Source organism: Adiantum capillus-veneris, chromosome 13, assembly GCF_014529385.1.
Source record: "Adiantum capillus-veneris isolate H3 chromosome 13, ASM1452938v2, whole genome shotgun sequence".
Classification (NCBI taxonomy): domain Eukaryota; kingdom Viridiplantae; phylum Streptophyta; class Polypodiopsida; order Polypodiales; family Pteridaceae; genus Adiantum; species Adiantum capillus-veneris.
In genome coordinates, this window is record NC_140943.1 from 51,224,298 (window position 1) to 51,296,386 (window position 72,089).

At 39.8% G+C, this 72,089-nt stretch overlaps 4 protein-coding genes across 4 annotated transcripts; all 4 read right to left on the reverse strand.

Annotated features, from left to right (window-relative positions):
- Positions 1 to 18,489: 18,489 nt before the first annotated feature.
- On the reverse strand, positions 18,490 to 19,642 carry LOC147443982 (uncharacterized). The gene has a single exon (XM_086527760.1). It carries the CDS (start codon positions 19,384 to 19,386, stop codon positions 18,667 to 18,669), a length of 720 nt encoding a protein of 239 aa, XP_086383886.1. The 5' UTR covers positions 19,387 to 19,642; the 3' UTR covers positions 18,490 to 18,666.
- Positions 19,643 to 32,360: 12,718 nt separating this feature from the next.
- On the reverse strand, positions 32,361 to 33,516 carry LOC147443983 (uncharacterized). The gene has a single exon (XM_086527761.1). It carries the CDS (start codon positions 33,255 to 33,257, stop codon positions 32,538 to 32,540), a length of 720 nt encoding a protein of 239 aa, XP_086383887.1. The 5' UTR covers positions 33,258 to 33,516; the 3' UTR covers positions 32,361 to 32,537.
- Positions 33,517 to 54,449: 20,933 nt separating this feature from the next.
- Positions 54,450 to 55,576, reverse strand: LOC147443984 (uncharacterized). The gene has a single exon (XM_086527762.1). It carries the CDS (start codon positions 55,315 to 55,317, stop codon positions 54,598 to 54,600), a length of 720 nt encoding a protein of 239 aa, XP_086383888.1. The 5' UTR covers positions 55,318 to 55,576; the 3' UTR covers positions 54,450 to 54,597.
- A 10,950-nt stretch (positions 55,577 to 66,526) lies between these two features.
- Positions 66,527 to 67,723, reverse strand: LOC147443985 (uncharacterized). The gene has a single exon (XM_086527763.1). The coding sequence runs from the start codon at positions 67,462 to 67,464 to the stop codon at positions 66,745 to 66,747; it is 720 nt and encodes a 239-aa protein (XP_086383889.1). The 5' UTR covers positions 67,465 to 67,723; the 3' UTR covers positions 66,527 to 66,744.
- Between the last annotated feature and the right edge of the window lie 4,366 nt (positions 67,724 to 72,089).

Below are 72,089 nucleotides of genomic sequence, written 5' to 3' on the forward strand. Positions count from 1 at the left end.
ATTACCCAATTTTCATAGCCAGGTGGTTACGTGGGGCCCACGTGTGTACAGGTAGGACAGGGTGTACATAGTGCAGCGATTTTCACTATTATCAGTACTAGTGTGTTTTTCCTACAATAAGGAGGAGTTGGTAGCGCGTAAAAATTCTCAAGGAAGCTATCCGCGGGCCGACGACATGAGGTAAGCAGGTGCGTCAGATGGCATCGAGTGGCGTCAGGAGGCCGAACGGGGTCAATATTTGCACGTGGATGAATACGGACACAAAGTGGTGTTTTCTTGTGAGAGTTATGCAGAAAGGTCATCATTAGGACCACTTTTTGGGGCCACCTCACGTGTTTTCGAGACACATTATTGAAAAGAAATGAGTGTCAGGTGTGCGCATGGATGTAGCAGGGTGACAACTATGCACTGCGAGGTCAGTTTTTGGCCTGTTCGGGGTCCGTTTGAGGTCATCTAAAAGGCCAAGGGTGCCCAACTAAAAAAGATAAGTGTGGGAACTGAAAAAACAGAGAGAAGACCAGAAAAAACGTGGAGACGAGAGGAGGAATAGCCGCAGGTGTGTTTTTGCTCATTTTGGAGCTTATTTTGGCCGTAAACTGCTCATCCGAGGTCGGATTTGAGCACTTTGACATTGTAGACTAGGGTTTTGGGCCGTTCCGGACGCGATGGTGCTGTCCATTTTTCCAAATTCATCACTCTTTTCTTGATTTTTTTTTGTGTAAGTTTCTCCTATGAGCGAAGTTTCTGCTCTAGTTTGTGATTGTATCTGGCTTATTTTACCCATATTGTGTGAGCTATTTGCCCCATTGGTGTTGGCCAAAGCTCAATTGTATCTAAACATCAGAAATTATCCTCTTTTGAGCTGAGTTTTTTGGGTGTGTGTGTGTGTGTCTGTGTGGAGTGGGCAAGTGGATAGTCTCTCTCCTCTCACTCCAGAGGTGTGTTCCCTGTCTCGGCCAGGTGTGTTGTCTACGCCGAGTGGTGCCCCATAGTGTGTGTGTGTATCTTCCCAAGAGTGTGTGTCGGGTCGTTATAGAGGCACTGTGTGTGTTTTCATCCCGCTCACAACGTATGCTCTTAGCATATCCTCTAGCACCTGGTTAACCCGTTCCGTTTCACCATCCATTTCTGGATGATCAGATATATTGAGGTTTAATTGTGTACCATATCGTTTAAATACAGCTCTCCAGAAGTGGTTGTTAAACTTGGGATCATGGTCACTAACAATGCTACTTGGCAATCCATACAATTTGTAGAGATTGTCCACAATAACTTGGCTGGTTCCGGTGTCTTAATCGTTGATTTGGTCGGAATAAACTTGCATAGTTTAGGCAACCTGTCTATGACCACCCATACTGAGTCATGACCTTGTATAGTGGTTGGTAAACCTACAATGAAATCCATAGAGATACTTTCCCATTTTCCATTGGGAATTTCCAGAGGATGTAAGAGTCCTCCTGCTTTCAGGCGCTTTGCCTTGTTCACTTGACATTTTTGGCAATGCAAGACATAAGCTTGAACAAAACCATGTAAACCTGGCCAGTAAAACTATCGTCGTACGAGAGAATAAGTTTTTCTAATTCCCATGTGCCTTGCACTTGGACTATCATGACATTCATAAAGAATTTGGCGCTGGATGTCTGTGTCCCCTCGGTACACCAACTCTCCCCTTGTGGAGCAGGTACCCATTGTCGATGGTAAAATGCTTCCATCGTTGTAGTTCATCACTTGATAAAGGAGAACTAGGTGTGGAGGTTATCTGTACACTACCTGCATTAGAGTGAGAAGGATCCCTCTTTTGAACATGGCTCCACACTTTGGAATATGTTTCATCTTGCTCATATTTGCCCTTGAGAGAATCTAAAAATTCACTATGAAGTTTCGTGAACAAGAGCAAATTGATTGTGGCATTCGACTTAAAGCGTCTGCCACTACATTGTGTATCGGCCTTTGCGATACCTTAATTTGGCGTCATATTCCTGAAGGATTCGGGCCACCTGGCTTTTCGACCCTTTAAATCTATTTGTTGTCTATGTTTCTAAGCAATGTTTGTTTAGTGCTTAGTTCACAAGTTTAGGCATTGGTTCAGGTAACACCCTTTACTTCTATGGCATATTTCGTCAAGGTAAGTATGAGGTACTTTTCCTCTTCATGGTAAGCGTTTCTTTTACGCTATGCTTTATATGTGAACTATATGTTAGTTTTTGATTTTCTGATGCACATGACACGGTCATGTTTTTTGGTCAGGATTAGAGGTTTGTGTACGTAGTACCTACCTTTCCTTTCCACATATCAGCTTTTCATACGATGGACAAGAAGTTGCGCCACAGACATTACCTGTCTTTTGGGTCAACATGTTTAAGACAAACACAGGACTACAACGGTAGAGATCGTTCTTTTGGCACATGTTTTACGTTACGTGGACGTTCAACATGGTCTAGGAACTCACGGAGTTCAGTTTAGTCATGGTGTGGAGTAGGTTTAATGAGGGTCCCTCTCACTCATGTCGCTGAGTGTTTTACGTTTCCTCCACACACAAGTACATTTCGTACTTGACGGATGTTACATTTCTAACATCCCTATGTGAGACATATTCCACATGAGGAGAATATGAGTTCTCAAGGACTGACACTGGCGCCATTCCTTAATTATGTGTCGCAACAAAAACCCAAGGTGCTGGTCAATTCCATTCCCCAAGACCATTTTAGCACAAGTACTGGGAACAGTTTCAGTGGCCAGAAATTGTTGGTACTAGGTAGGGCTTGCTTACAGTAGCAAGTTATGACTACAAGATGGTAGGGCTTGTTTACGGTAGCAAGTTATGACTACCAGATGCAACTTTAATGGATAGTTGCTTAACAACAAGTTTCTATGGATGCACAAGCGCATTTTAGTTACACACTTTAGACCCGGAACATGTGTTTTCTGTTATGATCTAATGTGTTATCTTAGTAAATGAATGCTATCAATCTATGTTGATTCATGCATTCTTGTATTCTACAGGCTAGAATAAAAGTTTGTTATTGCATGCACACTAGGGGCTATGGGACCTAGTGTTTAACACTCTTTTGTTTGAGGCGGCATGAGACTACATCTCTAGTTGTTTTAAGGATGAAACCTCTCTTTCGAATGGAGGGAGTAAATTATCAATCATTCCTGTAACTTAAGTTTTGAGCATGTTATAAACAAAGGTTTATATTCTGCTACTTAAGAAAGGACAATAGACATGCTAAGAGCATAAACTTGCTACGAGCATAGAAATACCAGGAGCATAGACATGCTACAAGGCATAGCCAATGAATGGATCAGCTAAAGAGTGTTAATGCGATAAGCTAGAAGCAATCCATAAAGTATATGAGTAGTGCCATGTAAAGAACCTAAGTGTTGTGCTACGAGCATAAACTATAGGTGGTTACACCATTCAGAGGTGCTAAGAGCACACTTAGGATATGCTAAATAGCATATGCACACTATTGCTTTACGACTTTTGTGAAAACTTATCCTTTTCACTCTAGTTTTCGAGGACGAAAACTCTTCCTTAAGGGGGGGGTAATGTCAGGACAAGGGTCCGACGGGGAAAAGCCCAACCTAGGGGGTTAGGGACCTAGGCCAAGGGCCTGGACTGGACCAGTGTGGACTGGGGATCCGCTTAGGGCAAGAGCTAGGAGCTAGGCCTATATATAGGGCGGTAGGGAGGAGGATCCGACATCTCAGTCTCCTAGGTCTTACATTGGTACCCGACCCTTGGCCGTAGTCCATGACCATCCTAGTTCTTAGGTTACAGGACCCTCGTTCTGACATTACTCCCCCCTTAAGAAGAGTTTTCGTCCTCGAAAACAAAAGTGGGAAACTTCTTCTTAAGAACACTAATGTTTTCCGAAGTGGCACCTTCTTCAGGTCGGTCTTTCCACTTGATTAAGGCTTGTTGTCGTACGTGATGTCGTGTACGCAACTCATGATAAACCATAACACGTTCAGGTTCATGCGGTAAGGTAGGAGGCTCAATGTAATCAACCAAAACCTGTTGGTCAATGACGTTGTCGTCTCCATGTAACCGCTTTTGTAGACGGCTTACATGAAACACCAGATGAATGCGAGAATGTGACGGTAGTAATAGTTTGTAGGCACGATCATCGACTCGCTTGAGTATTTTGAAAGGCCCACAATATCGGGGAGATGATTTAGGTGTCGGTCCAGTTTTCAGACTTTTTGAATGTTCCGGCACACGTAAAAATACTTCCTCCCCTTCTTCGAAGGTAACTTGCCGACGTTTCTCATCAGTATATTTCTTATACCGATCCTGTGCTTGACGGACATTCTTACGAGCAAGTTTCAGCATGTCCATGTGGTCTTGGAGAAAATCCTTAACCTGTTGGAGTTTTTTGGTTGCCAACCCCACCGTAATTGGTGACCTAGGTTGAAACCCGTACATGAGCATGAAAGGAATAAAACCTGTTGTGACATGCTTAGAACTGTTGTAGGCAAACTCGAGGATAGGTAAGTATTCTTCCTAGTCTGACTGTTTTTTGCTGACGTATGCTCTTAGCATATCCTCTAGTATCTGGTTAACCCGTTCCTTTTGACCATCCGTTTTTGGATGATCAGATGTACTAAGGTTTAATTGTATACCCAATCCTTTAAATACAGCTCTCCAAAAGTGGTTGTTAAACTTGGGATCACGGTCACTAACAATGTTACTTGGCAACCCATACAATTTGTATAGATTGTCCACAAATAACTTGGCTAGTTCCGGTGTCTTAACCGTTGATTTGGTTGGAATAGTTAGGACATTAGTGTAAGAACTAGGGGATGAAGATCCTCCTCCCAACCTCCCATTATATAGGCGGGCTCCTAGCCCCTTGCCCTAGACGGATCCCCTATCCACATTGTCTAGCCCGACCCTTGGCCGTAGTCCATGACCATCCTAGTTCTTAGGTTACAGTACCCTTGTCCTGACATTGCATTGGATGCAGTCCCGCAAGTTGCAAGTCACCGTATGCGGACTTGATGAAGGATCTTGCAAATGTTGGTTGCCAAATTTTGGTCCAGAATTTTTGGTCTTCAGGACCCGTGGAGTGTCGAAAAATAACAGAAGAACAAGCGTCCAAATGCACTGTAGATGATTGTAAATTCTGCAATTTCAGAAACTCTGCCAAAAATAAAGGCCTTGCCGACAAAATTTTTGGACCCATGTCGGTATGCCGAGCCTTGCCCGAGCTTCACAAGAGGGGGGGCGTACCCGCTGTGGGTACCATCCATTGGTTGGTGAAAAGCTTTTGGCCTCTAACCCCAAATGGGTTGGGCGCCCATGGGGTGTGCAAAAACAACTCAACACAGGCGATGGCGGCCCGTAGACAGCGCGAGAAGCAAGCAAAGGTGAGGGGGAGCGATGCGAGGCGAATTGGGCACCGCCCTTGTGTCGAACCTTGCTCAGAATCCCGGGGCGCTCGTGTTGAGCCGGCCCGCGATTGATACGCAGCACCTTCACTCGGCAGCTCTCCTTGCCAAGGGCGATTGCCCATGCAGTCACGCCTTCGTCGTTCGCTTCACAGGAGATGAGCCGGCCCGCGATTGATACGCAGCACCTTCACTCAGCAGCTCTCCTTGCCAAGGGCGATTGCCCACGCAGTCACGCCTTCGTCGTCCGCTTCACAGGAGATGAGATGACCCCGACATGCAAAAAGCATGCAAGAAGTTGTGTGGCTCTCCAACACCACGGCTGTGCCTTCCCAAAATTAGAAACCTTGCTCTGATACCAGTGTAAGAACTAGGGGAAACTAGACTCAAGATCCTCATCCCAACCTCCCTTTATATAGGCGGGCTCCTAGCCCCTTTCCCTAGACGGATCCCCTGTCCACACTGTCTAGCCCGACCCTTGGTCGTAGTCCATGACCATTCTAGTTCTTAGGTTACAGGACCCTTGTCCTGACACTATTATGCTATCCTAAGCAGTAAGAGTGATGATAAGTGAGGAACTATTTCTATCTTGCAGTAATGCTTCTTCTTCCTCTTCCCTATCCTCATTCCCTGCTAGCTCTCTCCACCTTCGAAGGTGTTTGAGGTCTTGGGATTGAGGCCGAGGACAAGTTAGTGCTTTCATTTAGCTAAGTTACGGGCATAATTGTGGTGCATGAAGCTCTCTATCTTCATTACACCATCAAGGTTTCAAAGAACACAAAGGTTGTATTGTACCAAGTCTCTATTTATGGGAGAAACTATAATACAAAAGCCTTTTGGGGGTGTGTGTGTGTGTGTGTGTGCGCGCGCGCACGTTTTCTTTTCAAAAAATGGAAAAAAAGAGAGAGGGAGTGGTAGAATGTTGTGTGTGTGTGTGTGTTTGTGTGGGCGTTTTCTTTAATATAAAAGTTTTAAAAAAATTCCCGAGTTTGTAAAAATACGCTAAAAATGTTTAAAAAATAGCCAAAAATTAAAAAAAGGTCATAGAGTCACAAAACATGTTCTAGATTGGCATTTCACATCAGGTTTTTCTATTTTCACATTTTTTTACTAAGGAATGAGAAATTTAAGAAATAAATTTCCCAAAAAAAGTTAAACATTTACAAAAAATAGCCAAAATAGTACCACTTTTTTTTTGAAAATTATGCATCCAATTCAACTCAACTTGCAACACTGTGAAATGTAATTATATCATCCAATCAATCAATTATCAATATGCCACTCAAATTTGAACCGTTTTGGATCGTTTTTTACTGTTTTGACTCAAATTTGACCTGAAAGTTCGTCTAATTAGTGGTCTAATTAAACTTTTTGCCACTTTGATCTAGCAATCGTACTCAAACCATAATTTTCACCATCTCATTTGCACATCTATTCAATCATTCAAAGCAATTTGACAGTGTATAAACATGCACAATTAACACACTTACAAGCTTACACACACATATATTTATCGCAATTTTGACAGCATAATGATGCAATTTGCAAACTTAAAACCATTCACCATAATCAATTTGATGACCATAAACCTCTGATAACTTCAAATCAATCAATTGGCATCAACATTGTCACATAATTGCACTCAAATTTGTGCACTTTGCCTACACATAGACGCATACCCAATACACACAAAATTGAACCAATTTTGTTGTGTCTAATTTCAATTCAAAGTTGCACCTAAATAAAAAGTTGAATGGGTTAGTACACTCACATTTACGTCAAGAATTGCATCAGATTATCACTCCAAGTGACGACTCCACCAGTGTGTGTGTGTGTGTGTGTGTGTGTGTGTGTGTGTGTGTGTGTACTTCTAAAACCGCTTTGACCATGACCACAGACACCAACACAAAATCTTATGTGTAGCTTCCATTTCAACAAAATAAAATGCATAAGAATAATGAGTGCACATCGAATTAAAGATTTATCAATGTGTAGCATTAAACACACATGGCTTAAGTGATACAATTAGTGAGTAATATAGAGAATAATTAGTAAAAAATCCCTTAATTACACACTAAAAATCACTCAAATCTACATGAAATTTTGCAATTTTTTTTTTCAATAGAGCGATTTCCAAGCCTCTAATTAAGTAAACACACATGTTTAGCATAAAAATTGTTAGTAAATTAGTCACAAATTAGTGTCAAAACTAATGAAAAAGAGGGGAAAACATGAAAAATACATACAATTTCTTAGCCAAAATCTCCTCACAAATCAGCCATTCACCATCACCAATACCTAATTGAAAACCTAAACTACTTTGATTGATGGTTAATGAGAGTTCTACACACTAATGACTCCGCTAGCTTAAGCAACCGATCCCTGACAACGGCGCCAATGTTGGCGGGTTGTAGCATAGCTCAATCCACCGATATTATGTCAATCTGGAGGACCAAAGCCCGACTAGTGCATGGAAGCATGGAGTCAAAAGAAATTCAAGAAGCGGATCCAAATTGTGAGAGAGAAGAAGAAGGAAATGCAATGCAAATAGTGTGCTACTTAATGCCTACTCTCTAATCTCACAAATCAAGAGGACAATGGTGCACACACTCATTAATCACTCACACATAGATCAAAAGCTCAAAGAGCTCACCAATCAATCAAAGGAGAAGAGAAATGAGAGTGGGAAGAAATAATTAGAGACTAATTAACACTTAACCACACACCATTAAGGCAAATCACACCGTCCCCGCGAGCTAGAAGCAGAAGAGTACTCAACTTTCAATTTCAGCCATCGAAAGAGTGGAAGCACAAGAGGAAGCTCCACTACATGAATCACCATCTCCACCTTCCTCACAAGATTCCATGAAAGCTTAATTACTCGCAAAAGAATAAGTGAAAAATGACCCTGACTTTCACTTTTATACCAAGGGCATAAACAAAATGTTCGGCCACCCATAAGATTCATAAAATTGTGTGCATCTGTAGAGCTCTTAGGAATCATGATAGAGTCAAACATACAATTTGAAACTCATGTAGAGCCTATAAATACATCAAAAGTGCATATACAAATGATATGTGTATCAAAAAAATGAAGCATTGTATGCTAAAAATAGCATCACTGAAGGTCGTTCACTGCCCGTTGCTAAATTCCATCACATGGAGTAGCAAGGTGCAACGCATAATTGCGATATTGAATAAATACTAGGATGCATAAAAGGGTGTTGTATTGGCATCACATGATGTGGTTTGGTTACATATGCTACCTCAAGATTTGGGTATGTAGGTCGAGAGACTAGCTATCATTTAACTCGAGTCCAATCTTACTAGCACAAGGAAATGATGCCTATAACGGGAGTAATAGTGTCATAAAGCAAGCTAAAAATAAAGTCAAAGGTACACAAAAAATTGAAATTGCACACATAATGTGATAATGTAATCTTAAAAAGTAAGGAAAGATACACAAGAATCCCGATGCACAAAAGCCATGTCTTTGCATCTTTGATTTATTATTATAAAATGCAAAGTTCTCTCCTTCACACAACAACTAACTCTAATTTCCAATTCTGTTGCATCGTCATCGGGGTTCATAGAAAGGTTCCAGATCTCCATATGCTCTAGTGGTATTTGTGGAATCAAGACAATTATGTTAAATACATGTTGATAGGGATTAGGGTGGATAATAAATGACATTCATGAGTAATACATGCAACTATAGATCTTAACTAGAAGCACAAAGTAAATCAAAAGAATTGTTGCAAAAGGGGTAGCATATTATTGCATTATAGTTTGTGTGCAAAGCATGCTCTTTTGTAGAGATAGAGAAAGTACAATAGTTGGCACACATGCACAACACACAAAAATGGCACATTCTTACCACTCCAACTCTTAGGGTTGACTTACATTTTCACATAACATTCCACATGCCACATATCAAGTAAGTTATACATAATTAGCTAACACATAAGCACATGACATGGCGAGGGACTTCATACAAAATGCAACCAAGCCCACATCCATGATCCCAACAATTCCCTCTTTTGGGTGTTATTTCACACAATCCTCTCCAAACACATAGAGGGTGAGGCAAACACAAGTATCCCCTATTACAAAGGGTGTAAACACACAATCACAAGCCTCTCCTCAAACATAAGCAAGAGGAGGGACTCACAATCTCCCCTATACGTAAAAAGGGTGGTCACAAATTAAGTGTTTTATACAAAAATGTACAATACTAATTTTCTTGTTGAATTGGAGGAATCTTGTAAAAACACACATCTACAACTTGTTGTTGTTGTGTATTTCCATGTTGTTATTGTGATCCATTGTTAGTTCATGGTTGTTCTTCATTGTTCACTTCATGTTGTTCATTTTATTGTTTTGTTGTTGATATTTGTCATTTCCTTATCACAAGTGATCGATGTTTTGATCTTCCTCACCAAAGTACCATGAAAGTTAAATTAAAAGTGCACTACTAAATCAGTAAGGGAAGGACTTATCACTTGGCATGTCCAATGACCATGTCCACTGGCTGTTTCAAATCTCATTAAAAGTGCATAATGCCAAGATATATCCATAGTGATTGGCTAGGCTTGAGAAATCCAATGAGCTACAAGAATGAGCTAAAAGAGGGGGTCGATCCAAGCAACTAGGGGATTTCTTGCAAGATATACACCCTTACTCTCTCTCTCTCTCTCTCTCTCTCTCTCTCTCTCTCATTGTGTGAAGTGCTAAGTACAAGAACTTCATCTCCTTCTCCAAGCCTGTTGAGAAATTGCGAGCCTACACCAACACTCTTGGCTATGGAATGAAAATCCAACCAAGAGCCATTCTTCAATGCTTAATCTTGTCATCTTCTTCATCATCATTATTATGCTATTATGCTATCCTAAGGAGTAAGAGTGATGATAAGTGAGGAACTATTCCTGTCTTGTAAGAATGATTCTTCTTCCTCTTCCCTATCCTCATTCCCTGCTAGCTCTCTCCACCTTCGAAGGTGTTTGAGGTCTTGGGATTAAGGCCGGGGACAAGTTAGTGCTTTCATTTAGCTAAGTTACGAGCATAATTGTGGTGCATGAAGATCTCTATCTTCATTGCACCATCAAGGTTTCAAAGAACACAAAGCTTGTATTGTACCAAGTCTCTATTTATGGGAGAAACTATAATACAAAAGCCTTTTGGAGGTGTGTGTGTGTGTGTGTGTGTGCGTGCGCGCATTTTTTTTCAAAAAATAGAGGGAGTGGTAGAATGTTATGTGTGTGTGTGTGTGTGTGTTTGTGTGGGCGTTTTCTTTAATAAAAAGGTTTAAGAAAAAATCCCGAGTTTGTAAAAATACGCTAAAAATGTTTAAAAAATATTTAAAAATTTAGAAAAAGGTCATAGAGTCACAAAACATGTTCTAGATTGGCATTTCACATCAGGTTTTTCTATTTTCACATTTTTTTGGTAAGAAAAGAGAAATTTAAGAAATAAATTTCCCAAAAAAAGTTAAAAATTTACAAAAAATAGCGAAAATAGTACCGCTTTTCTTTTGAAAATTATGCATCCAATTCAACTCAACTTGCAACATTTTGAAATGTAATTACATCATCCAATCAATGAATTATCAATACGCCACTCAAATTTGAACCGTTTTGGATCGTTTTTTATTGTTTTGACTCAAATTTGACCCGAAAGTTCGTCTAATTAGTGGTCTAATTAAACTTTTTTCCACTTTGGTCTAGCAATCATAATCAATCCAGCATTTTCACCATCTCATTTTCACATCTATTCAATCATTCAAAGCAATTTGACAGTGTATAAACATGCACAATTAACACACTTACAAAGTTTACACACACATACATTTACCGCAATTTTGACAGCATAATGACGCAATTTGCAAACTTAAAACCATTCACCATAATCAATTTGATGACCATAAACCTCCGATAACTTCAAATCAATCAATTGGCATCAACATTGTCACACAATTGCACTCAATTTTGTGCACTTTGCCTACACATAGACGCATACTCAATACACACAAAATTGAACCAATTTTGTTGTGTCTAATTTTCAATTGAAAGCTGCACCTACATAAAAAATTGAATGGGTTAGTACACTCACATTTACGTCAAAAATTTCATCAAATTCTCACTCCAAGTGACGACTTGACCAGAGTGTGTGTGTGTGTGAGTACTTCTAAAACCGCTTTGACCATGACCATAGACACCAACACAAAATCTTATGTGTAGCTTCCATTTCAACAAAATTAAATGCATAAGAATAATGAGTGCACATCGAATTAAAGATTTATCAATGTGTAGCATTAAACACACATGCCATAAGTGATACAATTAGTGAGTAATATAGAGGGAATAATTAGTAAAAAATCCCTTAATTACACACTAAAAATCATTCAAATCTACATGAAATTTTGCAATTTTGTTTTCAATAGAGCGATTACCAAGCCTCTAATTAAGTATACACACATGTTTAGCACAAAAATTGTTAGTAAATAAGTCACAAATTAGTGTCAAAACTAGTGAAAAAGAGGGGAAAACATGAAAAATACATACAATTTCTTAGCCGATTTCTTAGCCAAAATCTCCTCACAAATCAGCCATTCACCATCACCAATACCTAATTGAAAACCTAAACTACTTTGATTGATGGTTAAGGAGACTTCTACACACTAATGACTCCGCTAGCTTAAGCAACCGATCCCTGACAACGGCGCCAATGTTGGCGGGTTGTAGCATAGCTCAATCCACCGATATTATGTCAATCTGGAGGACCAAAGCCCGACTAGTGCATGGAAGCATGGAGTCAAAAGAAATTCAAGAAGCGGATCCAAATTGTGAGAGAGAAGAAGAAGGAAATGCAATGCAAATAGTGTGCTACTTAATGCCTACTCTCTAATCTCACAAATCAAGAGGACAATGGTGCACACACTCATTAATCACTCACACATAGATCAAAAGCTCAAAGAGCTCACCAATCAATCAAAGGAGAAGAGAAATGAGAGTGGGAAGAAATAATTAGAGACTAATTAACACTTAACCACACACCATTAAGGCAAATCACACCGTCCCCGCGAGCTAGAAGCAGAAGAGTACTCAACTTTCAATTTCAGCCATCGAAAGAGTGGAAGCACAAGAGGAAGCTCCACTACATGAATCACCATCTCCACCTTCCTCACAAGATTCCATGAAAGCTTAATTACTCGCAAAAGAATAAGTGAAAAATGACCCTGACTTTCACTTTTATACCAAGGGCATAAACAAAATGTTCGGCCACCCATAAGATTCATAAAATTGTGTGCATCTGTAGAGCTCTTAGGAATCATGATAGAGTCAAACATACAATTTGAAACTCATGTAGAGCCTATAAATACATCAAAAGTGCATATACAAATGATATGTGTATCAAAAAAATGAAGCATTGTATGCTAAAAATAGCATCACTGAAGGTCGTTCACTGCCCGTTGCTAAATTCCATCACATGGAGTAGCAAGGTGCAACGCATAATTGCGATATTGAATAAATACTAGGATGCATAAAAGGGTGTTGTATTGGCATCACATGATGTGGTTTGGTTACATATGCTACCTCAAGATTTGGGTATGTAGGTCGAGAGACTAGCTATCATTTAACTCGAGTCCAATCTTACTAGCACAAGGAAATGATGCCTATAACGGGAGTAATAGTGTCATAAAGCAAGCTAAAAATAAAGTCAAAGGTACACAAAAAATTGAAATTGCACACATAATGTGATAATGTAATCTTAAAAAGTAAGGAAAGATACACAAGAATCCCGATGCACAAAAGCCATGTCTTTGCATCTTTGATTTATTATTATAAAATGAAAAGTTCTCTCCTTCACACAACAACTAACTCCAATTTCCAATTCTATTGCATCGTCATTGGGGTTCATAGAAAGGTTTTAGGGAGAGATTTTATGAAGCCTTGAGGAAATTCTATGACATGAGGTAAGATGTACACCACTACTTTGTTTTTTGAATAGACACCATATGCACAGTACTAAAACATTCAAGACAAAGTAGTTTTATATAACAGAGAATTGTGAGGGGCAAAAGCTAGAAGGACGTGCAGTATAGACCTAGAGGAAAGGTAAAAGATATTGATTGTAACAATCAAACAATCAAGTGTCTTTTGATTCACACCAACTTTCAAGGAGAAATGGGCATTTATATTACACAATTCTTAGTTCTTTGTGTGTGTGTGCGCGTGTGTGCACGTGCGCGCGCACCCACACCTGTACATGTGCATGCACACATGCAAGTCCTAGGCTTAGTCTTGCGACATGTCCTTGTTTCTCTCAAGCAATCGCTATATTGCTACCTGGAAAATTGTATAGGATGAGACAACTAGAGATAAAGAGAAAACAAAAAAGGACCCTATTATCTTTCCTCCTCGTATTGGTTTCTATGTATATGTGTTTACTTTTTTTATGAATTCCTTTGGTGCTTTGATGCTAACGCATTCAAGTGCTAGATTATCATTGGTTCCAGATCTCCATATGCTCTAGTGGTATTTGTGGAATCAAGACAATTATGTTAAATACATGTTGATAGGGATTAGGGTGGATAATAAATGACATTCATGAGTAATACATGCAGCTATAGATCTTAACTAAAAGCACAAAGTAAATCAAAAGAATTGTTGCAAAAGAGGTAGCATATTATTGCATTATAGTTTGTGTGCAAAGCATGCTCTTTTGTAGAGATAGAGAAAGTACAATAGTTGGCACACATGCACAACACACAAAAATGGCACATTCTTACCACTCCAACTCTTAGGGTTGACTTACATTTTCACATAACATTCCACATGCCACATATCAAATAAGTTATACATAGTTAGCTTACACATAAGCACATGACATGGCGAGGGACTTCATACAAAATGCAACCAAGCCCACATCCATGATCCCAACAATTCCCCCTTTTGGGTGTTGTTTCACACAATCCTCTCCAAACACATAGAGGGTGAGGCAAATACAAGTATCGCCTATTACAAAGTGTGTAAACACACAATCACAAGACTCTCCTCAAACATAAGCAAGAGGAGGGACTCACAATCTCCCCTATACGTAAAAAGGGTGGTCACAAATTAAGTGTTTTATACAAAAATGTACAATACTAATTTTCTTGTTGAATTGGAGGAATCTTGTAAAAACACACATCTACAACTTGTTGTTGTTGTGTATTTCCATGTTGTTATTGTGATCCATTGTTAGTTCATGGTTGTTCTTCATTGTTCACTTCATGTTGTTCATTTTATTGTTTTGTTGTTGATATTTGTCATTTCCTTATCACAAGTGATCGATGTTTTGATCTTCCTCACCAAAGTACCATGAAAGTTAAATTAAAAGTGCACTACTAAATCAGTAAGGGAAGGACTTATCACTTGGCATGTCCAATGACCATGTCCACTGGCTGTGTCAAATCTCATTAAAAGTGCATAATGCCAAGATATATCCATAGTGACCAAAGTAAAACCAAATTTGTCATATAAATCAACATAGTTTGCATACATTGATACAAGCAAAAATATTATCTTGGACACTAAGATTGTATACCTTTCATACAAATCAATTATCTTGGACCTACAATAACCAAATTACAAAGCATTATTGTTTGACATAGATTCCCCATCATAATTGACGTAGCCAAATGATGGTCCTCCCCTTTAATTTCTATTGCCTTAGCTAATTTTTAATAATCCCACTCCCTAATCACCACTTGCGCATGAGCATGCTCCACTACCCTTTGGTAATTGGGTGAGGAGACACTCACATTTTGCTTGTTTTTCGACTTACATTAGCTCAATAATTGAGCAATATAGTCAAAACATGATTGACCAGTTGTACATATGGCATAGAGTGGGCATCATAGGGAATATGTGCTTCCCTCATAATTTTTATCTCCATCAATTGGTTGCATGCTTCTCCTCTAGTTTTGGAGGCAGTCTCATGCTTCTCTTCAGGTGCTGCAGGATCTTTTTATTTTAACACTAGGTTGGTAACCTAATAGGACATAAAAGTTTCCTTTCATGGTTTTGAAAAAACTTCCAATCTCATAATAGAACAAATATTTTTGGAAAATCCTTTCTTGAGCTTACATTTTAAAGACCTCTATTTATGGGAAAAATGATTATCTTTGAAAATGTTTCACCCTTTGGTCATGGTAAGCCTCCAAAGTTGATGTAGTACTGCATTTCACTTAGAACAACATTTTTTTCGCTTAAATTTTTGTTCACTCCATAATTGTTGTTGAAGATCTCAACAACCTTCAGTACGACTGTTCCCCCTTGCCCATGTTGAAGTTTGTACCTTGCCACAATGGTGATGTTGGTGTCAACCATGTAGGTCATGAGTAAGAACCTATCTAAACTGATCCCATCAATAAAATAAGTTTTCTTATTGATTAATTCTTCAAACTATGTTACTTACAGTCATCCACTAGAGAGACATCTTTGAATCATTAGAGGCAATGCACAAATTATAGGCTCTTATCCATTTTTATGATATTTTCCGTTTTGTGGGTACATTACAATGTTGTGATAGTCTTAGTTGTGGATTATAGCTTATTTGGTGAAGTTGCTAAAGTCAGGCTACAAACCAACATAGACGTTGTAGGTCGAAGTTATAGAATGTGGGAGTCTATTGAAAAATATGTGTTGTAGACCGTGCTGGATGAGTTGCTTGACAAGATGACAAAACAAGTAACAATGACTGCAAGGGGGTTGGGAGCCACTACCAACATTGGAGCACTGGCATGTAGGTTGCAAAGGGTGTGCATTCTTTTTAAGATAACCTTTAGGTAGTTATGGGAAAGAGAAGAGCTATGCCCAACATGGATCTTGATTTTAAGAATAGTTTGTGAGGAATGAGATCGCATCCACAACAAATCCTACATCGAGTCTGTTTGATCTCTCTCTCTCTCTCTCTCTCTCTAGCTTCTGCCCTCTCTGTGCCTTAAATTTGATTCCCTTAAATTTTAGATTAGTGGTGCACATCACTTTTTGTATATGTGCTAAAAAATGAGATAGATGTTGTGATTGTTTTCATCTCTGTGGATGGTTCGGTTCTTTGGCGTAGTGAGTTTGAAGTGGATCCTATTAAAAAAAGTAGTAATTGGTCATGGAAGGTTTGGGTGTGTGTGTGTATCTATATATATATATATATGGTGTTTTTATGCATTAATCATATGCATGGACGTAGGGGGCATAAGGCTATTAGAAAGGTGGTATACACCAATACCGTCAAATATGTTGTTAATTGATTGTAGGCCTATCTCTATTCCCTTATATCAAAATTTGAAGATAAGAGATCGCGTCGATGAAGTGATTGAGAGTGCTCGCAAGTAGAGGAAGATTTTGGGAGCTTCATCTCTCCCTCATTACTTGATATTGTCACGGCAAGACTTATATTGATTGGAGAGTGAGTCTAGCATTGAGTTGCAACTTAGGCCCTCTAGGAATGAGGACTCAAATGGTAGTGTATGTGGTTAATGCTACCACAATATGGTAACAAATTGTGTCACACAAAGTACATTGAGATATTACTGTGTAGGTTTAGCCTTGTGAAGATTGCAAAGCTATTAATTGATATGCCTTTGGAGACAGGTATGAACCTTAGTCTTCATGATGTCGAAGACTACACTAATATCATTCTCAGCTATTAATAGGCTATTGGTTGACTCATTTTTGTATGCATTATGAGGCAATATATATTTGTTCACAATGTAGTATTATAGGTGAGTAGATTTATGCATAGCCTAGGGTCTATGCTTTAATTGAAAGGACAATAGATTTTCGAGTTCACTTTGGAGTAATAATTATTCCATCACATGGAGCAGCAAGGTGGAACGCATGATTCCTTTATTGAATACATAGTAGGCTGAGTACAAGGGTGTTGTATTGGCATCACGTGATGTAGCATGGTTACATATGCTATTTCAAGAGTACAAGGGTGTTGTATTGGCGTAAAATGATGCAGCTTGGTTACATATGCTACTTCAAGAGTACAAGGATGTTGTATTGGCGTAATATGATGCAGCTTGGTTACATATGCTACATCAAGAGTTGGGTATGTAGGTTGGGAGACAAGCTGTCATCTAACTTGAGTCCAATCTTAGTAGCATACAACTAGCACAAAATCAAGTGTTCCCTCCATGGGTGAAGCACCTACCACTTTATTAGAGATAGGGTTTGGCACTGACCTGAGGTACGTAACTACGGATGCCTTTATAATTAAGACCCTTGGAGCAGACAAGTTTCAGCATGCCTTTGAGTGATGCTCATGTAGTAGAAGAGATGGTGTTTGGCTTCCAATAGAGTGTTGAGACATCAAGGTCACCACGTCATAGTTTGCCCCGATAAATGTTGCTTACATTTATTATGATATGAGGTAAGCAAGCACGAGCATTTTTGGTAGTGATACTACTCAATCATTGAGATGACCCGTCGCTAATAATGATGACCCTTATCTTGCCAGGCTTGCCCCGTCTAAATGTGTCAACTTGATCAGTGGACGAAAGCCATGGGATAATTTGTTGACGTTGTCACTCTTGTCGCTGGTGTTGTGCAAGTAAAGTGATGCTTGGATTTGAATCCCCCATTCTCAAAATAAAAGGTGCAGCTACCATGCCCAGGCCTCGCTTCACTATACTAGTTGCCTCGGACACCACTTGGCCCGCATGTCGTCGGAGAGAAGGAAACCTTGGGGACTAGAAGGAGCCCATACAGTTTATAGCCAAAACAGTGCCAAGCTATCCTTCAGTTAGGGACTATTTAGAAGTTAGGGACTATTTAGAAGCGTGTTGCGACATTTGAACCGCTTTTTGGGTGCTGTCGTGTCACGTGGTGGATGATAATTTCAAAACCGGAGGAAAGGTCGTCCCTAACCAGCTAAACGCGGTTTAAGTGGTTTAAAAACTCAAATGTTGACGACGTCGAGGCGCACAAGGAACAAGCAGGTAACGTGATAGACGTCGAGCCAGGACTCGGTCCCAGGAGCAGCAGACGTGGCACACCTGCACACCCTCTGCGTCCGCGCCCATAAAAGGAGAAGAGCTCATCAAGTGCGGCCTCATTACATTAGCCTTATATACAGCTCTCCCGGCCTTATCATATTAGCCCAGCTCTCTCGGCCACTTACAATTCTCACCCAGCCCAGCCCTGATCGCGCCTCTGCATCACCGCAGCTACTCCTCTTAACAGTATGTCGCCCAAGCAGCTTGTGGCTGGCCTGCAGCTAGCTCTACTGCTGCTGGGGTTGGCCGCACCCCTGCCTCCAACTGTCCGCGCTGCTGACGAGGACCCTTTGCAAGACTTCTGCGTGGCCCTCAGCCCCGACGAGCTGCAGCAGCTCCAGCTCACCCTCAACATCAACGGCCTGCCCTGCAAGCCTGCCGCTGCCGTGCAATCCTTCGACTTCGCTTCCCAACTGCTCCGCAACGCCACCAACTTCACCGGAAACCTCGGCTCCGCTGTCAACCTCGTCACCGCCGCCAACTTCGGCGCCCTCAACACGCAAGGCCTTTCCATTGCCCGCATCGACTACAAGCCCCGCGGAATCAACCCGCCGCACGTGCACCCCCGTGCTACCGAAGTCCTCTTCCTCGCCCAAGGCACACTGCTCGTGGGCTTCGTCACCACCTCCACCCAACCAACCGCCAACCAGTTCTTCTACCAAACCATCTATGCTGGCGATCTCTTTGTATTTCCCCGTGGCCTCGTCCACTTCCAGTTCAACCCAGACAAATCCAAGCCTGCTCTTGCCATCGCCGCCCTCAATAGCCAAAACCCTGGTGCCTCCCAACTCGCCGTTGCCCTCTTCGCCTCCAACCCGCCTCTCCCCGAGGAGGTGCTCGAGACCACTCTTGGCATTGATGACGATGAAGTGCGCCGCCTCATCGCCAGCGTCCAAAACACCCTCAACTAGGACGCTCGGCCTGCTGCATGCTATCTCATTGTGCATGTAGCTTGGTGCATCGGCACCCCCCTACTAGTTCTTAATTAGGAATTAAAAGACCCACACGGTCAACCTCCCGACACGATACGACACTTAACCAACATTGAATTGCTTGTAGTGCCAATGGCACTTGTCTTCTAGTGTTTGTAGTTAGTCCCATGCGTCCTAACAAATTTGTATCACCTGCAAGGCATCCCCCTGAAAGGTACAATGTAATAAATAAAGAACTATGTATTCTATTCTAATTCTATAATATCATCTTCTCTTTTTGGTACTCATGCCTTCAAAATTGTACATTAGGCCATTCTCACATAATTAATTGCAAAACTTTATTGTGGCCAGCAACCAATTTTGTGCTTTGCTCATTCGTACATCATGATCATGAGTTAACCGACTGTAAGCACTTATGACATGGGTGAAAATGGTCTTGACAAAACACCGCGTGGGGGGGGGGGGGGGGGGGGGGGGGGGGGGGGGGGGGGGGGGTGTGCAATGAGGCCTCCACATGTGACCTTTGGTATGGTGCCTTGATGGAATGGACTAAGAATGTATAGGCTACAAAGGTTTTGTATGGGAATGTGGAGATGCCTATGCATGCTTTGCTTGCATTTTCAATAATATGGAGACATAATTCAATATAATCCTCTTGTCTTCATTCTTTTCTCCTTTTTTTTTGTTTTGAGAAGGGTGAGCACAACAACAATTAATTCATAACCTAAATGATTATTCTCATACATAATGGAGAGATCCATTACCTAGTTTTACATTGTTTTCTTTTCTAGCTATATAATTAAAGTACTTGACAAATAGGATGGCTTTCAACACTTGGTTGGGTAATTCGAATCTTTTCTCTCTTGTTAGACAAGCAGCTATCTAGATATGATAGTTGCTTGGTTAACACTTGGTTGGGTTGTTGAAATTGTTTATCTCTTGCAGTTAAACAAGCTACTTGGTTGGGTAATTGGAATCTTTTATCTCTTGTTAAACAAGCAACTATCAAAATTTGATACAATTGGATAGCTTCTTATCCATAAAGTTGGCTTTATGAGTTGAGAAGAAATTTATATCCTTGGGGCTATAAATTCTAGTACACCTTAAACGCTGTGCTTTGTAAACATTTTGGAAGCTGAACTATGCATATGGTGTTTTATTGTGCTAGATATGTTGTTTATTTGTTTTACACTTGTTATCATGATTTTGAGTGATAGGGAAAATTTCATATAGTATAGAGACTATTCACATAAATTTCAAATTGTGGCCTGAATATAAAACAATTGTATGCTTCTAGGTGAAAGCATGTGAACGTGTCACGCTTTTTATGCTAGTTAGCATTTTCAAGTTATCACATCTTTAGAAAGTTGGGCATCCGGTAAAATCTTTGCAAATAATATCAAAACTTGTCGGAGGTTATACATTTGGATTCCTTGTTTCAAGAGCTTTCTATCGCTATATCATACGTCATAGATCTTGGAGAAGTAGCTCATGTTATTGTACTAGTTTGCATATGTCAAAAATGTGCTAATTAACATTGTCTGGGACATGAAAAAGTGTGACACGTTAACATGCTTTCACCCTTCTTTAACATTTGCCAAATTTAGCATTGTAACTATTTTTGTCACATCATACTTATTTTTAATGCAAAGATGCTAGAACTTGTGGACATCTTTATTACCACAACATGATTTTGTCTTCACTTTTATGGCACCTAAGATCTTGTACACATTATCATACGACATGGATTTCTTTCAAGATTTGGTTGTAGTTGACACTACACCTAGGAGCACAAGTCTTTCATAATGGTATGGACGGTCATAGAATTTGTAGCCTTTAGAAGTGTCAGAATATCCAATGAAGATAAGTTTCAGACCATGAGCATCAAGCTTCGTTCGTGTCTCTTTGGGAACATGAATATAAGCAATACATCCGAAGGTTAAAAAATGAGATACAGAAGGAATTTCACCTATCCATGCTGTGATGGATATCTCACCAGAAGGAGTTGTAGTATAAAGATGATTCTGAACAAATTTCACTTATCAAGGAAAATGTTTCCTTCATTGTAATAATCTTTTCTAACTTTTGGAACATGTGTTGAGATGTGGGCTTTGTTACATTTCATGTGAAACCCCTTGCCATACCATTGCTTATAGATAATCTATGTAGATTAACCCATGATAATGTGATGTGAAAAGTCTATTCGAGCTTAAGAGATGGAATGCTTAGAATCTGTCACTCTTTTTATGTTGTGCATGTGTGTAATGTATTGCTCTCTCTCTCTCTCTCTCAGGCTCTACAAAAGAGCATGCTATGTACACACAACTATAGTGCAATAATGTATTCTGTCTTTGACAGAAATTCTCTTTGATTAATCTTTTGTATATAGTTAAGCTCTCTACGTATGTAGTTAAGATTATACCTTCCTAGTGCAACAAAAAGCTTTGATATAAGTAGTACTATCAAAATCAAGGGAAGTGTCTCGTTCACTTATCACTCCCAATCTCACACCTCCTCTTGGTCTAGATTAGATAGAATGTATGTTTTGGGATCGAAATGGCTTCCATCGTATGCTAATATTTTTGTTGGTATTCAAATGCCATATTTTGATCACTTTCCCTGTATTTTGACTTTATCTGATGCAATTGATGTGTAAGTGCTTTAGATGACTGATAAAGTCTCTCACTGACTCACCTTCCTCATGTTCGGCCTTTGGTAGCTGAAATGCTACACCCCAATGCACACCTTCTCGTATATACTCCTTCAGGAACAATCTCCAAAGAGTAGGTAAATCGTTTTCTCTTCCATCCTCAAGGTCCTATACCAATTCTTAGCCTTCCCACTCAAAGTCAATCTTAAAGCATTGCACTTATGTGGTTCGTTGTGTTCACCTAGGGAATTGCATACTTCTTCAAATACTTCGATGTGCTTTCGAGCATCTTTGTTTCCATTGAATTTTTGCGTAAGCTTTGCAATTTGTATCGCTTTACTCCTAGGCTCTCTCTTAGGCGCATGACACATATTCTCTTGCGAAGCGTATGGTGTGCTTCATTGTGCTATATATCTTGTTTACTTGTTTTACAGTTTTTATCATGATTTTGAGGGATATGGATTATTCATATAAACTTCATATAGTGTATCGAGATAAATTTCATAGAGACTATTCACATAAATTTCAAATTGTGGCCTTAATATAAAACAGTTGTATGCTTCTTTAATGCAAAATTTAGTATTGTAAAGATTTTTTTAACACATCATACTTATTTTTAATGCAAAGATGCTAGAACTTGTGGACACGTTTATTACCACAACATGATTTTGTCTTCACTTTTATGGCACCTAAGATTTCGTACACATTATCAAACGATATGGATTTCTTTCAAGATCAAGATGTAATTGACACTACACCTAGGAGCACAAGTCTATCATAATGGTATGGAAGATCATAGAATTTGTAGCCTTTAGAAGTGTGAGAATATCCAATGAAGGTAAGTTTAAGACCACGAGCATCAAGCTTCCTTCGTATTTCTTTGGGAACATGAATATTAACAATACATCCAAAGGTTAAAAAAATGAGATACAGTGTCATAAATTCTAAATCTAGTTTTACCCCAATTATTTTCTCATGTTAAACTGATAATTTAATAAGGGAAGATAAAAGGGAAACAAGAGCTAGAATATAGATATGTGTTTTTAGACCAAGCTCACAACGGGGCCAAAAGGAGAGGATTTCACCCCGCAAGGGCTCACAAGGAGATGGTCTACTGAAGAACAATGTGTGCATAATGGATCTTAAAAGACCTTAGGGTTAGCTTCATTAAAGACCTCCAAAGTTTATTGTAAAAGTCTTTAGACCTTAGGTTAAGCTAGACCTATGCTTGAGATGCTTGATGACTAAGATGCATGGTCAAGCTAGGCATGTGCTTGAAGTCAAAGCCAATTTCTATAAGGAGGGGATAAGCCCTTGAAGCTAGGGGCATGATGAGAGAGAGAGAGAGAGAGAGAGAGAGAGAGAGAGAGAGAGAGAGAGAGAGAGAGAGAGAGAGAGAGCCCATGCTCTTTCTAAACTCATGCATGGTGACTAAGGTGCTTGAGGTGCTTAAGGTACTTTGGGGCCAAGCCTATTGCTTGAGGTGCTTGAAATTCAAAAGAATGCCTACAAAGGATGGGGCAAGCCACACAAGTAGGGGATTAGATAGAATGACCCTCCCCTCACCCAATGGGCACCCCTTGCTCAAAGAGGCAAATAGGACACATGTCAAGGCCCAGCTAAGTTGCATCCATAGTGTGCCTAAAGCCTATTGGTTGACCCTTAGAGAGGGCCAATGAGATTTTAGATTTATTAAATTAATTGTTTAAGCTTTTTCCAAGCACTCTCTCTCAAAGGGGAAAGGAGGACACTTGTCTAAAAGGCTACCTCTATTGCTAGTTGTGACCAAGGCTTGTGATTGGCCAGGCTTGAGAAATCCAATGAGCTACAAGAATGAGCTAAAAGAGGGGGTCGATCCAAGCAACTAGGGGATTTCTTGCAAGATATACACCGTTACTCTCTCTCTCTCTCTCTCTCTCTCTCTCTCTCTCTCTCTCTCTCTCATTGTGTGAAGTGCTAAGTACAAGAACTTCATCTCCTTCTGCAAGCCTGTTGAGAAATTGAGAGCCTACACCAACACTCCTGGCTATGGAATGAAAATCCAACCAAGAGCCATTCTTCAATGCTTAATCTTGTCATCTTCTTCATCATCATTATTATGCTATTATGCTATCCTAAGCAGTAAGAGTGATGATAAGTGAGGAACTATTTCTGTCTTGTAAGAATGATTCTTCTTCCTCTTCCCTATCCTCATTCCCTGCTAGCTCTCTCCACCTTCGAAGGTGTTTGAGGTCTTGAGATTGAGGCCGGGGACAAGTTAGTGCTTTCATTTAGCTAAGTTACGGGCATAATTGTGGTGCATGAAGATCTCTATCTTCATTGCACCATCAAGGTTTCAAAGAACACAAAGCTTGTATTGTACCAAGTCTCTATTTATGGGAGAAACTATAATACAAAAGCCTTTTGGAGGTGTGTGTGTGTGTGTGTGTGTGTGTGTGTGTGCGTGCGCGCATTTTTTTTCAAAAAATAGAGGGAGTGGTAGAATGTTATGTGTGTGTGTGTGTGTGTGTGTGTGTGTGTGTGTTTGTGTGGGCGTTTTCTTTAATAAAAAGGTTTAAGAAAAAATCCCGAGTTTGTAAAAATACGCTAAAAATGTTTAAAAAATATTTAAAAATTTAGAAAAAGGTCATAGAGTCACAAAACATGTTCTAGATTGGCATTTCACATCAGGTTTTTCGATTTTCACATTTTTTTGGTAAGAAAAGAGAAATTTAAGAAATAAATTTCCCAAAAAAAGTTAAAAATTTACAAAAAATAGTGAAAATAGTACCGCTTTTCTTTTGAAAATTATGCATCCAATTCAACTCAACTTGCAACATTTTGAAATGTAATTACATCATCCAATCAATCAATTATCAATACGCCACTCAAATTTGAACCGTTTTGGATCGTTTTTTATTGTTTTGACTCAAATTTGACCCGAAAGTTCGTCTAATTAGTGGTCTAATTAAAATTTTGTCCACTTTGGTCTAGCAATCATAATCAAACCAGCATTTTCACCATCTCATTTTCACATCTATTCAATCATTCAAAGCAATTTGACAGTGTATAAACATGCACAATTAACACACTTACAAAGTTTACACACACATACATTTACCGCAATTTTGACAGCATAATGACGCAATTTGCAAACTTAAAACCATTCACCATAATCAATTTGATGACCATAAACCTCCGATAACTTCAAATCAATCAATTGGCATCAACATTGTCACACAATTGCACTCAATTTTGTGCACTTTGCCTACACATAGACGCATACTCAATACACACAAAATTGAACCAATTTTGTTGTGTCTAATTTTCAATTGAAAGCTGCACCTACATAAAAAATTGAATGGGTTAGTACACTCACATTTACGTCAAAAATTTCATCAAATTCTCACTCCAAGTGACGACTTGACCAGAGTGTGTGTGTGTGTGTACTTCTAAAACCGCTTTGACCATGACCATAGACACCAACACAAAATCTTATGTGTAGCTTCCATTTCAACAAAATTAAATGCATAAGAATAATGAGTGCACATCGAATTAAAGATTTATCAATGTGTAGAATTAAACACACATGCCATAAGTGATACAATTAGTGAGTAATATAGAGGGAATAATTAGTAAAAAATCCCTTAATTACACACTAAAAATCACTCAAATCTACATGAAATTTTGCAATTTGTTTTTCAATAGAGCGATTACCAAGCCTCTAATTAAGTATACACACATGTTTAGCACAAAAATTGTCAGTAAATTAGTCACAAATTAGTGTCAAAACTAGTGAAAAAGAGGGGAAAACATGAAAAATACATACAATGTCTTAGCCGATTTCTTAGCCAAAATCTCCTCACAAATCAGCCATTCACCATCACCAATACCTACTTGAAAACCTAAACTACTTTGATTGATGGTTAAGGAGACTTCTACACACTAATGACTCCGCTAGCTTAAGCGCGCAACCGATCCTTGACAACGGTGCCAATGTTGGCGGGTTGTAGCATAGCTCAATTCCCCGATATAATGTCAATTTGGAGGACCAAAGACCGACTAGTGCATGGAAGCATGGAGTCAAAAGAAATTCAAGAAGCGGATCCAAATTGTGAGAGAGAAGAAGAAGGGAATGCAATGCAAATAGTGTGCTACTTAATGCCTACTCTCTAATCTCACAAATCAAGAGGACAATGGTGCACACACTCATTAATCACTCACACATAGATCAAAAGCTCAAAGAGCTCACCAATCAATCAAAGGAGAATAGAAATGAGAGTGGGAAGAAATAATTAGACTAATTAACACTTCACCACACACCATTCATGCAAATCACACGGTCCGGGAGCTAGAAGCAGAAGAGTACTCAACTTTCAATTTCAGCCATCGAAAGAGTGGAAGCACAAGAGGAAGCTCCACTACATGAATCACCATCTCCACCTTCCTCACAAGATTCCATGAAATCTTAATTACTCGCAAAAGAATAAGTGAAAAATGACCTAACTTTCACTTTTATACCAAGGGCATAAACAAAATGTTCGGCCACCCATGAGATGCATAAAATTGTATGTATCTGTAGAGCTCTTAGGCATCATGATAGAGTCAAACATACAATTTGAAACTCATGTAGAGCCTATAAATACATCAAAAGTGCATATACAAATGATATGTGTATCAAAAAAATGAAGCATAGCATCACTGAAGGTCGTTCACTGCCCGTTGCTAAAATCCATCACATGGAGTAGCAAGGTGCAACGCATAATTGCTTTATTGAATAAATACTAGGATGCGTACAAGGGTGTTGTATTGGCATCACATGATGTAGTTTGGTTACATATGCTACCTCAAGATTTGGGTATGTAGGTCGAGAGACTAGCTATCATTTAACTTGAGTACAATCTTACCAGCACAAGGAAATGATGCCTATAACAGGAGTAATAGTGTCATAAAGGAAGCTAAAAATAAAGTCAAAGGTACACAAAAAATTGAAATTGCACACATAATGTGATAATGTAATCTTAAAAAGTAAGGAAAGATACACAAGAATCCCGATGCACAAAAGCCATGTCTTTGCATCTTTGATTTATTATTATAAAATGAAAAGTTCTCTCCTTCACACAACAACTAACTCCAATTTCCAATTCTATTGCATCGTCATTGGGGTTCATAGAAAGGTTTTAGGGAGAGATTTTATGAAGCCTTGAGGAAATTCTATGACATGAGGTAAGATGTACACCACTACTTTGTTTTTTGAATAGACACCATATGCACAGTACTAAAACATTCAAGACAAAGTAGTTTTATATAACAGAGAATTGTGAGGGGCAAAAGCTAGAAGGACGTGCAGTATAGACCTAGAGGAAAGGTAAAAGATATTGATTGTAACAATCAAACAATCAAGTGTCTTTTGATTCACACCAACTTTCAAGGAGAAATGGGCATTTATATTACACAATTCTTAGTTCTTTGTGTGTGTGTGTGCGTGTGTGCACGTGCGCGCGCACCCACACCTGTACATGTGCATGCACACATGCAAGTCCTAGGCTTAGTCTTGCGACATGTCCTTGTTTCTCTCAAGCAATCGCTATATTGCTACCTGGAAAATTGTATAGGATGAGACAACTAGAGATAAAGAGAAAACAAAAAAGGCCCCTATTATCTTTCCTCCTCGTATTGGTTTCTATGTATATGTGTTTACTTTTTTTATGAATTCCTTTGGTGCTTTGATGCTAACGCATTCAAGTGCTAGATTATCATTGGTTCCAGATCTCCATATGCTCTAGTGGTATTTGTGGAATCAAGACAATTATGTTAAATACATGTTGATAGGGATTAGGGTGGATAATAAATGACATTCATGAGTAATACATGCAGCTATAGATCTTAACTAAAAGCACAAAGTAAATCAAAAGAATTGTTGCAAAAGAGGTAGCATATTATTACATTATAGTTTGTGTGCAAAGCATGCTCTTTTGTAGAGATAGAGAAAGTACAATAGTTGGCACACATGCACAACACACAAAAATGGCACATTCTTACCACTCCAACTCTTAGGGTTGACTTACATTTTCACATAACATTCCACATGCCACATATCAAATAAGTTATACATAGTTAGCTTACACATAAGCACATAACATGGCGAAGGACTTCATACAAAATGCAACCAAGCCCACATCCATGATCCCAACAATTCCCCCTTTTGGGTGTTGTTTCACACAATCCTCTCCAAACACATAGAGGGTGAGGCAAACACAAGTATCGCCTATTACAAAGGGTGTAAACACACAATCACAAGACTCTCCTCAAACATAAGCAAGAGGAGGGACTCACAATCTCCCCTATACGTAAAAAGGGTGGTCACAAATTAAGTGTTTTATACAAAAATGTACAATACTAATTTTCTTGTTGAATTGGAGGAATCTTGTAAAAACACACATCTACAACTTGTTGTTGTTGTGTATTTCCATGTTGTTATTGTGATCCATTGTTAGTTCATGGTTGTTCTTCATTGTTCACTTCATGTTGTTCATTTTATTGTTTTGTTGTTGATATTTGTCATTTCCTTATCACAAGTGATCGATGTTTTGATCTTCCTCACCAAAGTACCATGAAAGTTAAATTAAAAGTGCACTACTAAATCAGTAAGGGAAGGACTTATCACTTGGCATGTCCAATGACCATGTCCACTGGCTGTGTCAAATCTCATTAAAAGTGCATAATGCCAAGATATATCCATAGTGACCAAAGTAAAACCAAATTTGTCATATAAATCAACATAGTTTGCATACATTGATACAAGCAAAAATATTATCTTGGACACTAAGATTGTATACCTTTCATACAAATCAATTATCTTGGACCTACAATAACCAAATTACAAAGCATTATTGTTTGACATAGATTCCCCATCATAATTGACGTAGCCAAATGATGGTCCTCCCCTTTAATTTCTATTGCCTTAGCTAATTTTTAATAATCCCACTCCCTAATCACCACTTGCGCATGAGCATGCTCCACTACCCTTTGGTAATTGGGTGAGGAGACACTCACATTTTGCTTGTTTTTCGACTTACATTAGCTCAATAATTGAGCAATATAGTCAAAACATGATTGACCAGTTGTACATATGGCATAGAGTGGGCATCATAGGGAATATGTGCTTCCCTCATAATTTTTATCTCCATCAATTGGTTGCATGCTTCTCCTCTAGTTTTGGAGGCAGTCTCATGCTTCTCTTCAGTGCTGCAGGATCTTTTTATTTTAACACTAGGTTGGTAACCTAATAGGACATAAAAGTTTCCTTTCATGGTTTTGAAAAAACTTCCAATCTCGTAATAGAACAAATATTTTTGGAAAATCCTTTCTTGAGCTTACATTTTAAAGACCTCTATTTATGGGAAAAATGATTATCTTTGAAAATGTTTCACCCTTTGGTCATGGTAAGCCTCCAAAGTTGATGTAGTACTGCATTTCACTTAGAACAACATTTTTTTCGCTTAAATTTTTGTTCACTCCATAATTGTTGTTGAAGATCTCAACAACCTTCACGACTGTTCCCCCTTGCCCATGTTGAAGTTTGTACCTTGCCACAATGGTGATGTTGGTGTCAACCATGTAGGTCATGAGTAAGAACCTATCTAAACTGATCCCATCAATAAAATAAGTTTTCTTATTGATTAATTCTTCAAAATATGTTACTTACAGTCATCCACTAGAGAGACATCTTTGAATCATTAGAGGCAATGCACAAATTATAGGCTCTTATCCATTTTTATGATATTTTTCGTTTTGTGGGTACATTACAATGTTGTGATAGTCTTAGTTGTGGATTATAGCTTATTTGGTGAAGTTGCTAAAGTCAGGCTACAAACCAACATGGACGTTGTAGGTCGAAGTTATAGAATGTGGGAGTCTATTGAAAAATATGTGTTGTAGACCGTGCTGGATGAGTTGCTTGACAAGATGACAAAACAAGTAACAATGACTGCAAGGGGGTTGGGAGCCACTACCAACATTGGAGCACTGGCATGTAGGTTGCAAAGGGTGTGCATCCTTTTTAAGATAACCTTTAGGTAGTTATGGGAAAGAGAAGAGCTATGCCCAACATGGATCTTGATTTTAAGAATAGTTTGTGAGGAATGAGATCGCATCCACCAAAAATCCTACATCGAGTCTGTTTGATCTCTCTCTCTCTCCATCTCTCTCTCTCTCTCTAGCTTCTACCCTCTCTGTGCCTTAAATTTGATTCCCTTAAATTTTAGATTAGTGGTGCACATCACTTTTTGTATATGTGCTAAAAAATGAGATAGATGTTGTGATTGTTTTCATCTCTGTGGATGGTTCGGTTCTTTGGCGTAGTGAGTTTGAAGTGGATCCTATAAAAAAAAGTAGTAATTGGTCATGGAAGGTTTGGGTGTGTGTGTGTATCTATATATATATATATATATATATATATGGTGTTTTTATGCATTAATCATATGCATGGACGTAGGGGGCATAAGGCTATTAGAAAGGTGGTATACACCAATACCGTCAAATATGTTGTTAATTGATTGTAGGCCTATCTCTATTCCCTTATATCAAAATTTGAAGATAAGAGATCGCGTCGATGAAGTGATTGAGAGTGCTCGCAAGTAGAGGAAGATTTTGGGAGCTTCATCTCTCCCTCATTACTTGATATTGTCACGGCAAGACTTATATTGATTGGAGAGTGAGTCTAGCATTGAGTTGCAACTTAGGCCCTCTAGGAATGAGGACTCAATTGGTAGTGTATGTGGTTAATGCTACCACAATATGGTAACAAATTGTGTCACACAAAGTACATTGAGATATTACTGTGTAGGTTTAGCCTTGTGAAGATTGCAAAGCTATTAATTGATATGCCTTTGGAGACAGGTATGAACCTTAGTCTTCATGATGTCGAAGACTACACTAATATCATTCTCAGCTATTAATAGGCTATTGGTTGACTCATTTTTGTATGCATTATGAGGCAATATATATTTGTTCACAATGTAGTATTATAGGTGAGTAGATTTATGCATAGCCTAGGGTCTATGCTTTAATTGAAAGGACAATAGATTTTCGAGTTCACTTTGGAGTAATAATTATTCCATCACATGGAGCAGCAAGGTGGAACGCATGATTCCTTTATTGAATACATAGTAGGCTGAGTACAAGGGTGTTGTATTGGCATCACGTGATGTAGCATGGTTACATATGCTATTTCAAGAGTACAAGGGTGTTGTATTGGCGTAAAATGATGCAGCTTGGTTACATATGCTACTTCAAGAGTACAAGGATGTTGTATTGGCGTAATATGATGCAGCTTGGTTACATATGCTACATCAAGAGTTGGGTATGTAGGTTGGGAGACAAGCTGTCATCTAACTTGAGTCCAATCTTAGTAGCATACAACTAGCACAAAATCAAGTGTTCCCTCCATGGGTGAAGCACCTACCACTTTATTAGAGATAGGGTTTGGCACTGACCTGAGGTACGTAACTACGGATGCCTTTATAATTAAGACCCTTGGAGCAGACAAGTTTCAGCATGCCTTTGAGTGATGCTCATGTAGTAGAAGAGATGGTGTTTGGCTTCCAATAGAGTGTTGAGACATCAAGGTCACCACGTCATAGTTTGCCCCGATAAATGTTGCTTACATTTATTATGATATGAGGTAAGCAAGCACGAGCATTTTTGGTAGTGATACTACTCAATCATTGAGATGACCCGTCGCTAATAATGATGACCCTTATCTTGCCAGGCTTGCCCCGTCTAAATGTGTCAACTTGATCAGTGGACGAAAGCCATGGGATAATTTGTTGACGTTGTCACTCTTGTCGCTGGTGTTGTGCAAGTAAAGTGATGCTTGGATTTGAATCCCCCATTCTCAAAATAAAAGGTGCAGCTACCATGCCCAGGCCTCGCTTCACTATACTAGTTGCCTCGGACACCACTTGGCCCGCATGTCGTCGGAGAGAAGGAAACCTTGGGGACTAGAAGGAGCCCATACAGTTTATAGCCAAAACAGTGCCAAGCTATCCTTCAGTTAGGGACTATTTAGAAGTTAGGGACTATTTAGAAGCGTGTTGCGACATTTGAACCGCTTTTTGGGTGCTGTCGTGTCACGTGGTGGATGATAATTTCAAAACCGGAGGAAAGGTCGTCCCTAACCAGCTAAACGCGGTTTAAGTGGTTTAAAAACTCAAATGTTGACGACGTCGAGGCGCACAAGGAACAAGCAGGTAACGTGATAGACGTCGAGCCAGGACTCGGTCCCAGGAGCAGCAGACGTGGCACACCTGCACACCCTCTGCGTCCGCGCCCATAAAAGGAGAAGAGCTCATCAAGTGCGGCCTCATTACATTAGCCTTATATACAGCTCTCCCGGCCTTATCATATTAGCCCAGCTCTCTCGGCCACTTACAATTCTCACCCAGCCCAGCCCTGATCGCGCCTCTGCATCACCGCAGCTACTCCTCTTAACAGTATGTCGCCCAAGCAGCTTGTGGCTGGCCTGCAGCTAGCTCTACTGCTGCTGGGGTTGGCCGCACCCCTGCCTCCAACTGTCCGCGCTGCTGACGAGGACCCTTTGCAAGACTTCTGCGTGGCCCTCAGCCCCGACGAGCTGCAGCAGCTCCAGCTCACCCTCAACATCAACGGCCTGCCCTGCAAGCCTGCCGCTGCCGTGCAATCCTTCGACTTCGCTTCCCAACTGCTCCGCAACGCCACCAACTTCACCGGAAACCTCGGCTCCGCTGTCAACCTCGTCACCGCCGCCAACTTCGGCGCCCTCAACACGCAAGGCCTTTCCATTGCCCGCATCGACTACAAGCCCCGCGGAATCAACCCGCCGCACGTGCACCCCCGTGCTACCGAAGTCCTCTTCCTCGCCCAAGGCACACTGCTTGTGGGCTTCGTCACCACCTCCACCCAACCAACCGCCAACCAGTTCTTCTACCAAACCATCTATGCTGGCGATCTCTTTGTATTTCCCCGTGGCCTCGTCCACTTCCAGTTCAACCCAGACAAATCCAAGCCTGCTCTTGCCATCGCCGCCCTCAATAGCCAAAACCCTGGTGCCTCCCAACTCGCCGTTGCCCTCTTCGCCTCCAACCCGCCTCTCCCCGAGGAGGTGCTCGAGACCACTCTTGGCATTGATGACGATGAAGTGCGCCGCCTCATCGCCAGCGTCCAAAACACCCTGAACTAGGACGCTCGGCCTGCTGCATGCTATCTCATTGTGCATGTAGCTTGGTGCATCGGCACCCCCCTACTAGTTCTTAATTAGGAATTAAAAGACCCACACGGTCAACCTCCCGACACGATACGACACTTAACCAACATTGAATTGCTTGTAGTGCCAATGGCACTTGTCTTCTAGTGTTTGTAGTTAGTCCCATGCGTCCTAACAAATTTGTATCACCTGCAAGGCATCCCCCTGAAAGGTACAATGTAATAAATAAAGAACTATGTATTCTATTCTAATTCTATAATATCATCTTCTCTTTTCGGTACTCATGCCTTCAAAATTGTACATTAGGCCATTCTCACATAATTAATTGCAAAACTTTATTGTGGCCAGCAACCAATTTTGTGCTTTGCTCATTCGTACATCATGATCATGAGTTAACCGACTGTAAGCACTTATGACATGGGTGAAAATGGTCTTGACAAAACACCGCGTGGGGGGGGGGGGGGGGGGGGGGGGAGTGCAATGAGGCCTCCACATGTGACCTTTGGTATGGTGCCTTGATGGAATGGACTAAGAATGTATAGGCTACAAAGGTTTTGTATGGGAATGTGGAGATGCCTATGCATGCTTTGCTTGCATTTTCAATAATATGGAGACATAATTCAATATAATCCTCTTGTCTTCATTCTTTTCTCCTTTTTTTTTGTTTTGAGAAGGGTGAGCACAACAACAATTAATTCATAACCTAAATGATTATTCTCATACATAATGGAGAGATCCATTACCTAGTTTTACATTGTTTTCTTTTCTAGCTATATAATTAAAGTACTTGACAAATAGGATGGCTTTCAACACTTGGTTGGGTAATTCGAATCTTTTCTCTCTTGTTAGACAAGCAGCTATCTAGATATGATAGTTGCTTGGTTAACACTTGGTTGGGTTGTTGAAATTGTTTATCTCTTGCAGTTAAACAAGCTACTTGGTTGGGTAATTGGAATCTTTTATCTCTTGTTAAACAAGCAACTATCAAAATTTGATACAATTGGATAGCTTCTTATCCATAAAGTTGGCTTTATGAGTTGAGAAGAAATTTATATCCTTGGGGCTATAAATTCTAGTACACCTTAAACGCTGTGCTTTGTAAACATTTTGGAAGCTGAACTATGCATATGGTGTTTTATTGTGCTAGATATGTTGTTTATTTGTTTTACACTTGTTATCATGATTTTGAGTGATAGGGAAAATTTCATATAGTATAGAGACTATTCACATAAATTTCAAATTGTGGCCTGAATATAAAACAATTGTATGCTTCTAGGTGAAAGCATGTGAACGTGTCACGCTTTTTATGCTAGTTAGCATTTTCAAGTTATCACATCTTTAGAAAGTTGGGCATCCGGTAAAATCTTTGCAAATAATATCAAAACTTGTCGGAGGTTATACATTTGGATTCCTTGTTTCAAGAGCTTTCTATCGCTATATCATACGTCATAGATCTTGGAGAAGTAGCTCATGTTATTGTACTAGTTAGCATATGTCAAAAATGTGCTAATTAACATTGTCTGGGACATGAAAAAGTGTGACACGTTAACATGCTTTCACCCTTCTTTAACATTTGCCAAATTTAGCATTGTAACTATTTTTGTCACATCATACTTATTTTTAATGCAAAGATGCTAGAACTTGTGGACATCTTTATTACCACAACATGATTTTGTCTTCACTTTTATGGCACCTAAGATCTTGTACACATTATCATACGACATGGATTTCTTTCAAGATTTGGTTGTAGTTGACACTACACCTAGGAGCACAAGTCTTTCATAATGGTATGGACGGTCATAGAATTTGTAGCCTTTAGAAGTGTCAGAATATCCAATGAAGATAAGTTTAAGACCATGAGCATCAAGCTTCGATCGTGTCTCTTTGGGAACATGAATATAAGCAATACATCCGAAGGTTAAAAAATGAGATACAGAAGGAATTTCACCTATCCATGCTGTGATGGATATCTCACCAGAAGGAGTTGTAGTATAAAGATGATTCTGAACAAATTTCACTTATCAAGGAAAATGTTTCCTTCATTGTAATAATCTTTTCTAACTTTTGGAACATGTGTTGAGATGTGGGCTTTGTTACATTTCATGTGAAACCCCTTGCCATACCATTGCTTATAGATAATCTATGTAGATTAACCCATGATAATGTGATGTGAAAAGTCTATTCGAGCTTAAGAGATGGAATGCTTAGAATCTGTCACTCTTTTTATGTTGTGCATGTGTGTAATGTATTGCTCTCTCTCTCTCTCTCAGGCTCTACAAAAGAGCATGCTATGTACACACAACTATAGTGCAATAATGTATTCTGTCTTTGACCAAAATTCTCTTTGATTAATCTTTTGTATATAGTTAAGCTCTCTACGTATGTAGTTAAGATTATACCTTCCTAGTGCAACAAAAAGCTTTGATATAAGTAGTACTATCAAAATCAAGGGAAGTGTCTCGTTCACTTATCACTCCCAATCTCACACCTCCTCTTGGTCTAGATTAGATAGAATGTATGTTTTGGGATCGAAATGGCTTCCATCGTATGCTAATATTTTTTTTGGTATTCAAATGCCATATTTTGATCACTTTCCCTGTATTTTGACTTTATCTGATGCAATTGATGTGTAAGTGCTTTAGATGACTGATAAAGTCTCTCACTGACTCACCTTCCTCATGTTCGGCCTTTGGTAGCTGAGATGCTACACCCCAATGCACACCTTCTCGTATATACTCCTTCAGGAACAATCTCCAAAGAGTAGGTAAATCGTTTTCTCTTCCATCCTCAAGGTCCTATACCAATTCTTAGCCTTCCCACTCAAAGTCAATCTTAAAGCATTGCACTTATGTGGTTCGTTGTGTTCACCTAGGGAATTGCATACTTCTTCAAATACTTCGATGTGCTTTCGAGCATCTTTGTTTCCATTGAATTTTTGCGTAAGCTTTGCAATTTGTACCGCTTTACTCCTAGGCTCTCTCTTAGGCGCATGACACATATTCTCTTGCGAAGCGTATGGTGTGCTTCATTGTGCTATATATCTTGTTTACTTGTTTTACAGTTTTTATCATGATTTTGAGGGATATGGATTATTCATATAAACTTCATATAGTGTATCGAGATAAATTTCATAGAGACTATTCACATAAATTTCAAATTGTGGCCTTAATATAAAACAGTTGTATGCTTCTTTAATGCAAAATTTAGTATTGTAGAGATTTTTTTTAACACATCATACTTATTTTTAATGCAAAGATGCTAGAACTTGTGGACACGTTTATTACCACAACATGATTTTGTCTTCACTTTTATGGCACCTAAGATTTCGTACACATTATCAAACGATATGGATTTCTTTCAAGATCAAGATGTAATTGACACTACACCTAGGAGCACAAGTCTATCATAATGGTATGGAAGATCATAGAATTTGTAGCCTTTAGAAGTGTGAGAATATCCAATGAAGGTAAGTTTAAGACCACGAGCATCAAGCTTCCTTCGTATTTCTTTGGGAACATGAATATTAACAATACATCCAAAGGTTAAAAAAATGAGATACAGTGTCATAAATTCTAAATCTAGTTTTACCCCAATTATTTTCTCATGTTAAACTGATAATTTAATAAGGGAAGATAAAAGGGAAACAAGAGCTAGAATATAGATATGTGTTTTTAGACCAAGCTCACAACGGGGCCAAAAGGAGAGGATTTCACCCCGCAAGGGCTCACAAGGAGATGGTCTACTGAAGAACAATGTGTGCATAATGGATCTTAAAAGACCTTAGGGTTAGCTTCATTAAAGACCTCCAAAGTTTATTGTAAAAGTCTTTAGACCTTAGGTTAACCTAGGCCTATGCTTGAGATGCTTGATGACTAAGATGCATGGTCAAGCTAGGCATGTGCTTGAAGTCAAAGCCAATTTCTATAAGGAGGGGATAAGCCCTTGAAGCTAGGGGCATGATGAGACAGAGAGAGAGAGAGAGAGAGAGAGAGAGAGAGAGAGAGAGAGAGAGAGAGAGAGAGAGAGAGAGAGAGAGAGAGAGAGAGAGCCCATGCTCTTTCTAAACTCATGCATGGTGACTAAGGTGCTTGAGGTGCTTAAGGTACTTTGGGGCCAAGCCTATTGCTTGAGGTGCTTGAAATTCAAAAGAATGCCTACAAAGGATGGGGCAAGCCACACAAGTAGGGGATTAGATAGAATGACCCTCCCCTCACCCAATGGGCACCCCTTGCTCAAAGAGGCAAATAGGACACATGTCAAGGCTCAGCTAAGTTGCATCCATAGGGTGCCTAAAGCCTATTGGTTGACCCTTAGAGAGGGCCAATGAGATTTTAGATTTATTAAATTAATTGTTTAAGCTTTTTCCAAGCCCTCTCTCTCAAAGGGGACAAGGTTTATTCCATTGTCTTCTCAGATTCTTTATCCATTACAACAAGTGGCAAAGCATGATCCATTGCAATGGGATGAAAAGTGTGAAGAAGTGTTTCAAGAGGTGAAAGAGGTGTTAGGGGGTTTGTCAACCATGCAGGCTCCTGATTGGGAGAAAGTTTTTTATGTAAATCCCTCAGTAGGGGATGATGCCATTGGAGCCATGCTATTGCAAAAGGGGAAGGGCAGCCATTATATGAGGCCAGTGTATTGTGCAAGCCGAGTGAAGTTGGTAGCGGAGAGAAAGTTCTCGGAAGTAGAGTTAGTGATGGCCAGTGTAATATTTGCTTGTCGACGATTTCGTCATTACTTGCTACCACGGCCTTTTGTTTTCTTGACGAGTTATGCCTTTTTGCCACAGTTAATTAATGGTACTAACATGTCAAATGTGGTGAAGAAATGGGTAATTGAGCTACAAGAGTTTGAGTTCTCTTTTCTAGTGGAAGATAGTACAAGGGCTACCCTAGCTGATTTGTTGACCTACAAGGAGAATCCCCTTATTGTTAAGGAAGAGGTGGTGAGAAAGGTAGTTGAAGAAGTGCCACAGATCAGCAATGCACATGTGTTGTTCTTTGATGGTTCATACAGAAAGAGCCATGATGCAGCTTCAGGGGGTATAGCACTTTATGATCCAGAGGGGAAGCTAGTATGCAAGAGAGGGTTCAAATTGGATGCTCATAGTAACAATGAGGCTGAATATGCTACTCTGGAAGCCGGATTACACATTTGTTTGAAGCATGGGGTTCGGAGGTTGAGCATAAAAGGTGATGCCTTGTTAGTGGTGAAGCAAATGTTGGGTGTGTGGAAGAGTAAGAACACCTCATTGAAGGAAATGTGCTTCAGAATTAAAGGCCTGTTAAAAAAGTTTGAAGCATGGAGCATCAGACACATTGAACGTGCTCTAAATGGAGAGGCACATGAAGCAGCTCAAGGCATGATTGGGGAGCTATTTGTGTTGAGGACCACTTTACCTCTTTATCATGGCCGGGAAATTTTGGCTCAAGAAGAGGAGTTTTTGCTAACAGGAATCATTCCAAAGGAGATTCAGAAGTCTAAGAAGTATGGCTTTGTGCGTAGAGCATACAGGTACAAATTGATTGGTGATGTCTTATACATGAAAGGGGCTGATCTCGTGTTGAGACGTGTACCTTGGCGGGAGGAGCTTTACAGAGTGTTGGAAGAGAATCATGAAGGCGCATGTGGTGGCCATTTTGCTCTAAAGATCACCTTGCATAAGATTTTGCAAGAGGGGTATGTATGGCCTAGTTTGCACAAGGATGTTCACCATTGGTGTAGGTCTTGCAATAGGTGTCAAGCATTTGGGAAGAGAGTGTTGAAGCCAGAGCTACGAAAAACCATTATGGCGTTTGATGTGTTTGAAAAGTGGGGGATTGATGCAATAGGCCCGTTACCTATCACAAGCAGGGGCAAAAGCTATATCTTGACGGTAGTGGACTATCTCTCTAGATGGGCAGAGGCTATAGCAGTAAAAGAGATCACTGCAAAGGATGTGGGAAAATTTGTGTATGATGAAATATGTTGCAAGTTTGGGGTGCCATTAGAGCTACTTTCAGATAAGGGGCCAGGATTTAGAGCTAAACTGCTAGACTTCTTATGCACAAAGATGAAGATTAGGCACCAGCATACCACTCCTTATTACCCGCAGTGTAATGGATTAAATGAAAGATTCAATGGTGAGTTGGTACAAATTCTTTCTAAAGTGACAGAGCACTAAGGAAAGAATTGGGATTTGGAATTGCCTAGTGCATTATGGGCTTACCCTACTTCGGTGAAGACAGGTACAGGGTTTACTCCATTTCATTTGGTGTATGGAAAGGAAGCACTATTGCCTGTGGAGGTAGAGTTACCTGTGGTCAAGATGTTAGAGAAGTTGCTTGGGCCACCTAGTGATGCATTCAAAGAGAGACTCTTGCAGTTACAAGAGGTCCAGTTGGATAGGATGAGCGCATTGGAGCATTATGGGCAGATGCAGGATAAGGCTTTGGCAAAGATAAATGAAAAGGTCAAAAGTAAGGGTATCAAGAAACATGACTTGGTTTTGCGCTACAACAGTAAGCTGGAAAACACCTTCCAAAAGAAGTTTCAAATTAAGTGGGAAGGCCCTTTCAAGGTAGTGGAGTGTTTTCCAAATGGCACATATCAGCTGGCTAACCTGGATGGTGTTCTACATAAGTCAAGGGTAAATGGATTGCGTCTTAAATTGTATCATGCTAGATTGATGATGGTGGAGCAAGATGAGCTGTCTGTGGAGCAAGCAATGTTGGTGAAGGATGAGGAGACCTGTGATGCGGCGAGTCTCATATCTCTCTTTGCTGCTGCTGATCATGAATGATCTAGCAGGCTAGGGGATGGGCAAATTATGTCAGGATTTTTTTTGATGCAAGGGATTGCGCATATGTACATACACATGCATGGTGCATCGAATAAAGGATTACCCAATTTCCATAGCCAGGTGGTTACGTGGGGCCCACGTGTGTACAGGTAGGACAGGGTGTACATAGTGCAACGATTTTCACTATTATCAGTACTAGTGTGTTTTTCCTACAATAAGGAGGAGTTGGAAGCGCGTAAAACTTCTCGAGGAAGCTATCCGCAGGCCGACGACATGAGGTAAGCAGGTGCGTCAGATGGCATCGAGTGGCGTCAGGAGGCCGGACGGGGTCAATATTTGCACGTGGATGAATACGGACACAAAGTGGTGTTTTCTTGTGAGAGTTATACAGAAAGGTCATCATTAGGACCACTTTTTGGGGCCACCTCACGTGGTTTCGAGACACATTATTGAAAAGAAATGAGTGCCAGGTGTGCGCATGGATGCAGGAGGGTGACAACTATGCACTGCGAGGTCAGTTTTTGGCCTGTTCGGGGTCCGTTTGAGGTCATCTAAAAGGCCAAGGGTGCCCAAATAAAAAAGCTAAGTGTGGGAACTGAAAAAATAGAGAGAAGACCAGAAAAAACGTGGAGAAGAGAGGAGGAATAGCCGCAGGTGTGTTTTTGCTCATTTTGGAGCTTATTTTGGCCGTAAACTGCTCATCCGAGGTCGGATTTGAGCACTTTGACATTGTAGACTAGGGTTTTGGGCCGTTCTGGACGCGATGGTGCTGTCCATTTTGCCAAATTCATCACTCTTTTCTTGATTTTTTTTTGTGTAAGTTTCTCCTATGAGCGAAGTTTCTGCTCTAGTTTGTGATTGTATCTGGCTTATTTTACCCATATTGTGTGAGCTATTTGCCCCATTGGTGTTGGCCAAAGCTCAATTGTATCTAAACATCAGAAATTATCCTCTTTTGAGCTGAGTTTTTTGGGTGTGTGTGTGTGTGTCTGTGTGGAGTGGGCAAGTGGATAGTCTCTCTCCTCTCACTCCAGAGGTGTGTTCCCTGTCTCGGCCAGGTGTGTTGTCTAAGCCGAGTGGTGCCCCATAGTGTGTGTGTGTATCTTCCCAAGAGTGTGTGTCGGGTCGTTATAAAGGCGCTGTGTGTGTTTTCATCCCGCTCACAACGTATGCTCTTAGCATATCCTTTAGCACCTGGTTAACCCGTTCCGTTTCACCATCCATTTCTGGATGATCAGATATATTGAGGTTTAATTGTGTACCATATCGTTTAAATACAGCTCTCCAGAAGTGGTTGTTAAACTTGGGATCATGGTCACTAACAATGCTACTTGGCAATCCATACAATTTGTAGAGATTGTCCACAATAACTTGGCTAGTTCCGGTGTCTTAATCGTTGATTTGGTCGGAATAAACTTGCATAGTTTAGGCAACCTGTCTATGACCACCCATACTGAGTCATGACCTTGTATAGTGGTTGGTAAACCTACAATGAAATCCATAGAGATACTTTCCCATTTTCCATTGGGAATTTCCAGAGGATGTAAGAGTCCTCCTGCTTTCAGGCACTTTGCCTTGTTCACTTGACATTTTTGGCAATGCAAGACATAAGCTTGAACAAAACCATGTAAACCTGGCCAGTAAAACTATCGTCGTACGAGAGAATAAGTTTTTCTAATTCCCATGTGCCTTGCACTTGGACTATCATGACATTCATAAAGAATTTGGCGCTGGATGTCTGTGTCCCCTCGGTACACCAACTCTCCCCTTGTGGAGCAGGTACCCATTGTCGATGGTAAAATGCTTCCATCGTTGTAGTTCATCACTTGATAAAGGAGAACTAGGTGTGGAGGTTATCTGTACACTACCTGCATTAGAGTGAGAAGGATCCCTCTTTTGAACATGGCTCCACACTTTGGAATATGTTTCATCTTGCTCATATTTGCCCTTGAGAGAATCTAAAAATTCACTATGAAGTTTCGTGAACAAGAGCAAATTGATTATGGCATTCGACTTAAAGCATCTGCCACTACATTGTGTATCGGCCTTTGCGATACCTTAATTTGGCGTCATATTCCTGAAGGATCTCGGGCCACCTGGCTTTTCGACCCTTTAAATCTATTTGTTGTCTATGTTTCTAAGCAATGTTTGTTTAGTGCTTAGTTCACAAGTTTAGGCATTGGTTCAGGTAACACCCTTTACTTCTATGGCATATTTCGTCAAGGTAAGTATGAGGTACTTTTCCTCTTCATGGTAAGCGTTTCTTTTACGCTATGCTTTATATGTGAACTATATGTTAGTTTTTGATTTTCTGATGCACATGACACGGTCATGTTTTTTGGTCAGGATTAGAGGTTTGTGTACGTAGTACCTACCTTTCCTTTCCACATATCAGCTTTTCATACGATGGACAAGAAGTTGCGCCACAGACATTACCTGTCTTTTGGGTCAACATGTTTAAGACGAACACAGGACTACAACGGTAGAGATCGTTCTTTTGGCACATGTTTTACGTTACGTGGACGTTCAACATGGTCTAGGAACTCACGGAGTTCAGTTTAGTCACGGTGTGGAGTAGGTTTAATGAGGGTCCCTCTCACTCATGTCGCTGAGTGTTTTACGTTTCCTCCACACACAAGTACATTTCGTACTTGACGGATGTTACATTTCTAACATCCCTATGTGAGACATATTCCACATGAGGAGAATATGAGTTCTCAAGGACTGACACTGGCGCCATTCCTTAATTATGTGTCGCAACAAAAACCCAAGGTGCTGGTCAATTCCATTCCCCAAGACCATTCTAGCACAAGTACTGGGAACAGTTTCAGTGGCCAGAAATTGTTGGTACTAGGTAGGGCTTGCTTACAGTAGCAAGTTATGACTACAAGATGGTAGGGCTTGTTTACGGTAGCAAGTTATGACTACCAGATGCAACTTTAATGGATAGTTGCTTAACAACAAGTTTCTATGGATGCACAAGCGCATTTTAGTTACACACTTTAGACCCGGAACATGTGTTTTCTGTTATGATCTAATGTGTTATCTTAGTAAATGAATGCTATCAATCTATGTTGATTCATGCATTCTTGTATTCTACAGGCTAGGATAAAAGTTTGTTATTGCATGCACACTAGGTGCTATGGGACCTAGTGTTTAACACTCTTTTGTTTGAGGCGGCATGAGACTACATCTCTAGTTGTTTTAAGGATGAAACCTCTCTTTTGAATGGAGGGAGTAAATTATCAATCATTCCTGTAACTTAAGTTTTGAGCATGTTATAAACAAAGGTTTATATTCTGCTACTTAAGAAAGGACAATAGACATGCTAAGAGCATAAACTTGCTACGAGCATAGAAATACCAGGAGCATAGACATGCTACAAGGCATAGCCAATGAATGGATCAGCTAAAGAGTGTTAATGCGATAAGCTAGAAGCAATCCATAAAGTATATGAGTAGTGCCATGTAAAGAACCTAAGTGTTGTGCTACGAGCATAAACTATAGGTGGTTACACCATTCAGAGGTGCTAAGAGCACACTTAGGATATGCTAAATAGCATATGCACATTACAACTCTTGATATGATGAGTCTTATGGTACGGTTTTAAGATGATTTGACTAGTCTACAGTCAAGTCTATTGCTTTACGACTTTTGTGAAAACTTATCCTTTTCACTCTAGTTTTCGAGGACGAAAACTCTTCCTTAAGGGGGGGGTAATGTCAGGACAAGGGTCCTACGGGGAAAAGCCCAACCTAGGGGGTTAGGGACCTAGGCCAAGGGCCTGGACTGGACCAGTGTGGACTGGGGATCCGCTTAGGGCAAGAGCTAGGAGCTAGGCCTATATATAGGGCGGTAGGGAGGAGGATCCGACATCTCAGTCTCCTAGGTCTTACATTGGTACCCGACCCTTGGCCGTAGTCCATGACCATCCTAGTTCTTAGGTTACAGGACCCTCGTTCTGACATTACTCCCCCCTTAAGAAGAGTTTTCGTCCTCGAAAACAAAAGTGGGAAACTTCTTCTTAAGAACACTAATGTTTTCCGAAGTGGCACCTTCTTCAGGTCGGTCTTTCCACTTGATTAAGGCTTGTTGTCGTACGTGATGTCGTGTACGCAACTCATGATAAACCATAACACGTTCAGGTTCATGCGGTAAGGTAGGAGGCTCAATGTAATCAACCAAAACCTGTTGGTCAATGACGTTGTCGTCTCCATGTAACCGCTTTTGTAGACGGCTTACATGAAACACCAGATGAATGCGAGAATGTGACGGTAGTAATAGTTTGTAGGCACGATCATCGACTCGCTTGAGTATTTTGAAAGGCCCACAATATCGGGGAGATGATTTAGGTGTCGGTCCAGTTTTCAGACTTTCTGAATGTTCCGGCACACGTAAAAATACTTCCTCCCCTTCTTCGAAGGTAACTTGTCGACGTTTCTCATCAGTATATTTCTTATACCGATCCTGTGCTTGCCGGACATTCTGACGAGCAAGTTTCAGCATGTCCATGTGGTCTTGGAGAAAATCCTTAACCTGTTGGAGTTTTTTGGTTGCCAACCCCACCGTAACTGGTGACCTAGGTTGAAACCCGTACATGAGCATGAAAGGAATAAAACCTGTTGTGACATGCTTAGAACTGTTGTAGGCAAACTCGAGGATAGGTAAGTATTCTTCCCAGTCTGACTGTTTTTTGCTGACGTATGCTCTTAGCATATCCTCTAGTACCTGGTTAACCCGTTCCTTTTGACCATCCGTTTTTGGATGATCAGATGTACTAAGGTTTAATTGTATACCCAATCGTTTAAATACAGCTCTCCAAAAGTGGTTGTTAAACTTGGGATCACGGTCACTAACAATGTTACTTGGCAACCCATACAATTTGTATAGATTGTCCACAAATAACTTGGCTAGTTCCGGTGTCTTAACCGTTGATTTGGTTGGAATAGTTAGGACATTAGTGTAAGAACTAGGGGATGAAGATCCTCCTCCCAACCTCCCATTATATAGGCGGGCTCCTAGCCCCTTGCCCTAGACGGATCCCCTATCCACATTGTCTAGCCCGACCCTTGGCCGTAGTCCATGACCATCCTAGTTCTTAGGTTACAGTACCCTTGTCCTGACATTGCATTGGATGCAGTCCCGCAAGTTGCAAGTCACCGTATGCGGACTTGATGAAGGATCTTGCAAATGTTGGTTGCCAAATTTTGGTCCAGAATTTTTGGTCTTCAGGACCCGTGGAGTGTCGAAAAATAACAGAAGAACAAGCGTCCAAATGCACTGTAGATGATTGTAAATTCTGCAATTTCAGAAACTCTGCCAAAAATAAAGGCCTTGCCGACAAAATTTTTAAACCCATGTCGGTATGCCGAGCCTTGCCCGAGCTTCACAAGAGGGGGGGCGTACCCGCTGTGGGTACCGTCCATTGGTTGGTGAAAAGCTTTTGGCCTCTAACCCCAAATGGGTTGGGCGCCCATGGGGTGTACAAAAACAACTCAACACAGGCGATGGCGGCCCGTAGACAGCGCGAGAAGCAAGCAAAGGTGAGGGGGAGTGATGCGAGGCGAATTGGGGGCCGCCCTTGTGTCGAACCTTGCTCAGAATCCCGGGGCGCTCGTGTTGAGCCGGCCCGCGATTGATACGCAGCACCTTCACTCGGCAGCTCTCCTTGCCAAGGGCGATTGCCCACGCAGTCACGCCTTCGTCGTTCGCTTCACAGGAGATGAGCCGGCCCGCGATTGATACGCAGCACCTTCACTCAGCAGCTCTCCTTGCCAAGGGCAATTGCCCACGCAGTCACGCCTTTGTCGTCCGCTTCACAGGAGATGAGATGACCCCGACATGCAAAAAGCATGCAAGAAGTTGTGTGGCTCTCCAACACCACGGCTGTGCCTTCCCAAAATTAGAAACCTTGCTCTGATACCAGTGTACGAACTAGGGGAAACTAGACTCAAGATCCTCCTCCCAACCTCCCTTTATATAGGCGGGCTCCTAGCCCCTTTCCCTAGACGGATCCCCTGTCCACACTGTCTAGCCCGACCCTTGGTCGTAGTCCATGACCATTCTAGTTCTTAGGTTACAGGACCCTTGTCCTGACACTATTATGCTATCCTAAGCAGTAAGAGTGATGATAAGTGAGGAACTATTTCTATCTTGTAGTAATGCTTCTTCTTCCTCTTCCCTATCCTCATTCCCTGCTAGCTCTCTCCACCTTCGAAGGTGTTTGAGGTCTTGGGATTGATGCCGAGGACAAGTTAGTGCTTTCATTTAGCTAAGTTACGGGCATAATTGTGGTGCATGAAGCTCTCTATCTTCATTACACCATCAAGGTTTCAAAGAACACAAAGGTTGTATTGTACCAAGTCTCTATTTATGGGAGAAACTATAATACAAAAGCCTTTTGGGTGTGTGTGTGTGTGTGTGCGCGTGCGCACGTTTTCTTTTCAAAAAATGGAAAAAAGAGAGAGGGAGTGGTAGAATGTTGTGTGTGTGTGTGCTTGTGTGGGCGTTTTCTTTAATATAAAAGTTTTAAAAAAATTCCCGAGTTTGTAAAAATACGCTAAAAATGTTTAAAAAATAGCCAAAAATTAAAAAAAGGTCATAGAGTCACAAAACATGTTCTAGATTGGCATTTCACATCAGGTTTTTCTATTTTCACATTTTTTTGCTAAGGATAGAGAAATTTAAGAAATAAATTTCCCAAAAAAAGTTAAACATTTACAAAAAATAGCCAAAATAGTACCACTTTTTTTTTGAAAATTATGCATCCAATTCAACTCAACTTGCAACACTGTGAAATGTAATTATATCATCCAATCAATCAATTATCAATATGCCACTCAAATTTGAACCGTTTTGGATCGTTTTTTACTGTTTTGACTCAAATTTGACCTGAAAGTTCGTCTAATTAGTGGTCTAATTAAACTTTTTGCCACTTTGATCTAGCAATCGTACTCAAACCATAATTTTCACCATCTCATTTGCACATCTATTCAATCATTCAAAGCAATTTGACAGTGTATAAACATGCACAATTAACACACTTACAAGCTTACACACACATATATTTATCGCAATTTTGACAGCATAATGATGCAATTTGCAAACTTCAAACCATTCACCATAATCAATTTGATGACCATAAACCTCTGATAACTTCAAATCAATCAATTGGCATCAACATTGTCACATAATTGCACTCAAATTTGTGCACTTTGCCTACACATAGACGCATATACCCAATACACACAAAATTGAACCAATTTTGTTGTGTCTAATTTCAATTCAAAGTTGCACCTAAATAAAAAATTGAATGGGTTAGTACACTCACGTTTACGTCAAGAATTGCATCAGATTATCACTCCAAGTGACGACTCCACCAGTGTGTGTGTGTGTGTGTGTGTGTGTGTGTGTGTACTTCTAAAACCGCTTTGACCATGACCACAGACACCAACACAAAATCTTATGTGTAGCTTCCATTTCAACAAAATAAAATGCATAAGAATAATGAGTGCACATCGAATTAAAGATTTATCAATGTGTAGCATTAAACACACATGCCTTAAGTGATACAATTAGTGAGTAATATAGAGAATAATTAGTGAAAAATCCCTTAATTACACACTAAAAATCACTCAAATCTACATGAAATTTTGCAATTTTTTTTTTCAATAGAGCGATTTCCAAGCCTCTAATTAAGTAAACACACATGTTTAGCATAAAAATTGTTAGTAAATTAGTCACAAATTAGTGTCAAAACTAGTGAAAAAGAGGGGAAAACATGAAAAATACATACAATTTCTTAGCCAATTTCTTAGCCAAAATCTCCTCACAAATCAGCCATTCACCATCACCAATACCTAATTGAAAACCTAAACTACTTTGATTGATGGTTAATGAGAGTTCTACACACTAATGGCTCCGCTAGCTTCAGCAACCGATCCTTGACAACGGTGCCAATGTTGGCGGGTTGTAGCATAGCTCAATCCACCGATATTATGTCAATTTGGAGGACCAAAGACCGACTAGTGCATGGAAGCATGGAGTCAAAAGAAATTCAAGAAGCGGATCCAAATTGTGAGAGAGAAGAAGAAGGGAATGCAATGCAAATAGTGTGCTACTTAATGCCTACTCTCTAATCTCACAAATCAAGAGGACAATGGTGCACACACTCATTAATCACTCACACATAGATAAAAAGCTCAAAGAGCTCACCAATCAATCAAAGGAGAATAGAAATGAGAGTGGGAAGAAATAATTAGACTAATTAACACTTCACCACACACCATTAATGCAAATCACACGGTCCGGGAGCTAGAAGCAGAAGAGTACTCAACTTTCAATTTTAGCCATCGAAAGAGTGGAAGCACAAGAGGAAGCTCCACTACATGAATCACCATCTCCACCTTCCTCACAAGATTCCATGAAATCTTAATTACTCGCAAAAGAATAAGTGAAAAATGACCTAACTTTCACTTTTATACCAAGGGCATAAACAAAATGTTCGGCCACCCATGAGATGCATAAAATTGTATGTATCTGTAGAGCTCTTAGGCATCATGATAGAGTCAAACATACAATTTGAAACTCATGTAGAGCCTATAAATACATCAAAAGTGCATATACAAATGATATGTGTATCAAAAAAATGAAGCATTGTATGCTAAAAATAGCATCACTGAAGGTCGTTCACTGCCCGTTGCTAAAATCCATCACATGGAGTAGCAAGGTGCAACGCATAATTGCTTTATTGAATAAATACTAGGATGCGTACAAGGGTGTTGTATTGGCATCACATGATGTAGTTTGGTTACATATGCTACCTCAAGATTTGGGTATGTAGGTCGAGAGACTAGCTATCATTTAACTTGAGTACAATCTTACCAGCACAAGGAAATGATGCCTATAACAGGAGTAATAGTGTCATAAAGGAAGCTAAAAATAAAGTCAAAGGTACACAAAAAATTGAAATTGCACACATAATGTGATAATGTAATCTTAAAAAGTAAGCTAGGAAAGATACACAAGAATCCCGATGCACAAAAGCCATGTCTTTGCATCTTTGATTTATTATTATAAAATGAAAAGTTCTCTCCTTCACACAACAACTAACTCCAATTTCCAATTCTATTGCATCGTCATTGGGGTTCATAGAAAGGTTTTAGGGAGAGATTTTATGAAGCCTTGAGGAAATTCTATGACATGAGGTAAGATGTACACCACTACTTTGTTTTTTGAATAGACACCATATGCACAGTACTAAAACATTCAAGACAAAGTAGTTTTATATAACAGAGAATTGTGAGGGGCAAAAGCTAGAAGGACGTGCAGTATAGACCTAGAGGAAAGGTAAAAGATATTGATTGTAACAATCAAACAATCAAGTGTCTTTTGATTCACACCAACTTTCAAGGAGAAATGGGCATTTATATTACACAATTCTTAGTTCTTTGTGTGTGTGTGCGCGTGTGTGCACGTGCGCGCGCACCCACACCTGTACATGTGCATGCACACATGCAAGTCCTAGGCTTAGTCTTGCGACATGTCCTTCTTTCTCTCAAGCAATCGCTATATTGCTACCTGGAAAATTGTATAGGATGAGACAACTAGAGATAAAGAGAAAACAAAAAAGGCCCCTATTATCTTTCCTCCTCGTATTGGTTTCTATGTATATGTGTTTACTTTTTTTATGAATTCCTTTGGTGCTTTGATGCTAACGCATTCAAGTGCTAGATTATCATTGGTTCCAGATCTCCATATGCTCTAGTGGTATTTGTGGAATCAAGACAATTATGTTAAATACATGTTGATAGGGATTAGGGTGGATAATAAATGACATTCATGAGTAATACATGCAGCTATAGATCTTAACTAAAAGCACAAAGTAAATCAAAAGAATTGTTGCAAAAGAGGTAGCATATTATTGCATTATAGTTTGTGTGCAAAGCATGCTCTTTTGTAGAGATAGAGAAAGTACAATAGTTGGCACACATGCACAACACACAAAAATGGCACATTCTTACCACTCCAACTCTTAGGGTTGACTTACATTTTCACATAACATTCCACATGCCACATATCAAATAAGTTATACATAGTTAGCTTACACATAAGCACATGACATGGCGAGGGACTTCATACAAAATGCAACCAAGCCCACATCCATGATCCCAACAATTCCCCCTTTTGGGTGTTGTTTCACACAATCCTCTCCAAACACATAGAGGGTGAGGCAAACACAAGTATCGCCTATTACAAAGGGTGTAAACACACAATCACAAGCCTCTCCTCAAACATAAGCAAGAAGAGGGACTCACAATCTCCCCTATACGTAAAAAGGGTGGTTACAAATTAAGTGTTTTATACAAAAATGTATAATACTAATTTTCTTGTTGAATTGGAGGAATCTTGTAAAAACACACATCTACAACTTGTTGTTGTTGTGTATTTCCGTGTTGTTATTGTGATCCATTGTTAGTTCATGGTTGTTCTTCATTGTTCACTTCATGTTGTTCATTTTATTGTTTTGTTGTTGATATTTGTCATTTCCTTATCACAAGTGATCGATGTTTTGATCTTCCTCACCAAAGTACCATGAAAGTTAAATTAAAAGTGCACTACTAAATCAGTAAGGGAAGGACTTATCACTTGGCATGTCCAATGACCATGTCCACTGGCTGTGTCAAATCTCATTAAAAGTGCATAATGCCAAGATATATCCATAGTGACCAAAGTAAAACCAAATTTGTCATATAAATCAACATAGTTTGCATACATTGATACAAGCAAAAATATTATCTTGGACACTAAGATTGTATACCTTTCATACAAATCAATTATCTTGGACCTACAATAACCAAATTACAAAGCATTATTGTTTGACATAGATTCCCCATCATAATTGACGTAGCCAAATGATGGTCCTCCCCTTTAATTTCTATTGCCTTAGCTAATTTTTAATAATCCCACTCCCTAATCACCACTTGCGCATGAGCATGGTAATTGGGTGAGGAGACACTCACATTTTGCTTGTTTTTCCTACATTAGCTCAATAATTGAGCAATATAGTCAAAACATGATTGACCAGTTGTACATATGGCATAGAGTGGGCATCATAGGGAATATGTGCTTCCCTCATAATTTTTATCTCCATCAATGGGTTGCATGCTTCTCCTCTAGTTTTGGAGGCAGTCTCATGCTTCTCTTCAGGTGCTGCAAGATCTTTTTATTTTAACACTAGGTTGGTAACCTAATAGGACATAAAAGTTTCCTTTCATGGTTTTGAAAAAACTTCCAATCTCGTAATAGAACAAATATTTTTTGAAAATCCTTCCTTGAGCTTTCATTTTAAAGACCTCTATTTATGGGAAAAATGATTATCTTTGAAAATGTTTCACCCTTTGGTCATGGTAAGCCTCCAAAGTTGATGTAGTACTGCATTTCACTTAGAACAACATTTTTTTCGCTTAAATTTTTGTTCACTCCATAATTGTTGTTGAAGATCTCAACAACCTTCACGACTGTTCCCCCTTGCCCATGTTGAAGTTTGTACCTTGCCACAATGGTGATGTTGGTGTCAACCATGTAGGTCATGAGTAAGAACCTATCTAAACTGATCCCATCAATAAAATAAGTTTTCTTATTGATTAATTCTTCAAACTATGTTACTTACAGTCATCCACTAGAGAGACATCTTTGAATCATTAGAGGCAATGCACAAATTATAGGCTCTTATCCATTTTTATGATATTTTCCGTTTTGTGGGTACATTACAATGTTGTGATAGTCTTAGTTGTGGATTATAGCTTATTTGGTGAAGTTGCTAAAGTCAGGCTACAAACCAACATGGACGTTGTAGGTCGAAGTTATAGAATGTGGGAGTCTATTGAAAAATATGTGTTGTAGACCGTGCTGGATGAGTTGCTTGACAAGATGACAAAACAAGTAACAATGACTGCAAGGGGGTTGGGAGCCACTACCAACATTGGAGCACTGGCATGTAGGTTGCAAAGGGTGTGCATCCTTTTTAAGATAACCTTTAGGTAGTTATGGGAAAGAGAAGAGCTATGCCCAACATGGATCTTGATTTTAAGAATAGTTTGTGAGGAATGAGATCGCATCCACCAAAAATCCTACATCGAGTCTGTTTGATCTCTCTCTCTCTCTCTCTCTCTCTCTCTCTCTCTCTCTCTAGCTTCTACCCTCTCTGTGCCTTAAATTTGATTCCCTTAAATTTTAGATTAGTGGTGCACATCACTTTTTGTATATGTGCTAAAAAATGAGATAGATGTTGTGATTGTTTTCATCTCTGTGGATGGTTCGGTTCTTTGGCGTAGTGAGTTTGAAGTGGATCCTATAAAAAAAAGTAGTAATTGGTCATGGAAGGTTTGGGTGTGTGTATATATATATATATATATATATATATATATATATATATATATATATATATATATATATATATATATATATATATATATATATATGGTGTTTTTATGCATTAATCATATGCATGGACGTAGGGGGCATAAGGCTATTAGAAAGGTGGTATACACCAATACCGTCAAATATGTTGTTAATTGATTGTAGGCCTATCTCTATTCCCTTATATCAAAATTTGAAGATAAGAGATCGCGTCGATGAAGTGATTGAGAGTGCTCGCAAGTAGAGGAAGATTTTGGGAGCTTCATCTCTCCCTCATTACTTGATATTGTCACGGCAAGACTTATATTGATTGGAGAGTGAGTCTAGCATTGAGTTGCAACTTAGGCCCTCTAGGAATGAGGACTCAATTGGTAGTGTATGTGGTTAATGCTACCACAATATGGTAACAAATTGTGTCACACAAAGTACATTGAGATATTACTGTGTAGGTTTAGCCTTGTGAAGGTTGCAAAGCTATTAATTGATATGCCTTTGGAGACAGGTATGAACCTTAGTCTTCATGATGTCGAAGACTACACTAATATCATTCTCAGCTATTAATAGGCTATTGGTTGACTCATTTTTGTATGCATTATGAGGCAATATATATTTGTTCACAATGTAGTATTATAGGTGAGTAGATTTATGCATAGCCTAGGGTCTATGCTTTAATTGAAAGGACAATAGATTTTCGAGTTCACTTTGGAGTAATAATTATTCCATCACATGGAGCAGCAAGGTGGAACGCATGATTCCTTTATTGAATACATAGTAGGCTGAGTACAAGGGTGTTGTATTGGCATCACGTGATGTAGCATGGTTACATATGCTATTTCAAGAGTACAAGGGTGTTGTATTGGCGTAAAATGATGCAGCTTGGTTACATATGCTACTTCAAGAGTACAAGGATGTTGTATTGGCGTAATATGATGCAGCTTGGTTACATATGCTACATCAAGAGTTGGGTATGTAGGTTGGGAGACAAGCTGTCATCTAACTTGAGTCCAATCTTAGTAGCATACAACTAGCACAAAATCAAGTGTTCCCTCCATGGGTGAAGCACCTACCACTTTATTAGAGATAGGGTTTGGCACTGACCTGAGGTACGTAACTACGGATGCCTTTATAATTAAGACCCTTGGAGCAGACAAGTTTCAGCATGCCTTTGAGTGATGCTCATGTAGTAGAAGAGATGGTGTTTGGCTTCCAATAGAGTGTTGAGACATCAAGGTCACCACGTCATAGTTTGCCCCGATAAATGTTGCTTACATTTATTATGATATGAGGTAAGCAAGCACGAGCATTTTTGGTAGTGATACTACTCAATCATTGAGATGACCCGTCGCTAATAATGATGACCCTTATCTTGCCAGGCTTGCCCCGTCTAAATGTGTCAACTTGATCAGTGGACGAAAGCCATGGGATAATTTGTTGACGTTGTCACTCTTGTCGCTGGTGTTGTGCAAGTAAAGTGATGCTTGGATTTGAATCCCCCATTCTCAAAATAAAAGGTGCAGCTACCATGCCTAGGCCTCGCTTCACTATACTAGTTGCCTCGGACACCACTTGGCCCGCATGTCGTCGGAGAGAAGGAAACCTTGGGGACTAGAAGGAGCCCATAAAGTTTATAGCCAAAACAGTGCCAAGCTATCCTTCACTTAGGGACTATTTAGAAGTTAGGGACTATTTAGAAGCGTGTTGCGACATTTGAACCGCTTTTTGGGTGCTGTCGTGTCACGTGGTGGATGATAATTTCAAAACCGGAGGAAAGGTCGTCCCTAACCAGCTAAACGCGGTTTAAGTGGTTTAAAAACTCAAATGTTGACGACGTCGAGGCGCACAAGGAACAAGCAGGTAACGTGATAGACGTCGAGCCAGGACTCGGTCCCAGGAGCAGCAGACCTGGCACAGGACTCGGTCCCAGGAGCACACCCTCTGCGTCCGCGCCCATAAAAGGAGAAGAGCTCATCAAGTGCGGCCTCATTACATTAGCCTTATATACAGCTCTCCCGGCCTTATCATATTAGCCCAGCTCTCTCGGCCACTTACAATTCTCACCCAGCCCAGCCCTGATCGCGCCTCTGCATCACCGCAGCTACTCCTCTTAACAGTATGTCGCCCAAGCAGCTTGTGGCTGGCCTGCAGCTAGCTCTACTGCTGCTGGGGTTGGCCGCACCCCTGCCTCCAACTGTCCGCGCTGCTGACGAGGACCCTTTGCAAGACTTCTGCGTGGCCCTCAGCCCCGACGAGCTGCAGCAGCTCCAGCTCACTCTCAACATCAACGGCCTGGCCTGCAAGCCTGCCGCTGCCGTGCAATCCTTCGACTTCGCTTCCCAACTGCTCCGCAACGCCACCAACTTCACCGGAAACCTCGGCTCCGCTGTCAACCTCGTCAGCGCCGCCAACTTCGGCGCCCTCAACACGCAAGGCCTTTCCATTGCCCGCATCGACTACAAGCCCCGCGGAATCAACCCGCCGCACGTGCACCCCCGTGCTACCGAAGTCCTCTTCCTCGCCCAAGGCACACTGCTCGTGGGCTTCGTCACCACCTCCACCCAACCAACCGCCAACCAGTTCTTCTACCAAACCATCTATGCTGGCGATCTCTTTGTATTTCCCCGTGGCCTCGTCCACTTCCAGTTCAACCCAGACAAATCCAAGCCTGCTCTTGCCATCGCCGCCCTCAATAGCCAAAACCCTGGTGCCTCCCAACTCGCCGTTGCCCTCTTCGCCTCCAACCCGCCTCTCCCCGAGGAGGTGCTCGAGACCACTCTTGGCATTGATGACGATGAAGTGCGCCGCCTCATCGCCAGCGTCCAAAACACCCTCAACTAGGACGCTCGGCCTGCTGCATGCTATCTCATTGTGCATGTAGCTTGGTGCATCGGCACCCCCCTACTAGTTCTTAATTAGGAATTAAAAGACCCAGACGGTCAACCTCCCGACACGATACGACACTTAACCAACATTGAATTGCTTGTAGTGCCAATGGCACTTGTCTTCTAGTGTTTGTAGTTAGTCCCATGCGTCCTAACAAATTTGTATCACCTGCAAGGCATCCCCCTGAAAGGTACAATGTAATAAATAAAGAACTATGTATTCTATTCTAATTCTATAATATCATCTTCTCTTTTCGGTACTCATGCCTTCAAAATTGTACATTAGGCCATTCTCACATAATTAATTGCAAAACTTTATTGTGGCCAGCAACCAATTTTGTGCTTTGCTCATTCGTACATCATGATCATGAGTTAACCGACTGTAAGCACTTATGACATGGGTGAAAATGGTCTTGGGGGGGGGGGGGGGGGGGGGGGGGGAGTGCAATGAGGCCTCCACATGTGACCTTTGGTATGGTGCCTTGATGGAAAGGACTAAGAATGTATAGGCTACAAAGGTTTTGTATGGGAATGTGGAGATGCCTATGCATGCTTTGCTTGCATTTTCAATAATATGGAGACATAATTCAATATAATCCTCTTGTCTTCATTCTTTTCTCCTTTTTTTTTGTTTTGAGAAGGGTGAGCACAACAACAATTAATTCATAACCTAAATGATATTCTCATACATAATGGAGAGATCCATTACCTAGTTTTACATTGTTTTCTTTTCTAGCTATATAATTAAAGTACTTGACAAATAGGATGGCTTTCAACACTTGGTTGGGTAATTCGAATCTTTTCTCTCTTGTTAGACAAGTAGCTATCTAGATATGATAGTTGCTTGGTTAACACTTGGTTGGGTTGTTGAAATTGTTTATCTCTTGCAGTTAAACAAGCTACTTGGTTGGGTAATTGGAATCTTTTATCTCTTGTTAAACAAGCAACTATCAAAATTTGATACAATTGGATAGCTTCTTATCCATAAAGTTGGCTTTATGAGTTGAGAAGAAATTTATATCCTTGGGGCTATAAATTCTAGTACACCTTAAACGCTGTGCTTTGTAAACATTTTGGAAGCTGAACTATGCATATGGTGTTTTATTGTGCTAGATATGTTGTTTATTTGTTTTACACTTGTTATCATGATTTTGAGTGATAGGGAAAATTTCATATAGTATAGAGACTATTCACATAAATTTCAAATTGTGGCCTGAATATAAAACAATTGTATGCTTCTAGGTGAAAGCATGTGAACGTGTCACGCTTTTTATGCTAGTTAGCATTTTCAAGTTATCACATCTTTAGAAAGTTGGGCATCCGGTAAAATCTTTGCAAATAATATCAAAACTTGTCGGAGGTTATACATTTGGATTCCTTGTTTCAAGAGCTTTCTATCGCTATATCATACGTCATAGATCTTGGAGAAGTAGCTCATGTTATTGTACTAGTTAGCATATGTCAAAAATGTGCTAATTAACATTGTCTGGGACATGAAAAAGTGTGACACGTTAACATGCTTTCACCCTTCTTTAACATTTGCCAAATTTAGCATTGTAACTATTTTTGTCACATCATACTTATTTTTAATGCAAAGATGCTAGAACTTGTGGACATCTTTATTACCACAACATGATTTTGTCTTCACTTTTATGGCACCTAAGATCTTGTACACATTATCATACGACATGGATTTCTTTCAAGATTTGGTTGTAGTTGACGCTACACCTAGGAGCACAAGTCTTTCATAATGGTATGGACAGTCATAGAATTTGTAGCCTTTAGAAGTGTCACAATATCCAATGAAGATAAGTTTAAGACCATGAGCATCAAGCTTCATTCGTGTCTCTTTGGGAACATGAATATAAGGAATACATCCGAAGGTTAAAAAATGAGATACAGAAGGAATTTCACCTATCCATGTTGTGATGGATATCTCACCAGAAGGAGTTGTAGTATAAAGATGATTCTGAACAAATTTCACTTATCAAGGAAAATGTTTCCTTCATTGTAATAATCTTTTCTAACTTTTGGAACATGTGTTGAGATGTGGGCTTTGTTACATTTCATGTGAAACCCCTTGCCATACCATTGCTTATAGATAATCTATGTAGATTAACCCATGATAATGTGATGTGAAAAGTCTATTCGAGCTTAAGAGATGGAATGCTTAGAATTTGTCACTCTTTTTATGTTGTGCATGTGTGTAATGTATTGCTCTCTCTCTCTCAGGCTCTACAAAAGAGCATGCTATGTACACACAACTATAGTGCAATAATGTATTCTGTCTTTGACCAAAATTTTCTTTGATTAATCTTTTGTATATAGTTAAGCTCTCTACGTACGTAGTTAGGATTATACCTTCCTAGTGCAACAAAAAGCTTTGATATAAGTAGTACTATAAAAATCAAGGGAAGTGTCTCGTTCACTTATCACTCCCAATCTCACAGCTCCTCTTTGTCTAGATTAGATAGAATGTATGTTTTGGGATCGAAATGGCTTCCATCGTATGCTAATATTTTTGTTGGTATTCAAATGCCATATTTTGATCACTTTCCCTGTATTTTGACTTTATTCAATGCAATTGATGTGTAAGTGCTTTAGATGACTGATAAAGTCTCTCACTGACTCACCTTCCTCATGTTCGGCCTTTGGTAGCTGAGATGCTACACCCCAATGCACACCTTCTCGTATATACTCCTTCAGGAACAATCTCCAAAGAGTAGGTAAATCGTTTTCTCTTCCATCCTCAAGGTCCTATACCAATTCTTAGCCTTCCCACTCAAAGTCAATCTTAAAGCATTGCACTTATGTGGTTCGTTGTGTTCACCTAGGGAATTGCATACTTCTTCAAATACTTCGATGTGCTTTCAAGCATCTTTGTTTCCATTGAATTTTTGCGTAAGCTTTGCAATTTGTACCGCTTTACTCCTAGGCTCTCTCTTAGGCGCATGACACATATTCTCTTGCGAAGCGTATGGTGTGCTTCATTGTGCTATATATCTTGTTTACTTGTTTTACAGTTTTTATCATGATTTTGAGGGATATGGATTATTCATATAAACTTCATATAGTGTATCGAGATAAATTTCATAGAGACTATTCACATAAATTTCAAATTGTGGCCTTAATATAAAACAGTTGTATGCTTCTTTAATGCAAAATTTAGTATTGTAAAGATTTTTTTAACACATCATACTTATTTTTAATGCAAAGATGCTAGAACTTGTGGACACGTTTATTACCACAACATGATTTTGTCTTCACTTTTATGGCACCTAAGATTTCGTACACATTATCAAACGATATGGATTTCTTTCAAGATCAAGATGTAATTGACACTACACCTAGGAGCACAAGTCTATCATAATGGTATGGAAGAGCATAGAATTTGTAGCCTTTAGAAGTGTGAGAATATCCAATGAAGGTAAGTTTAAGACCACGAGCATCAAGCTTCCTTCGTATTTCTTTGGGAACATGAATATTAACAATACATCCAAAGGTTAAAAAAATGAGATACAGTGTCATAAATTCTAAATCTAGTTTTACCCCAATTATTTTCTCATGTTAAACTGATAATTTAATAAGGGAAGATAAAAGGGAAACAAGAGCTAGAATATAGATATGTGTTTTTAGACCAAGCTCACAACGGGGCCAAAAGGAGAGGATTTCACCCCGCAAGGGCTCACAAGGAGATGGTCTACTGCAGAACAATGTGTGCATAATGGATCTTAAAAGACCTTAGGGTTAGCTTCATTAAAGACCTCCAAAGTTTATTGTAAAAGTATTTAGACCTTAGGTTAAGCTAGGCCTATGCTTGAGATGCTTGATGACTAAGATGCATGGTCAAGCTAGGCATGTGCTTGAAGTCAAAGCCAATTTCTATAAGGAGGGGATAAGCCCTTGAAGCTAGGGAAATGATGAGAGAGAGAGAGAGAGAGAGAGAGAGAGAGAGAGAGAGAGAGAGAGAGAGAGAGAGAGAGAGAGAGAGAGAGAGAGAGAGAGAGCCCATGCTCTTTCTAAACTCATACATGGTGACTAAGGTGCTTGAGGTGCTTAAGGTACTTTGGGGCCAAGCCTATTGCTTGAGGTGCTTGAAATTCAAAAGAATGCCTACAAAGGATGGGGCAAGCCACACAAGTAGGGGATTAGATAGAATGACCCTCCCCTCACCCAATGGGCACCCCTTGCTCAAAGAGGCAAATAGAACACATGTCAAGGCCCAGCTAAGTTGCATCCATAGGGTGCCTAAAGCCTATTGGTTGAACCTTAGAGAGGGCCAATGAGATTTTAGATTTATTAAATTAATTGTTTAAGCTTTTTCCAAGCCCTCTCTCTCAAAGGGGAAAGGAGGACACTTGTCTAAAAGGCTACCTCTATTGCTAGTTGTGACCAAGGCTTGTGATTGGCCAGGCTTGAGAAATCCAATGAGCTACAAGAATGAGCTAAAAGAGGGGGTCGATCCAAGCAACTAGGGGATTTCTTGCAAGATATACACCCTTACTCTCTCTCTCTCTCTCTCTCTCTCTCTCTCTCTCTCTCTCTCTCTCTCTCTCTCTCTCTCTCTCTGTCTGTATCTCTCTCTCATTGTGTGAAGTGCTAAGTACAAGAACTTCATCTCCTTCTCCAAGCCTGTTGAGAAATTGAGAGCCTACACCAACACTCCTGGCTATGGAATGAAAATCCAACCAAGAGCCATTCTTCAATGCTTAATCTTGTCATCTTCTTCATCATCATTATTATGCTATTATGCTATCCTAAGCAGTAAGAGTGATGATAAGTGAGGAACTATTTCTGTCTTGTAAGAATGATTCTTCTTCCTCTTCCCTATCCTCATTCCCTGCTAGCTCTCTCCACCTTCGAAGGTGTTTGAGGTCTTGGGATTGAGGCCGGGGACAAGTTAGTGCTTTCATTTAGCTAAGTTACGGGCATAATTGTGGTGCATGAAGATCTCTATCTTCATTGCACCATCAAGGTTTCAAAGAACACAAAGCTTGTATTGTACCAAGTCTCTATTTATGGGAGAAACTATAATACAAAAGCCTTTTGGAGGTGTGTGTGTGTGTGTGCGTGCGCGCATTTTTTTTCAAAAAATAGAGGGAGTGGTAGAATGTTATGTGTGTGTGTGTGTGTGTGTGTGTGTGTGTGTGTGTGTGTGTGTGTGTTTGTGTGGGCGTTTTCTTTAATAAAAAGGTTTAAGAAAAAATCCCGAGTTTGTAAAAATACGCTAAAAATGTTTAAAAAATATTTAAAAATTTAGAAAAAGGTCATAGAGTCACAAAACATGTTCTAGATTGGCATTTCACATCAGGTTTTTCGATTTTCACATTTTTTTGGTAAGAAAAGAGAAATTTAAGAAATAAATTTCCCAAAAAAAGTTAAAAATTTACAAAAAAATAGCCAAAATAGTACCGCTTTTCTTTTGAAAATTATGCATCCAATTCAACTCAACTTGCAACATTTTGAAATGTAATTACATCATCCAATCAATCAATTATCAATACGCCACTCAAATTTGAACTGTTTTGGATCGTTTTTTATTGTTTTGACTCAAATTTGACCCGAAAGTTCGTCTAATTAGTGGTCTAATTAAAATTTTGTCCACTTTGGTCTAGCAATCACAATCAAACCAGCATTTTCACCATCTCATTTTCACATCTATTCAATCATTCAAAGCAATTTGACAGTGTATAAACATGCACAATTAACACACTTACAAAGTTTACACACACATAAATTTACCGCAATTTTGACAGCATAATGACGCAATTTGCAAACTTAAAACCATTCACCATAATCAATTTGATGACCATAAACCTCCGATAACTTCAAATCAATCAATTGGCATCAACATTGTCACACAATTGCACTCAATTTTGTGCACTTTGCCTACACATAGACGCATAGTCAATACACACAAAATTGAACCAATTTTGTTGTGTCTAATTTTCAATTGAAAGCTGCACCTACATAAAAAATTGAATGGGTTAGTACACTCACATTTACGTCAAAAATTTCATCAAATTCTCACTCCAAGTGACGACTTGACCAGAGTGTGTGTGTGTGTGTACTTCTAAAACCGCTTTGACCATGACCATAGACACCAACACAAAATCTTATGTGTAGCTTCCATTTCAACAAAATTAAATGCATAAGAATAATGAGTGCACATCGAATTAAAGATTTATCAATGTGTAGAATTAAACACACATGCCATAAGTGATACAATTAGTGAGTAATATAGAGGGAATAATTAGTAAAAAATCCCTTAATTACACACTAAAAATCACTCAAATCTACATGAAATTTTGCAATTTGTTTTTCAATAGAGCGATTACCAAGCCTCTAATTAAGTATACACACATGTTTAGCACAAAAATTGTTAGTAAATTAGTCACAAATTAGTGTCAAAACTAGTGAAAAAGAGGGGAAAACATGAAAAATACATACAATTTCTTAGCCGATTTCTTAGCCAAAATCTCGTCACAAATCAGCCATTCACCATCACCAATACCTATTTGAAAACCTAAACTACTTTGATTGATGGTTAAGGAGACTTCTACACACTAATGACTCCGCTAGCTTAAGCAACCGATCCCTGACCACGGCGCCAATGTTGGCGGGTTGTAGCATAGCTCAATTCCCTGATATAATGTCAATTTGGAGGACCAAAGACCGACTAGTGCATGGAAGCATGGAGTCAAAAGAAATTCAAGAAGCGGATCCAACTTGTGAGAGAGAAGAAGAAAGGAATGCAATGCAAATAGTGTGCTACTTAATGCCTACTCTCTAATCTCACAAATCAAGAGGACAATGGTGCACACACTCATTAATCACTCACACATAGATAAAAAGCTCAAAGAGCTCACCAATCAATCAAAGGAGAATAGAAATGAGAATGGGAAGAAATAATTAGACTAATTAACACTTCACCACACACCATTAATGCAAATCACACGGTCCGGGAGCTAGAAGCAGAAGAGTACTCAACTTTCAATTTCAGCCATCGAAAGAGTGGAAGCACAAGAGGAAGCTCCACTACATGAATCACCATCTCCACCTTCCTCACAGGATTCCATGAAATCTTAATTACTCGCAAAAGAATAAGCGAAAAATGACCTAACTTTCACTTTTATACCAAGGGCATAAACAAAATGTTCGGCCACCCATGAGATGCATAAAATTGTATGTATCTGTAGAGCTCTTAGGCATCATGATAGAGTCAAACATACAATTTGAAACTCATGTAGAGCCTATAAATACATCAAAAGTGCATATACAAATGATATGTGTATCAAAATAATGAAGCATTGTATGCTAAAAATAGCATCACTGAAGGTCGTTCACTGCCCGTTGCTAAAATCCATCACATGGCGTAGCAAGGTGCAATGCATAATTGCTTTACTGAATAAATACTAGGATGCGTACAAGGGTGTTGTATTGGCATCACATGATGTAGTTTGGTTACATATGCTACCTCAAGATTTGGGTATGTAGGTCGAGAAACTAGCTATCATTTAACTTGAGTACAATCTTACCAGCACAAGGAAATGATGCCTATAACAGGAGTAATAGTGTCATAAAGGAAGCTAAAAATAAAGTCAAAGGTACACAAAAAATTGAAATTGCACACATAATGTGATAATGTAATCTTAAAAAGTAAGGAAAGATACACAAGAATCCCGATGCACAAAAGCCATGTCTTTGCATCTTTGATTTATTATTATAAAATGAAAAGTTCTCTCCTTCACACAACAACTAACTCCAATTTCCAATTCTATTGCATCGTCATTGGGGTTCATAGAAAGGTTTTAGGGAGAGATTTTATGAAGCCTTGAGGAAATTCTATGACATGAGGTAAGATGTACACCAATACTTTGTTTTTTGAATAGACACCATATGCACACTAAAACATTCAAGACAAAGTAGTTTTATATAACAGAGAATTGTGAGGGGCAAAAGCTAGAAGGACGTGCAGTATAGACCTAGAGGAAAGGTAAAAGATATTGATTGTAACAATCAAACAATCAAGTGTCTTTTGATTCACACCAACTTTCAAGGAGAAATGGGCATTTATATTACACAATTCTTAGTTCTTTGTGTGTGTGTGCGCGTGTGTGCACGTGCGCGCGCACCCACACCTGTACATGTGCATGCACACATGCAAGTCCTAGGCTTAGTCTTGCGACATGTCCTTCTTTCTCTCAAGCAATCGCTATATTGCTACCTGGAAAATTGTATAGGATGAGACAACTAGAGATAAAGAGAAAACAAAAAAGGCCCCTATTATCTTTCCTCCTCGTATTGGTTTCTATGTATATGTGTTTACTTTTTTTATGAATTCCTTTGGTGCTTTGATGCTAACGCATTCAAGTGCTAGATTATCATTGGTTCCAGATCTCCATATGCTCTAGTGGTATTTGTGGAATCAAGACAATTATGTTAAATACATGTTGATAGGGATTAGGGTGGATAATAAATGACATTCATGAGTAATACATGCAGCTATAGATCTTAACTAAAAGCACAAAGTAAATCAAAAGAATTGTTGCAAAAGAGGTAGCATATTATTGCATTATGGTTTGTGTGCAAAGCATGCTCTTTTGTAGAGATAGAGAAAGTACAATAGTTGGCACACATGCACAACACACAAAAATGGCACATTCTTACCACTCCAACTCTTAGGGTTGACTTACATTTTCACATAACATTCCACATGCCACATATCAAATAAGTTATACATAGTTAGCATACACATAAGCACATAACATGGAGAGGGACTTCATACAAAATGCAACCAAGCCCACATCCGTGATCCCAACAATTCCCCCTTTTGGGTGTTGTTTCACACAATCCTCTCCAAACACATAGAGGGTGAGGCAAACACAAGTATCGCCTATTACAAAGGGTGTAAACACACAATCACAAGCCTCTCCTCAAACATAAGCAAGAGGAGGGACTCACAATCTCCCCTATACGTAAAAAGGGTGGTCACAAATTAAGTGTTTTATACAAAAATGTACAATACTAATTTTCTTGTTGAATTGGAGGAATCTTGTAAAAACACACATCTACAACTTGTTGTTGTTGTGTATTTCCATGTTGTTATTGTGATCCATTGTTAGTTCATGGTTGTTCTTCATTGTTCACTTCATGTTGTTCATTTTATTGTTTTGTTGTTGATATTTGTCATTTCCTTATCACAAGTGATCGATGTTTTGATCTTCCTCACCAAAGTACCATGAAAGTTAAATTAAAAGTGCACTACTAAATCAGTAAGGGAAGGACTTATCACTTGGCATGTCCAATGACCATGTCCACTGGCTGTGTCAAATCTCATTAAAAGTGCAGAATGCCAAGATATATCCATAGTGACCAAAGTAAAACCAAATTTGTCATATAAATCAACATAGTTTGCATACATTGATACAAGCGAAAATATTATCTTGGACACTAAGATTGTATACCTTTCATACAAATCAATTATCTTGGACCTACAATAACCAAATTACAAAGCATTATTGTTTGACATAGATTCCCCATCATAATTGACGTAGCCAAATGATGGTCCTCCCCTTTAATTTCTATTGCCTTAGCTAATTTTTAATAATCCCACTCCCTAATCACCACTTGCGCATGAGCATGCTCCACTACCCTTTGGTAATTGGGTGAGGAGACACTCACATTTTGCTTGTTTTTCGACTTACATTAGCTCAATAATTGAGCAATATAGTCAAAACATGATTGACCAGTTGTACATATGGCATAGAGTGGGCATCATAGGGAATATGTGCTTCCCTCATAATTTTTATCTCCATCAATTGGTTGCATGCTTCTCCTCTAGTTTTGGAGGCAGTCTCATGCTTCTCTTCAGGTGCTGCAGGATCTTTTTATTTTAACACTAGGTTGGTAACCTAATAGGACATAAAAGTTTCCTTTCATGGTTTTGAAAAAATTTCCAATCTCGTAATAGAACAAATATTTTTGGAAAATCCTTTCTTGAGCTTACATTTTAAAGACCTCTATTTATGGGAAAAATGATTATCTTTGAAAATGTTTCACCCTTTGGTCATGGTAAGCCTCCAAAGTTGATGTAGTACTGCATTTCACTTAGAACAACATTTTTTTCGCTTAAATTTTTGTTCACTCCATAATTGTTGTTGACGATCTCAACAACCTTCACGACTGTTCCCCCTTGCCCATGTTGAAGTTTGTACCTTGCCACAATGGTGATGTTGGTGTCAACCATGTAGGTCATGAGTAAGAACCTATCTAAACTGATCCCATCAATAAAATAAGTTTTCTTATTGATTAATTCTTCAAACTATGTTACTTACAGTTATCCACTAGAGAGACATCTTTGAATCATTAGAGGCAATGCACAAATTATAGGCTCTTATCCATTTTTATGATATTTTCCGTTTTGTGGGTACATTACAATGTTGTGATAGTTTTAGTTGTGGATTATAGCTTATTTGGTGAAGTTGCTAAAGTCAGGCTACAAACCAACATAGACGTTGTAGGTCGAAGTTATAGAATGTGGGAGTCTATTGAAAAATATGTGTTGTAGACCGTGTTGGATGAGTTGCTTGACAAGATGACAAAACAAGTAACAATGACTGCAAGGGGGTTGGGAGCCACTACCAACATTGGAGCACTGGCATGTAGGTTGCAAAGGGTGTGCATCCTTTTTAAGATAACCTTTAGGTAGTTATGGGAAAGAGAAGAGCTATGCCCAACATGGATCTTGATTTTAAGAATAGTTTGTGAGGAATGAGATCGCATCCACAACAAATCCTACATCGAGTCTGTTTGATCTCTCTCTCTCTCTCTCTCTCTCTCTCTCTCTCTCTCTCTCTCTCTCTCTAGCTTCTACCCTCTCTGTGCCTTAAATTTGATTCCCTTAAATTTTAGATTAGTGGTGCACATCACTTTTTGTATATGTGCTAAAAAATGAGATAGATGTTGTGATTGTTTTCATCTCTGTGGATGGTTCGGTTCTTTGGCGTAGTGAGTTTGAAGTGGATCCTATAAAAAAAAGTAGTAATTGGTCATGGAAGGTTTGGGTGTGTGTGTGTTTAAGTGGTTTAAAAACTCAAATATTGACGACGTCGAGGCGCACAAGGAACAAGCAGGTAACGTGATAGACGTCGAGCCAGGACTCGGTCCCAGGAGCAGCAGACGTGGCACACCTGCACACCCTCTGCGTCCGCGCCCATAAAAGGAGAAGAGCTCATCAAGTGCGGCCTCATTACATTAGCCTTATATACAGCTCTCCCGGCCTTATCATATTAGCCCAGCTCTCTCGGCCACTTACAATTCTCACCCAGCCCAGCCCTGATCGCGCCTCTGCATCACCGCAGCTACTCCTCTTAACAGTATGTCGCCCAAGCAGCTTGTGGCTGGCCTGCAGCTAGCTCTACTGCTGCTGGGGTTGGCCGCACCCCTGCCTCCAACTGTCCGCGCTGCTGACGAGGACCCTTTGCAAGACTTCTGCGTGGCCCTCAGCCCCGACGAGCTGCAGCAGCTCCGGCTCACCCTCAACATCAACGGCCTGCCCTGCAAGCCTGCCGCTGCCGTGCAATCCTTCGACTTCGCTTCCAAACTGCTCCGCAACGCCACCAACTTCACCGGAAACCTCGGCTCCGCTGTCAACCTCGTCAGCGCCGCCAACTTCGGCGCCCTCAACACGCAAGGCCTTTCCATTGCCCGCATCGACTACAAGCCCCGTGGAATCAACCCGCCGCACGTGCACCCCCGTGCTACCGAAGTCCTCTTCCTCGCCCAAGGGACACTGCTCGTGGGCTTCGTCACCACCTCCACCCAACCAACCGCCAACCAGTTCTTCTACCAAACCATCTATGCTGGCGATCTCTTTGTATTTCCCCGTGGCCTCGTCCACTTCCAGTTCAACCCAGACAAATCCAAGCCTGCTCTTGCCATCGCCGCCCTCAATAGCCAAAACCCTGGTGCCTCCCAACTCGCCGTTGCCCTCTTCGCCTCCAACCCGCCTCTCTCCGAGGAGGTGCTCGAGACCACTCTTGGCATTGATGACGATGAAGTGCGCCGCCTCATTGCCAGCGTCCAAAACACCCTCAACTAGGACGCTCGGCCTGCTGCATGCTATCTCATTGTGCATGTAGCTTGGTGCATCGGCACCCCCCTACTAGTTCTTAATTAGGAATTAAAAGACCCACACGGTCAACCTCCCGACACGATACGACACTTAACCAACATTGAATTGCTTGTAGTGCCAATGGCACTTGTCTTCTAGTGTTTGTAGTTAGTCCCATGCGTCCTAACAAATTTGTATCACCTGCAAGGCATCCCCCTGAAAGGTACAATGTAATAAATAAAGAACTATGTATTCTATTCTAATTCTATAATATCATCTTCTCTTTTCGGTACTCATGCCTTCAAAATTGTACATTAGACCATGCTCACATAATTAATTGCAAAACTTTATTGTGGCCAGCAACCAATTTTGTGCTTTGCTCATTCGTACATCATGATCATGAGTTAACCGACTGTAAGCACTTATGACATGGGTGAAAATGGTCTTGACAAAACACCGCGTGGGGGGGGAGGGGGGGGGGGGGGGGGGGGGGGGGGGAGTGCAATGAGGCCTCCACATGTGACCTTTGGTATGGTGGCTTGATGGAATGGACTAAGAATGTATAGGCTACAAAGGTTTTGTATGGGAATGTGGAGATGCCTATGCATGCTTTGCTTGCATTTTCAATAATATGGAGACATAATTCAATATAATCCTCTTGTCTTCATTCTTTTCTCCTTTTTTTTTGTTTTGAGAAGGGTGAGCACAACAACAATTAATTCATAACCTAAATGATTATTCTCATACATAATGGAGAGATCCATTACCTAGTTTTACATTGTTTTCTTTTCTAGCTATATAATTAAAGTACTTGACAAATAGGATGGCTTTCAACACTTGGTTGGGTAATTCGAATCTTTTCTCTCTTGTTAGACAAGCAGCTATCTAGATATGATAGTTGCTTGGTTAACACTTGGTTGGGTTGTTGAAATTGTTTATCTCTTGCAGTTAAACAAGGTACTTGGTTGGGTAATTGGAATCTTTTATCTCTTGTTAAACAAGCAACTATCAAAATTTGATACAATTGGATAGCTTCTTATCCATAAAGTTGGATTTATGAGTTGAGAAGAAATTTATATCCTTGGGGCTATAAATTCTAGTACACCTTAAACGCTGTGCTTTGTAAACATTTTGGAAGCTGAACTATGCATATGGTGTTTTATTGTGCTAGATATGTTGTTTATTTGTTTTACACTTGTTATCATGATTTTGAGTGATAGGGAAAATTTCATATAGTATAGAGACTATTCACATAAATTTCAAATTGTGGCCTGAATATAAAACAATTGTATGCTTCTAGGTGAAAGCATGTGAACGTGTCACGCTTTTTATGCTAGTTAGCATTTTCAAGTTATCACATCTTTAGAAAGTTGGGCATCCGGTAAAATCTTTGCAAATAATATCAAAACTTGTCGGAGGTTATACATTTGGATTCCTTGTTTCAAGAGCTTTCTATCGCTATATCATACGTCATAGATCTTGGAGAAGTAGCTCATGTTATTGTACTAGTTAGCATATGTCAAAAATGTGCTAATTAACATTGTCTGGGACATGAAAAAGTGTGACACGTTAACATGCTTTCACCCTTCTTTAACATTTGCCAAATTTAGCATTGTAACTATTTTTGTCACATCATACTTATTTTTAATGGAAAGATGCTAGAACTAATTGTGGACATCTTTATTACCACAACATGATTTTTTCTTCACTTTTATGGCACCTAAGATCTTGTACACATTATCATACGACGTGGATTTCTTTCAAGATTTGGTTGTAGTTGACACTACACCTAGGAGCACAAGTCTTTCATAATGGTATGGACGGTCATAGAATTTGTAGCCTTTAGAAGTGTCACAATATCCAATGAAGATAAGTTTAAGACCATGAGCATCAAGCTTCGTTCGTGTCTCTTTGGGAACATGAATATAAGCAATACATCCGAAGGTTAAAAAATGAGATACAGAAGGAATTTCATCTATCCATGCTGTGATGGATATCTCACCAGAAGGAGTTGTAGTATAAAGATGATTCTGAACAAATTTCACTTATCAAGGAAAATGTTTCCTTCATTGTAATAATCTTTTCTCACTTTTGGAACATGTGTTGAGATGTGGGCTTTGTTACATTTCATGTGTTGAGATGGAATGCTTAGAATCTGTCACTCTTTTTATGTTGTGCATGTGTGTAATGTATTGCTCTCTCTCTCTCAGGCTCTACAAAAGAGCATCCTATGTACACACAACTATAGTGCAATAATGTATTCTGTCTTTGACCAAAATGCTCTTTGATTAATCTTTTGTATATAGTTAAGCTCTCTACGTACGTAGTTAGGATTATACCTTCCTAGTGCAACAAAAAGCTTTGATATAAGTAGTACTATCAAAATCAAGGGAAGTGTCTCGTTCACTTATCACTCCCAATCTCACACCTCCTCTTGGTCTAGATTAGATAGAATGTATGTTTTGGGATCGAAATGGCTTCCATCGTATGCTAATATTTTTGTTGGTATTCAAATGCCATATTTTGATCACTTTCCCTGTATTTTGACTTTATCTGATGCAATTGATGTGTAAGTGCTTTAGATGACTGATAAAGTCTCTCACTGACTCACCTTCCTCATGTTCGGCCTTTGGTAGCTGAGATGCTACACCCCAATGCACACCTTCTCGTATATACTCCTTCAGGAACAATCTCCAAAGAGTAGGTAAATCGTTTTCTCTTCCATCCTCAAGGTCCTATACCAATTCTTAGCCTTCCCACTCAAAGTCAATCTTAAAGCATTGCACTTATGTGGTTCGTTGTGTTCACCTAGGGAATTGCATACTTCTTCAAATACTTCGATGTGCTTTCGAGCATCTTTGTTTCCATTGAATTTTTGCGTAAGCTTTGCAATTTGTACCGCTTTACTCCTAGGCTCTCTCTTAGGCGCATGACACATATTCTCTTGCGAAGCGTATGGTGTGCTTCATTGTGCTATATATCTTGTTCACGTGTTTTACAGTTTTTATCATGATTTTGAGGGATATGGATTATTCATATAAACTTCATATAGTGTATCGAGATAAATTTCATAGAGACTATTCACATAAATTTCAAATTGTGGCCTTAATATAAAACAGTTGTATGCTTCTTTAATGCAAAATTTAGTATTGTAAAGATTTTTTTAACTTATCATACTTATTTTTAATGCAAAGATGCTAGAACTTGTGGACACGTTTATTACCACAACATGATTTTGTCTTCACTTTTATGGCACCTAAGATTTCGTACACATTATCAAACGATATGGATTTCTTTCAAGATCAAGATGTAATTGACACTACACCTAGGAGCACAAGTCTATCATAATGGTATGGAAGAGCATAGAATTTGTAGCCTTTAGAAGTGTGAGAATATCCAATGAAGGTAAGTTTAAGACCACGAGCATCAAGCTTCCTTCGTATTTCTTTGGGAACATGAATATTAACAATACATCCAAAGGTTAGAAAAATGAGATACAGTGTCATAAATTCTAAATCTAGTTTTACCCCAATTACTTTCTCATGTTAAACTGATAATTTAATAAGGGAAGATAAAAGGGAAACAAGAGCTAGAATATAGATATGTGTTTTTAGACCAAGCTCACAACGGGGCCAAAAGGAGAGGATTTCACCCCGCAAGGGCTCACAAGGAGATGGTCTACTGAAGAACAATGTGTGCATAATGGATCTTAAAAGACCTTAGGGTTAGCTTCATTAAAGACCTCCAAAGTTTACTGTAAAAGTCTTTAGACCTTACGTTAAGCTAGGCCTATGCTTGAGATGCTTGATGACTAAGATGCATGGTCAAGCTAGGCATGTGCTTGAAGTCCAAGCCAATTTCTATAAGGAGGGGATATGCCCTTGAAGCTAGGGGCATGGTGTGTGTGTGTGTGTGAGAGAGAGAGAGAGAGAGAGCCCATGCTGTTTCTAAACTCATGCATGATGACTAAGGTGCTTGAGGTGCTTAAGGTACTTTGGGACCAAGCCTAGTGCTTTAGGTGCTTGAAATTCAAAAGAATGCCTATAAAGGATGGGGCAAGCCACACAAGTAGGGGATTAGATAGAATGACCCTCCCCTCACCCAATGGGCACCCCTTGCTCAAAGAGGCAAATAGGACACATGTCAAGGCCCTAGCTAAGTTGCATCCGTAGTGTGCCTAAAGCCTATTGGTTGACCCTTAGAGAGGGCCAATGAGATTTTAGATTAATTAAATTAATTGTTTAAGCTTTTTCCAAGCCCTCTCTCTCAAAGGGGAAAGGAGGACACTTGTCTAAAAGGCTACCTCTATTGCTAGTTGTGACCAAGGCTTGTGATTGGCTAGGCTTGAGAAATCCAATGAGCTACAAGAATGAGCAAAAAGAGGGGCTCGATCGAAGCAACTAGGGGATTTCTTGCAAGATATACACCCTTACTCTCTCTCTCTCTCTCTCTCTCTCTCTCTCTCTCTCTCTCTTTCTCATTGTGTGAAGTGCTAAGTACAAGAACTTCATCTCCTTCTCCAAGCCTGTTGAGAAATTGAGAGCCTACACCAACACTCTTAGCTATGGAATGAAAATCCAACCAAGAGCCATGCTTCAATGCTTAATCTTGTCATCTCCTTCATCATCATTATTATGCTATTATGCTAT

Excerpts from the sequence above, each read along its gene's own strand:
- LOC147443985 (XM_086527763.1), bottom strand. The coding sequence starts at position 67,464 with ATGCACAATGAGATAGCATGCAGCAGGCCGAGCGTCCTAGTTGAGGGT.
- LOC147443984 (XM_086527762.1), bottom strand. The coding sequence starts at position 55,317 with ATGCACAATGAGATAGCATGCAGCAGGCCGAGCGTCCTAGTTGAGGGT.
- LOC147443982 (XM_086527760.1), bottom strand. The coding sequence starts at position 19,386 with ATGCACAATGAGATAGCATGCAGCAGGCCGAGCGTCCTAGTTGAGGGT.
- LOC147443983 (XM_086527761.1), bottom strand. The coding sequence starts at position 33,257 with ATGCACAATGAGATAGCATGCAGCAGGCCGAGCGTCCTAGTTCAGGGT.